At 43.0% G+C, this 72,089-nt stretch overlaps 5 protein-coding genes across 6 annotated transcripts in view; 2 read left to right on the top strand and 3 right to left on the bottom strand.

Moving 5' to 3' along the window:
- The window catches only part of ark2n (arkadia (rnf111) N-terminal like PKA signaling regulator 2n), a 12,517-nt gene extending 11,316 nt beyond the window's left edge, over positions 1-1,201 (bottom strand). The window contains exon 1 of the mRNA XM_080743040.1: positions 1,076-1,201. The gene's annotated coding sequence lies outside the window, so the exon portion shown is untranslated. The remainder of the gene's footprint in view (positions 1-1,075) is intronic.
- An 11,873-nt stretch (positions 1,202-13,074) lies between these two features.
- LOC308298880 (uncharacterized protein) lies at positions 13,075-18,296 on the top strand. 2 transcript variants are annotated; one of them, XM_080742572.1, is made up of 2 exons: positions 13,075-13,197; positions 16,295-18,296. In XM_080742572.1, exon 2 carries the CDS (start codon positions 16,303-16,305, stop codon positions 16,780-16,782), a length of 480 nt encoding a protein of 159 aa, XP_080598698.1. In that variant the 5' UTR covers positions 13,075-13,197; positions 16,295-16,302; the 3' UTR covers positions 16,783-18,296. The 2 variants fall into 2 exon arrangements, with proteins under 2 accessions (XP_080598698.1, XP_080598699.1); XM_080742573.1 differs by lacking the exon at positions 13,075-13,197 and adding an exon at positions 15,799-16,181.
- Positions 18,297-25,268: 6,972 nt separating this feature from the next.
- Positions 25,269-26,363, top strand: LOC308299081 (putative tubulin polyglutamylase TTLL9; the record flags this gene model as incomplete). The annotated part of the gene is made up of 1 exon (XM_080742806.1): positions 25,269-26,363. One exon carries the CDS (start codon positions 25,269-25,271, stop codon positions 26,361-26,363), a length of 1,095 nt encoding a protein of 364 aa, XP_080598932.1.
- Positions 26,364-30,321: 3,958 nt separating this feature from the next.
- hwa (huluwa) lies at positions 30,322-33,105 on the bottom strand (the record flags this gene model as incomplete). Its single annotated transcript, XM_080742804.1, has 4 exons — positions 30,322-30,491; positions 31,346-31,460; positions 31,808-31,925; positions 32,594-33,105. 4 exons carry the CDS (start codon positions 33,103-33,105, stop codon positions 30,322-30,324), a joined length of 915 nt encoding a protein of 304 aa, XP_080598930.1.
- An 8,970-nt stretch (positions 33,106-42,075) lies between these two features.
- LOC308299363 (dnaJ homolog subfamily B member 5) lies at positions 42,076-47,401 on the bottom strand (the record flags this gene model as incomplete). Its single annotated transcript, XM_080743139.1, has 4 exons — positions 42,076-42,309; positions 44,125-44,687; positions 45,114-45,372; positions 47,291-47,401. 4 exons carry the CDS (start codon positions 47,399-47,401, stop codon positions 42,076-42,078), a joined length of 1,167 nt encoding a protein of 388 aa, XP_080599265.1.
- Between the last annotated feature and the right edge of the window lie 24,688 nt (positions 47,402-72,089).

Below are 72,089 nucleotides of genomic sequence, written 5' to 3'. Positions count from 1 at the left end.
AACCCCTGCCCCAGGGGACCTTAACTTAAGCTGAAGGAGTTCCCATGGGGTCCACACCCAGCTAAATGATTGATATTTGCATTACAGTATTTTAAAGTGTAGACTGGGGTTCCAGAGTGAGATAGAACATTGTATGAAATGGGGGCCCTGTGGTCTTTAATGCAGTGGTTTTCAACCAGGGGTCCTTGAGGGGGTTCCAGGGGGTCCCCAGCTAAATGGTGGAGAGTTGGTGGTAACCAAATGGACCCTTGTTAGATCTTTAACTCTCGAGTGTGTGTTTTACACTCAAGACTTAATAGTTACAACAAGTCGTCTGTCTACACGATTAGAGAATGTAGAAGAACTGTTATTTTGAGCGACATTTTGCCTGATCAAGTCTCCCATATGGTACCACATCAACACAGCATGGAATCGTGGGCAAATTCTCATGCAACAATAACATATTCAAAGTGTTGGGTCTGAGAGGCTAAATCTCATCAAATGGTGGTCCGTGGCTCAAATGACCAATAAGTAAAATGGACCATGATATGAAAAAGGTTAAGACCACTGGCCTAATGATACAGTGTTTCTTAAAAGTGGATTCCAAGGACTCTGTGGGTTCCTTTATGACAGCATACAAATGGAACCAATTTGTACGCTGTCAGAGTAAAGGGAGACCTTGAAATGTAAAGGTTTGAGAAACACTGTCCTAATGCATATCAAACCGCAGTGCCAGAGGGGTCGTTGAAATAAAAAAAAGGGTTGAGTAAGAATCCCTGCACCACCAATGCTTTCTCTTATGTAGCAGAGCCGGGATTAGTTTAGTTAGGTTTGCACCAGACCACCATGACTAGAATAATTTTGTAACATAATTAAGCTGCGTACGTTGTGGAAATGTGCTTTGGTCCACATAAAATACAAAATATACCACCAGCCCAACGCTAGAAGCAGCAGATAGATAGATAATGCTGCGCAGTAGCCACAAGCTAACACCTACCAACAACGCTAGGGAGAGCGGCAGCACATTCGCCAACGCAACGTTATTAGCATTAAGAGAACATCGGCTAAAAGCTAACAGCTAGTTAGGATAACTTACCAGGGTGTTTACTATACAGTCGTTTCCCGTGCGGCCCACTTCTTTGTTGACATCATCGTCCTCAATTTGTAACATTAAAAAACAATGTTGAACTAAACTAAAAACCCTGTTTAATTTTGGAACTTGGGGTTGGGGGGGGGGGGGGGAACAACGTGAACCGCTGTGTGAGTGAGCCTGAGCTCACCGCCTAGCTTAGCTCGCAGGCTAACTGTGTTTATTATAAAATGTCCTCATCACTTTCTCGTTGTCGTTTGCACAAAAAGTTAAAACGTCACAGGCGATACTTCCGGGCGTGGGGAAAAAAGCAAGCGCCCCTTGCGGGGGGGAATAAATACTGCAGAAGTATAATAGCCCAGGGGACTTCAACAGGGGGTCCGGGACCCCTAGGGGGTCCTCAGAGTTACTACAGGGGGTCCTTCAAATTTTTTGTTTGATAGAAGCTTTTTTCTCCTTTTTTGTATTAACCACTTGAACCCTAACGTCCATATTCTTGAGAACTTTAGACAAAAATAGCAGATCTACAAGCTCACAACGCCTCGCAGTGAGCTTGTCGTCTATTTTCGGCAAAGAGGTTTGGTGTAGAGGGGAAAAAGAGCAGACTAAGTACAGAGTGAAAGGTCAAGTTTATTAAGTATTGACGAAGTGGTTCAATATCTGAACACACAAATTGACGTGAATCCAAAATACACTGATGTACTGTCAAACGAAACTATATGGAATCTGGGGGTCCCTGCTTCATCTCTCTCAGCTAAGGGGTCCTTGGCCTGAAAATGTTGAAACCCCTGATAGCCTATGCCTGCCCTGCAGTACATGGTTCTCAATCTGCTGTGCATGGGTCCGACTCGGGTCCCCAAATATTTTTTTTGGGGAGAAATTTGCATGCAACATAGCATGCACATAAGGACTTTTTAGTAGGCCTACACTCCAAAATGACAAGTTGTCAAGCAGAGGCAAGAAATTGTGAAAATAGCCGATGTAGGCCTACCTGCTTGCTCAAGCGTTGTGAGCATGTAGATCTGCCATTTTCACAATAGAACATGTAATGCCTCAACCCTTTAGTGCTCACACGATTTTTGCTGTGTGTCTCTTCAGTCTCCTGTCTCCCCATGTCCAGTCCGTCTCTACTGTAGCCAATAAATAAATCCCCAAAACATATACAGTATATATTTAAGTAAATGCCACAAAAGGGCACAGCTAAACCCTCACCCTTCAAATGGTCAACAACGCGCGGTATTTTACAGAATCCACCAACAGAATAGAACAAGCAATCTGGTAAAAAGGGATTAAAAACCTTTGAGGGATAAAAACGTAATTAAAATGGAAATCCATCTTCTACATAAATTTGTAGAATTCATTAATACAAAAATCAACCATGTTTCTTTTGAAATGTAGTTTATTGACAAATAAATAAGCAGCAGCAGTAAAACCTTAAACACTTTAAAAACATGAAAACAATTTAAAATTAAATGAAAAAAGACGACAAACAATATATAACACAGATAGTTGAGCTTTGTCGTCAGTAAAAGATTAGGTCAGTAATCACATTGAATGGAATCAATTTGTGTGATGTACAGGAGTGATTACTAGAGGCATGTTGAGGTCAGAGTGTGTGAAGATGTAAGGATGCAGGCGCTCATTAAAAGACTGGTCAGAGAATGTGTAGATATGAGATGCAACATGATCATCCACATTATAGAAAGAGACGCATCTCTTGTCACAGTCGACAAAGATCCCCACCCTTTCAGGTTTCCCTTTCATTTTCAGATCGAATGCAGCAGACACTGAGCCCCATGCTCGATACTGCCCGACCTCCAGCATGACGAACCAAAGTCCATTTCTACACCACATGCTGACAGGTTTTGCTCTGTTAACGGACGCTCTCGCCACACCTACAGCCCAACTGGTCTTTCCCTTTACCTCAACCTCATAGTAAAACTTCCCTGCTGTGAAGCATTCCTTTGCCAACACGGCAGGATATTCAAACCTCTTTTTATCGTCAGTAACATTCTGTGGGGTTGCGCCAAGCATCACCGATTTCCCATTCAGGGACAGGACGAGGTCGCGGTGTGCGGTGTCTGGGTCAAGGGTCACATCCACTGCCCATGCCTTCATCATCTTCAGTTTGAGTTCAGGCAGACGTTCCATTTCCCGATCCAGTGTCGCTGGCAGTTGAGAAAGCACCGTTCTCACAGAGGTTGCATCAGACAGACTGATTTCAAGGTCAGTGTTCTTCTGGTCCTTGGTTGGCAGATGGGGTAGGCCTGAGAGGAACAGGACAAGGCCATGGAGATCATCTGAGTGGGAGAGTCGCTCAGACTCGACGCGCATCTTGTCAAGCTCAGTCATTTCCGATTCCAGTTCTTTAATGCAAACCTCTGCTTGTTGCGCTGCAGATTTCCACCTGTCTCCAATCACTGCAAGCAGCTCCGTCTTGACGTGCTCAAGGTAGCGGATCAGGTCATCGATGAGGAATGCACTTTGAATCATCTCCTTCCTAGCTTCCTTTGCGCCAACATCGATAAAATGTGTGAGTTTACGGACGATCTCTAAATCTGCCTTCGTCCTATCCTGGATCGTCTTGGGCAGTACTTCCAGCCTGGATTCACAATATTTCTCAAATGTTACAATATTGTGACATTTGTGGTCAGTTTTCACACAAATGCCACAAATGGGAGTCTGGTCTGTCACACAGTACAGGTCGTAGAGCCTGTGATGGTTCTTGCACATCTTGTCTTCAAGACCAGCTGCAGTTAGAGTGTGGCTCTTGAGGCCCGCAACTCTCCGGTGGGGCTCCAGGTGCAGCTCGCAGAAAGAGGTTAAACATACCAAGCAAGACCTGACAGCCTTGACCTTCGTGTCAGCACAGATGTCGCAAAGCACGCCATCAGATTGGCCTGGAATTTGAGTCACAAGAGCCCACTTCTTAAAGTCAACAGCTAACTCGGACAGGAAAGTATTGACTTTGATTGCAGGTCTTCTGGGAAATGTCACATTACACAGGGGACACTTGTAGATGGCCTTTGTGTCCCAGTACTGTTCAAGACAAGTCTTGCAGAAGTTGTGGCCACACGATGTTGTGACCGGCTGATTGAACACATCCAGACAAATTGCACAGCGAAACTGCTCGTCTGAGAGATGAAGGCTGGCAGTTGCCATAATTATCTGGGTAGAGAGAAGGGGGGGAAAATTATTAGATTGATCTTAAAATATCTATAATTGTAGATAGATTTGTACCACTAAAGGAGTAGTTCATTTATTTTCTATCAACTACACACCCCATGAAGTTCGAATTCATGGAGATTTTAGTTTGTCACATTCCTAGGCTATACTTTTTGTATATCCCTATTAAGCAAACAATTAGTGTTGAGCAAAATCAGGAGGGGGGCTAGAGCAATGGTTCTCAAAGTGGGGTCCAGGGACCAAGGGATCATTGTGTTAATACAGCGTCACAATCATTTGATTTTACAGCAATTCATTTTAGCGCCTTTATCCATCTGATATGTTGGCTATTCGTAAATGCATATACAAACTCACAGCCCATCAGTCTGTGAGCTTTTACATTAGACACATTTGAACATTTTCTAAAAACCTTGAAAGGGCTTATTATTACCACAAATCTTCACTTCTGGAAGTTTGGCAGAAAAACATTTTCAGACAGGGCTCCTTGGCCAAAACAAAAGCATATCATTTTGGGGGTCCTTGACTCCCTGATACAAAAAAAGTTTGAGAAACTACTTGGGAAGAGACTTGCGAGTCGGCAACTCCCAACTGTCTCCTACCGGGGTCCATTAGTCCATGGGCCATATGAGATGTCGCTATACTGAAGGTGCACAGGTTACTTGCCATTTTTGAGAAGCTCTATATCTGTAGCTAATCTTTTGGTATGATAACCCTTCCTGAGTGACAGTTAAACGGTGTTATCAGCCGCTAAAATCGGGGTCCCATTAACTTTACTATAAAAAGTAAAGAAAAAGATAGAATCTGCTTTAAGTACTGTAGCATCTGAGGGGTGTTTCACAGTTCTGAATTCATTGCAAGCATGTGTTTTGCACGAAAAACTATGGTTTAGTGATGAGTCATCACTTTTTGGGGGGCCATTTTTAGCCCAAGGATTTTATTTCTTGCAAATCACATGCTTGCATTATGAAAAAGCCCTAGTTTGACCCCTCATATGCTACTTAAAGCAGTTTTTTTTTTGCTACTTAAAGCACATACAATTTATAATCAAAATATAAAACCACGACCAATTTATCTGTGACTCCGGAAGGGTTATCATACCAAATCATCATCTACAGTTTCTCAAAAATGCTGAGTAGCTTGTCACCTTTAGTATAGCGATATTTCGTATGGCCACATCGTCTTTATCAAGTTATTGGCTAATAATGTCACACATATTATTAAATCATGATAATATATAATCTAGGCCTACTACAGCTAGGAATGTGACCAGAAAATGAATAGGATATGAGACTATAGTCTGTTTGTTGAACCAGACTACCAAAATCTCTTCACTGATAATAGCCGATTTACAACCTCACAACAATAGAAACACAAACTTCAACGAAACATTCATATTAGGCTACAGGTAAATCCATGATTAAGGTAGTTGGAACTCTTGTGTAGGCCTATTTAACAAATGAGGAATTTAACACTTGGAAAACCAAATAGCCTATCTTTTCTTACCTCCAAATGTGGTGCAAAGGTTTGTCAAAACAATGCAAAGTGGCCTGGTGCAGGTGGGTTCAGATTCAGAGTGGTGAACACAAAGGGCTTCCTGAGCTTTTTGACAAGTTGACTCAGCTGAAAGTAATCAGTAATCACATAATTGTGGGTGCGTTTCATATTCCTCAGTGCTTGTGTGGAAAGAAGCCCATGGTTTCTATCTCACCAGGACAAGAAAGAATACATACATAATTCATGTAAAATAAGAAATAATAATGATAATAATAATGTCAGCAGGAGTTTGTGAATTATTGAATTTGCAGTGAATGCTTTTACATAATCAGTCAACTTTGCTGAGGCTAACCTCAAAAGACAGAAAGTATGGGTTGACTAAATAAAAACGTACATTTTTTCGAAAAATCTAAAGTCACAACATGTGAGGTCAGGTGATCATTGTGTTGTCAGCCATCTATCATAATTGTTTACTTTAGAATTTACCAATGGTGGACACTCAACCCCAATAAGAGGGATACTTACGGCAAAAAAGACTAATACGCCAACTTACTAAAATATAAGGTGAGTACAAAGATGTGATGACATATTCAATTCAATTTGATAGGGATCCCTAGAGAACATTCCTTCCTGCAGCATATACCAGATGGTTGAGTCTCAAGAACAATACAATACATACAATCTTATACACTTTACTTCAAGGAGGTGGGATGAAGGCTGTCCCATGACTCATGGCCATAGGAGTGAAGGATGTCCCATGGCCAGACAGCCCTCAATGACAGCAAAATGTCTTAATTCAATCTTTACAGAGTTCCTGTTCTAAATTGTTGGGAGTGTCGATCAGACTGTGATGGATAAACATGAGAAAACAAAGAGTACAATTACAATACAGACACTCTGGCTGTGCTTGGTGCCTTGCTGAGAGGCAGGAACAGTCTCACTGACACCCAGGTTAGAACAAAAGCCATTGATGTGCAAAATGGTTGAATAATATGTCAGTACAGGCCTTCAGACCACAGTATAATCCACACCCAACTAGACCAGGCATCAGAGCAAGGAATATACAGTTTAACAGAAGAATTCCATATTTCCCAATAGACAGTCTCTGCGCACAGCAATGAATTGGGCATCTTCCTTACTTATTTGAGTTCCAATGAAATTGAAGGCTCCGTTATATTACTGGTCAAACAAAGTCAGGGTGCTGATAGTGGGCATGCAAGTTGACTCACTAGGCCAGTCAATCTAAGCAAAAAAAAGGGCCTGACCCAAAAGAAATTGCAATAGTAATCATTCAGTTTTTTTTTTATGATCCAAAAAACATGTTAAAAGTTTCCCATTATATTCTTAGTGGACCAAGGTAAATTCAGGGGTTTCAAGTTTGGGAAAAACAGACCCCGCCCCCCCCCCCCCCCCCCCAAAAAAAAAAATCTTCTCTAAGTAGCATTTGAGGGGTCTAACTAGGGTTTATTCATGATTCTGAATCCATTGCAATCATTTGTTTTTGCACAAAAAGCATTCCTCTGGGTAAAAACTGATCCACAAAACTGGTTTAGTGATGAGTCTTCACTTTTCTGTGGTCAGCTCAGTTGTGTGGGGTCCACCCTGACAAGCAATGAGTTGAGGGATTACATTTTGTATACTACTAATATTGTGAAAATAGCACAAATAGCACAACACAACGCCTCATGTAGATCTGCTGTTTTGCCTCTAATAGCCTATTTGACAATTTGGCCGCTATTTTTTCATTTTAGAGGTAGCCTATTAAAAAAAGTCCTTAAATTGTCACTTGTGTATATACACTCTAGTATACACTAAACCAGGGCTACTCAACTTAAGACGGCTCAGGGGGCACTCAGAAAAATACAAAAAGTCCAAGGGCCACAAGCTAAAAATTACAGTCCTACTTTGGATGTTCAATGATTTTTTAACACATTACATATAGAAAACAAATAAGGAAACACAGAAAACCGCCACGTTTACATCTATAAGGCCAAACCTCATTGAACAAAAGATTGTCATGGAACGATTAATGATGAAATGATGAAGTTTCTTCTTTAGGAACAAACAAAATAGCAAAAAAGTCTTGTATAAAAGGACAAATATTGTATAGGCCTACTAGTGATTTTGGAGAGAAACTGAAAAATGTCCGCACTGAAAGTAGACTAAATATATTTGTATATTGGTATGACCATGAGGGGCCACATAGACATAGCCTAGCTCAGCTAGACATCCCCACCCATGTTAAAACAAGGAGGGGATACTGCAGTTAGTTAGCTGCATTAGTAGGCTATATAGGCTGGCCCCAGGCTAACATAGACATGCTTCAGGGGCCACATGCGGCCCTAACCCTAACCCCGGGCCGCAGGCTGAATAGCACTGCACTAAACTGTATGTTGGTTTGTTTACTGTTGAGTGAGAAAACAATGTTTCACATTAAGCCAATCATCTGGGGACCCCCAAAATAACGTGGGGACCCCCGACCATAGGGTCCGACCGACCGACCCACAGGTTGAGAACCACACACAGAACCACTGCAGTAGGTGGCGGCAATGCAACGAGTGTGGATGACAACCACCATAGGAAGTTTGAGCACGGTACAGACGGAAGCACACACAGCACAGCAGCTGGAGATGGGATTTATGGCTCTTTGAAGTGAGCCGGATCTCTGGGATCCGTTCCTTTCAAAGAGCCGTTCAAAAGACTGTATCATTTTAGTTACTTTAGTTATTTAGTTACTTTAGTTATTTAGTTACTTTGTAGATTTAATTACAAATCACTTCAACCCTATACATTTTTGACCATATACTTATAGGTCTATATGGTCAAAAACCATAGACCTATAGCCTAGGTCTATTAGGCCATTTCCTTTTGAAAATAGCCGATCTACAAGCAATGCATTGCATTGATTGTGAGCTTGTCTGTCATTCAATGTTATACGAGATACATCAATGGTTTCCTTAGGAAATAAGCTTAGTCTTTTATAGGATCTCCTTTTAGTAGATCTTGTACCAGTGAACTGTAGGCCTACGGTCATGAAACTGTACCTTTTCCTATGCAAACTTAAACAAAGTCTTCCATGGTATCAATCAATCAGTTGTAAATGCTTTTTCTACATTTTATTAATTGGAAAACTTATGGAACATTTTGCATGATGAGTACTTTGGTAGCCTAAAGTAATAAGTAGGCTACATTTTTGATACCAATAGGCTACCTTTGTACTTTTAGGCCTAGTACTCAAGTACATTTTAATTCCGAAATTCAGCTTGTGGCAGTCTGCAGAGTAGTTCTACATCATTGCTTGCAGCACTATTCCGCTGTCAGCCCCGAAATTATAATAGTATGATACAGTAGGTCATGTGGTCTCTCTCCTGGATCTCTCTGTGGATCCTCAAACAGTGTGTAATCTGCCCAACAACAGCTGACCAGTACAGTAAGTAGTCATACAGTCAGGCTATACAGACAATTAATTTGATTGGCTTATAGCCTAATTGCGCATCCCCACAATGACATCATAAAAATATTAACTTGTTTTTTAAGATGATTCTTAAACTGAAAGTAACCGTAACCCTTTAGGTGACAGGCCCCCTTTAAGTAAAGATCTTTTGTACTTTTCCCACCACTATAGAGGGTATGCGGGTATGGAAGCATAAACCTGACATAATTCAAATGAAATGGCAAATGCGAAAATTAAATTGAAATAACAGAATTGCTTTTGAATTTTCAGGAAATGCACGCATTTTTGGAGACACAAATGAATGTAAAATGCAATGGCGTTTACATTTTCCATATACAGGTGCTCATTCTATGACAAAATTTAAATTATAAATAAATGATCATTTGGAAAAAAAAAAAATTTAAATGACCGCTAATTTTGTTGACAATATTAAAATGAAAATGCAATTTTGAAAATGAAAATGAAATAGCGAAATGCTTTTTAATCTTCAGACAATGAAAGCATTTTTTGAGACAAAGATTAATGTATAATGCAATAGCTTTTCCATTTAATAAAAGGTCATTTGATTTAACATTTTCAATATAGGCCACGCTAAATAATTGACAATATTAAAATGAAAAAGCTACTTTGAAAATGTAATTTAAATAAGGGTAATGCTTTTTATTTTTAAGCTAATAGATGCATCTTTTGAGACACAAATGAATGTATAATTCAATAGCATTTACATTTCATCTCCATGTGTGCTCATTCTATGACAGATTGTAAAAGCAAATGCAAATCACATTTGCGATTTCATTTTCCAATTGTAGCCGCTCAAAACATGACAGAATTCAAATGGTCCTTTGGCTAAAGTGATGTCATAGGAGTAATCCTTCAACACAGGAGCTTCGACGTTTCAGAATAAAAGCTCATCTCCATTGCCTGAATTTTTCTAAGTGTTTAGAAATATTTCGGCCCGGGGACCTGGTGATACCAGCCGGGAGCTCCAGGGGCAAGAGGCCGGCCCCGCTCGGCTCACGGCCGACCCGCGGACCCCCTGGAGCTCCGGGGACCCCCGCGGACCCCCCGACGCCGTTCCGATTTTCTGCCCAGCTATGTTAACTGCAGGAGGACCAAAAATTTTTGCGAGGAATCCGGGACTTTGACCGGTCGGACCCCTCCAGGGGGGTCCGCGGACCCCCACAAAATTGACGGCACCACCTAGTGGCGCCGCCCGGTACTGCATCGCACTTAAAACCCCCTTAAAACCGCGGGACCGGTACCCACGCGTCCGGCTCGGTGCCCCGGAGCCGGGGGACCCCCGCGGACCCCCAGTCGCCGTTCCGATTTTCTGCCCAGCTATGTTAACTGCAGGAGGGCCAAGATTTTTTGCAGGGAATCCGGGACTTTGACCGGCCGGACCCCTCCAGGGGGGTCCGCGGACCCCCGCAAAATTGACGGCGCCGCCTGGTGGCGCCGCCCGGTACTGCAGCGCACTTAAAACCCCACAGCTCGGGCTAGGAGCGACCGACCGACGCGGTACCCACGCGTCCGGCTCGGTGCCCCGGAGCCGGGGGACCCACGCGGGTCCGGCCAAAAGCAGCCGTTCCACCGCCCTCCGGGGGGTCCCCGGACCCCCGCAGAGGCGGTTGAGCTGCGGCCTTTAGAGTTTTGCGAGCTTGAGGAGCTGCTATAGATGGGTGTTTTTCGGCGTTGTTTGGGCCCAGGGGGTCCCCCGGGCGGCGTGGCGGGGCCAGGGCGCTCGGCGGGCAGCCGGGGACCCCCGGGAGCCCCCGGTCCTCTGCGGGGGTTCGGGGACCACCCGGGGACCCCCCGGAGGCGGTGGAACGGTTGCTTTTGGACGGATTTCTTGTGCCGGCGCGGGGGTCCGGGGGGGCCCCCGGCTCCGGAACACCGAGCCGGACGCGTGGGTACCATTCCCGCGTCGGTCGGTCGCTCCTAGCCCGAGCTGTGGGGTTTTAAGTGCGCTGTAGTACCGGGCGGCGCCACCAGGCGGCGCCGTCAATTTTGAGGGGGTCCGCGGACCCCCCTGGAGGGGTCCGGCCGGTCAAAGTCCCGGATTCCCCGCAAAAGTTTTGGCCCTCCTGCAGTTAACATAGCTGGGCAGAAAATCGGAACGGCGCCGGGGGGTCCGCGGGGGTCCGCGGGGCTCCAGGGGGTCCGTGGGGGTCCCCTGGCTCCGGGGCACTGAGCCGGACGCGTGGGTACCGGTCCCACGTCGGTCGGTCGCTCCTAGCCCGAGCTGTGGGGTTTTAAGTGCGCTGTAGTACCAGGCGGTGCCACTAGGCGGCGCCGTCAATTTTGCGGGGGTCCGCGGACCCCCCTGGAGGGGTCCGGCCGGTCAAAGTCCCGGATTCCCCGCAAAAAATTTTGGCCCTCCTGCAGTTAATATAGCTGGGCAGAAAATCGGAACGGCGCCGGGGGGTCCGCGGGGGTCCCCGGAGCTCCCGGCTGGTATCACCAGGTCCCCGGGCCGAAATATTTCTAAACACAACAAAAATTCAGGCAATGGAGATGAGCTTTTATTCTGAAACGTCGAAGCTCCTGTGTTGAAGGATTACTCCTATGACATCACTTTCCTGCGCCATCACTTTAGCCAAAGGACCATTTGAATTCTGTCATGTTTTGAGCGGCTACAATTGGAAAATGAAATCGCAAATGTGATTTGCATTTGCTTTTACAATCTGTCATAGAATGAGCACACATGGAGATTAAATGTAAATGCTATTGAATTATACATTCATTTGTGTCTCAAAAGATGCATCTATTAGCTTAAAAATAAAAAGCATTACCCTTATTTAAATTACATTTTCAAAGTAGCTTTTTCATTTTAATATTGTTCATTATTTAGCATGGCCTTTATTGAAAATGTTAAATCAAATGACCTTTTATTAAATGGAAATGCTATTGCATTATACATTAATTTTTGTCTCAAAAAATGCTTTCATTGTCTGAAGATTAAAAAGCATTTCTCTATTTTATTTTCATTTTCAAAATTGCATTTTCATTTTAATATTGTCAACAAGTTAGCGGTCATTTAAAAAAAAAAATTATCTTTTATTTATAATTTTAATTTTGTCATAGAATGAGCACCTGTATATGGAAAATGTAAACGCCATTGCATTTTACATTCATTTTTGTCTCCAAAAATGCGTGCATTTCCTGAAGATTCAAAAGCAATTCTGTTATTTCAATTTAATTTTCGCATTTGCCATTTCATTTTAATTATGTCAGGTTTATGCTTCCATATGCGGGTGACATCACTGTTGCTGGAAGTTATGTGGGAACACGCCTACTGAGTGGCAAAACACTAATTTCTGCCATTGACAGCCCATACATCCAAACAGAAAAGTCCTATCTGATTGTATTAAACAAAGTTAACTCACCAACATTGTGGCTGTACTGAAAGCTTGAATTATCCTCTTTCTATCTGCAACATTTTTGTTTCATAAAAATCCACCATAGGCAAGTTATGAGCTACTTTCTGTCAAGACATTCTGTGCAGGTTTTTATTTTTCTAAGTGTCAGAGTTTGGAAGCACTCGTTTTCTACAACACAACATCCTGCTGCCTCCTGTATTATGTGCAAATTAGGTGCCCAGGGCCATTGAGTGATTTGCAACTAGCACTTCCAAACTCTAATGCTCCATGCTGCTCAATGTTTTGCCACTCAGTCTAGATTAGGGTGGCGGGTCCCAGTGGACGTGCATACCCTCTATTCATTAGAAAGGAACGGCTCCCTACTGCGACCCCATCGTTCATTTTAAAGAGCCGTTCAAAAGACTCGATTCGTTCGCGAACGTCCCACCTCCAGCAGCAGCAGATGATGCCCAGGGAACCAGGCGGACTGTTGCTCATTTGAAACAGAGATTCTTTTTACAACAACAACGTCCTTATAACAAAAAGCATCGGGTTTTCTTTGTGGCATCGCACGGTGGGCCAAAAGGATATAATCTAAAAAAATCAAGGCGTCGGAATCCGGTGGGATTTTAAAGGTGAGGTGAGCCCTATGTTGCATTTTAATTCCTTTTGTTAGTTCCATTCCCGCCCGATTTGTTAGATTAATACCCGGAGCGCAGCAACACGGCCGTTCTTCTGTTGCTGCACGTTACAATATCTATTGGGAAGTGGTGGTACTAAAATGTATTACTTGAGTAAAAAGTAGGTTTACCTGTACACACAATATCTGTAGCCTACATTGCAGTAGGCTATTTCTACTGCAATGCCAATGTAGAAATACTCTGTAGAAGTCCTAAATTCGAAATTGACAAGTGGAGAGTACAAAAGTGCGGGAATCAAAATCAAAATTTACTTAGGCTACCAAAAGTAGAAATACTCATTATGCAGAATATCCTGTTTGCATATCTTTTGCAGAAAAAATAGCAGATCTAGAAGCTAGTAGATGGTCTATTTTCAAATGGCCGAAATGTATAGTAAGAATAGTAGAAAAGTAAGTAAGGCTGAAGACAAGTGGTTATTGTATGTTTTGTAATGATCAAAATCTGCAAATTAACAAGTAACTAAAGTTTTTAAATAATTGTAGTGGAGTAAAAGTAGAATATTTGACTCTGACTCATGTAGTGGAGTAGAAGTAAAAGCACTGGGAATTGTAAACAGGCTACTCAAGTAAAGTACACATCTACTTAGTTTAGCCTACACCACTGCACTTGTAGAACAGGGCATGTTCTTTTTCTTATAATGTATCATGGTTCATTGGTTGGTGCTTTGTAGTTTTGTATACTTGAAAGAAAACGACTTGTGCTTATGTTATAACACATGGTTTGTGTTTGTGCTTTGCAATTGTGTATTGATAAAAAGAAAATACCTGTACTTGAAAGTTGAACAGACCTATAAACATAAGTAGTTGTGGATGCATATTGTCCATTAATCTGAACAGAACTAGGGCTGTCACGATTAATACATAATCGTCTATTCGCGATTATTTTTCATATTCGCGAATATTTTTCATATTCGCGATTATCGTCAATTATCCAATTTAATTAAAAAAGTAGTGAGTTTTGACAATAAAACCATTCTTAAACAAGTTAAACCTCACGTCAACACTTGCATTCTTGAATGCGCCTCCCCCTTGTTGCCACGGGGACCCGTGGCGTGAACGCTCAATGCTGGTCCTCCTCAGTCAGTCAACACAACAGCAGCACGGCACGCACTGTCACACAGCACAGGCAGGCTGGCTGGCTAACTAAAAATGCTTAAACAGTTTGTTTTTTCCAGACGGTCGGAACAGACACATGTACCATACACATCCCGGGACTATATATTCTTTTTGATACGATACAGAAAAAGGCGTTCACTTTCGTTTCAACACAGAGGACTGGAGTCAGTGCCTTTACTGCAGCTTAGCTTAGCATAGCTCTGGTCCATAGCGTTAGTGGAGTTCTCCCTCCACTAACGCTATGGACCAGAGCTAAGCTTAGCACTGCTGCTCTGCTGTGGAGAGAGAGGATGATGATGATGATTACACACAGACGGCGACTAACTATAGATGTTGGATCGTGGTCGTGATAAACATTAGGCCTATTAGGCTACTGTCGCTATTTTCAGCTGTCGGCTATTTTTGCAGTTGTCTGCTATTTTCACAACGCAGCGCGACGCGTTGTGAGCTTGTAGATCGGCTATTTTCTCAACCCACCGCGACGCGTTGTGAGCTTGTTGATCGGCTATTTTCACAACGCAACGCGACGCGTTGTGACCTTGTAGATCGGCTATTTTCACAACGCACCGCGAGCTTGTAGATCGGCTATTTTCACAACGCACCGCGGCGCGTTGTGAGCCTACAGATCGGCTATTTATTTTCAAATAGCTACGGTATAAAATAGGGCTAAAGTTAGCAAGTAAATGTACTTAATAGTTACTTTACACCACTGAACTGATGTTTAAAAAGCAATGAAATTGCTCATTAAGGTACAGTGTGAGTATGAGCTCAAAGCCTATTATAGTGGCATAAAATGAAGGGGGGAAAAAAGACGATATATTCGTCAATCGGCGATTATTTGTATGACAATTAATCGTCTGGAGAAAATCCTAATCGTGACAGCCCTAAACAGAACCAGTACTAATACAAACCAGTTTTTTACCTGCAACACTCTTCTACAGCAGTGGTTCTCAACCTGTGGGTTGGGACCCCCAGGGGGGCCCCCAAATTATTTTGGGGGGTAGGGCCCCAGATGATTAACTTAATGTGCAACATTGTTTTCATTCATTCTCAACAGCAAACAAACCAACATAAAGTTTAAGTGTATAGTGGGTATCTGCACATTTCTTTTTAACTTTTTAATACCTCTAAAATGAAAAATTGAACACTGGCCAAATTGTCAAATATTAGAGGCAGAAATTGTGAAAATATACTAAATGTTATGCCTCAACTCTTAGTGCTCATAGGGTGCCACTCCCAAGTAAAATTATTATTATTTTGGGGGTCGCGGCCTGAAAAGGCTGAGAACCAGTGCTCTACAGCAGTGGTTTTCAAACTTCTGTGAAGTAGATGAGATGGCCCAGTCCTTTTAGGCAGTGTTGATTTCGTCGACTAAAACTATGACAAAAAATGTTTGTCGACTGTGTTTTTTTCACTGACGAAAACTAAATAAAAACTAAGCTGTGATGACTAAAACTAAGACTAAATATATTGACAATTTCGTCAACAAAATAAAAACTAGACTAAAACGTTAGGGAGGGACTGGTGGAGAAGAGTCATTTTATGTTTGGTTGCTCTCAGGTTTTGCGTGCTGAAAATAGACGATCTACAAGCTCACAACGCGTCGCAGTTGTAACCTTATGATATTTAGTTGACTAAAATTAGACTAAAACTTTTCAGGTGAGTAAAATTATGACTAAAACTAAATGACATTTTATTCAAAAGACTATGACTAAAACTAAATCAAAATTTGCTGTCAAAAACAACACTGCTTTTAGGAGACTGGTGGAAAGCAGCTTGGAGTCTATTCATTCACGAGTGAACGTAAGCACAGCTTCTGAACAATCCGTTAGCCCAGTGGTTCTCAACCTTTTCGGGCCGCGACCCCAAAAATAATCATATTTTAACTAAACTAAAGGTGTCAATCTTTTTTACAGGTGAAAAAATGGCAGAGGTGTCAGAAGCTGGTTCTCCTAAGAAGAGAGGTCGCCCCAAAGGCTCCCCCAACAAAAGAACAGCGCTGAAGAAAGCAGCTCCTGATACCCCAAAAAGTCCAAGGGGCAGGCCGAAGGGGCCCCCCAAGCCAGAAGGGCCACCTGCTACGAGGGGTCGGCCGAAGGGCTCTCTCAACAAGAAGCCCAAGCCCGTGGGAAGGCCACGGAAGCACCCTTTGCCGCCCGCCGACGAGCTGAAGAAACCAAAGGTGTGGAAGCCGCTCGGAAGGCCGCGCAAACACCCCCGCGCCGACGTCCCAGAGGGCGCCGCCGGAACCCCGCGACGAGCCAGAGGCCGTCCCCTCAAGGCGGGTTCAAAGCGGGGCGCTCAGCCGAAAAAAGACACCTCCGACGGTGGGTCGGAGGTGGGTCGGAGGGGACGTTCTAAAAAAAGTGCAGTTGCAGAGGAGCCTGAGGGTGCATCCGAGTAGGAGATACACGAAGAGGTAGACGGGGATTGATGGATAAGGATTGATTGATATCAATATGAAATTACATTTTAGTGTTAGACAACACTTTCAGTTTTAAAAGTGTCAAGGTTATTTTGTTTTGATCTGATAACTAATCCATTGTGACAAGATGTCTCCACTCCAGGTCTGTACAAAGATGTTGACCAGGGAAATGATATCTCAATAAATGTCACAATGCCCAGCTACTGGGGCCAACAACACGAAAACATCTGATGTCCACTGTTATGCTTAATTGTCCAATCAGAATGTGACTAATGTATTCTGTAACTCCATATATCTGTGAAATCATTATGCTTTGTACTCAGAGAACCAACGATGGGTGTACTGTACTTGCTACAATTTGAACCCTGAACTATATTTTCAATACAACTTATCAAAAAACGCATATTCCCCGGTGTGGCGGTGTGGTCTCCCTTTATTGTGTCTTCAAATCAATATGGGATATTCATTGACTCTGACAAACTGTGGTTTTACTCTGTGGGTGGAAACGTCAACTAAAAACTGTGTCCCAATAACTGAACAATTGATCAGGAAGTAGGCCCACATGATGAAGGTGACAAGTTTTCAGTGTTTTTTTTTTTTACATGAGTGCATTATGCTATGTAATTCAATGTAAGCTTCTCATTTGAACACAATCATTGTTTAGTTAACATTGGTTTCTGGAGAGAAAAGAAAACCCCGTCCGAGGCGGAGGGACTGTAAGGAAGGCGGGGGATTCCTTTTATGTGTCTGTTTAGTGATTTATGTCTGATTTTACTTGTAACATACTTATCTACAGATAATGTTAGATAACACACGCTTCTCATTAATTGAAAAAGTAATCAATAGAATAATCACTAACAAGATAATTGATAGTTGATTTGGCTAGGTAACTGGTACCACACCGTGGGGCTGTTAATCTGGGTTCAATCAATAGAAAAACGTTTGCAGTAGTGAAATACATTTTAACTGGACATACAAAGGACAATGTACTTGGTTGCTTTTGAAAATACAGTATAGAATACTAGTTTGAAGAAGAAGAAAAAAAACTGTTTTTTACAGTTAGTGCCTCTGTTTTCCTGACTAACTTGTATTATTTCGACCTTTTAATGTGCTTTTGACGCTTTCATTGATGACGCTTTCATTGATAATGTCGTTGCTGTTTTTTACGTTGATGTTTAATCGTTTTAAGAAGCGAGAAACAAAACGAGCATGCTTTTTCTTTGTTGGCTTATTTCTTTAAGCCCCTGGTTTAATTGTAATAATAGTTTTCAGTATGTGGGGTTGATTGAGATTTGAACCTGGGGTGGGTTATGACTGTTAAAATGTCAAAAAACTGTTTTTGTCATCAGATATTCTTTTATGATTAGTTTTTATTTTCTCTCTCAAAGCCGTTTTACAGTTGATGATGTCTTTATGGTTGTTTTACCTTAAAGGAGTAGTTCACCCCCAAAATGATTTTTTTTTCTATTGATTAGTCACGCCATGGAGACTAGAGTTCAATAATATTTTTTGTTTTTTGTCGCATTCCTAAGACAAAAATTTGATTAGAGTAAATTTACCCCCATTCATTCCGGATGGTGACCCGTTTCGAAACGGGTCACCATCCGGAATGAATGGGGGTAAATGTATTGTTATCACATTTTTGTCTTAGGAATGTGACAAAAACCAAAAAATATTATTGAACTCTAGTCTCCATGGCATGACTAATCAATAGAAACAAAAATCATTTTGGGGGTGAACTACTCCTTTAATTGCCTAAGCTTTGAATGTGCTGCCATCATTCCTTGACTGACCAGTGCATATACTGCATTTTGTCTGTGTTGGGCAGAAACCTTGTCTCTATATTTCAACTTTTTATGTTTTATTTTGCTTCACTAGTACAACCAGCATAACTACATTGGAACACAGATTTTTTCCATTTCCTGAAAAGTTACGGTTTTGGACAAGGTTTCGACCCAACAGCGAAGATTAGTTTGTTTTATTATTATTATTAGTATTAAGTCATTGAGGAGTCCTTAAACTATGACAGTCATGCCTGAGATCCCAGAGATTTTCACCTCAAGATGTATGGTTTTATTTTTGACAGATTTCAACTTAAATCTTGACTCTTTGAATTCTGATGTCTAGATTATGAAGCTTTTATTTCTTAAACTTCTTATTTACTCTTTAGATCCTAATGCACTTCACTGAGAAATGTTTTTGCTGAGTATTGCCAAACAAGAGAATAGTATTGTATTCTGTGTCCAATTAATGAAACGATTGTATACTGTAAAAAGATACAGACGAGATTTGCTTTGATAGGCTACACTTTTAATCTGGTTTTGTGAAATCAAACCAAACCATTTCCAGTGAACATGTTTTTGTCTTGTGTGTTTTGAATGAGAAGTTCAATAACTTGTGACATACCGTCATGAAATAAAATGTCAATATTACTTTTATATCTTATTGTTTAAGATATATTTTATTGTGTGTGTGTGTGTGTGTGTGTGTGTGTGTGTGTGTGTGTGTGTGTGTGTGTGTGTGTGTGTGTGTGTGTGTGTGTGTGTGTGTGTGTGTGTGTGTGTGTGTGCGCTACATGTTCATTCTAATGATGTTCCTTCCATGTCTCCTTAACCCTTGCATTGTGTTAGTAACCTAGTGACACTCAGGGTTCCCACGGTCATGAAGTTCCTGGAAATATTTTGAAATTAGAAAAATATTTTTCCAGTACTGGAAAAGTATTGGAATTGATCAAGGGTCCTGGAAGTTCCTGGAAAAAATAGCTATGCATTGTCTTTGGTTATTGATTTTGCTAATACCTCTGAAATGACAAATTAAACATTGGCCAAATTGTCAAATATTAGAGGCAGAAATTGTGAAAATAGCCGATCTACATCATGCTCATAACGCCATCTGCTATTTTCACAATAGAACCGTGTTATACAAAATTCCTCAATTCTTAGTGCTCGTCAGGGTGCCGGGTCCCCAGTTAAAATATGATTATTTCGGTGGTCACAGCCTGAAAAGGTTGAGAACCTTTCAAGCGACTTGTTATTGAGCTGAATTATTGTTATATAGTCCTGGAAATTGGGTTAAATATTCTGGAAAAGTTTTGGAAATAAATTGGTAAAAATGTGTGGGAACCCTGGACACTACGTAGGTCAAATTTGACCTGTGATTTTATCTAAAAAATTCCAAAATCTTAAAAGTAAATTTCACATTTCTCTTCCCCACCTCATATTTGACTTGTTATGCATTCATATCCATGTAAAAAAACACTATAAACATATTATTTTGGGTTGGCGTTAGGGTTTCATCTTTCAATATAGCTCTTTTTCAATTATAAAAATGTTAAAAATCACATTTCCTATAATGAAGACAATGGATAATAATGTTATCTGGCTATAATATTAGAACACATTTCCAAAAAAAGAACTCTACATTATTCAGGATAGCATTATGTTGACCTGACAGTAATTTATTCGGGGGATTAACAACAGATCCCATTCTGTGGTAGGGCTGCATGATAGGGACCAAATTACATATCTCAATATTTATGCCAAATATTCTTATATCGATACGATATACGATATTACCATACACATTTCATATTCAACATTTTAAGTGTTTCAACAGTGAAAACTAAGCATTATTCAAAAAAACTGCATAATAAGTCAATATCACTTTTGATTTTAAGTGCTATTGGGTTCTCACACTTGTTATTTTGATATTCTAAGTGTAGCAAAAGGCAAGAGGCAACGATATGGGCAACGATATAGCTGATATGGGCAACGATGTGGACGATGTATTGCCCAGGGCGATATCGTTGCCTTCCACGATACTGATATATATCTCGATAACGATACGATAACGATATATTGTGCAGCCCTATTCTGTGGTGTATACAGCAGGGGTTCCCAAACTGTTTTGTCTCAGGGCACCCCATAAAAATATTGTTTTAATCCGAGGCACCCCAACATTATAATTTTCACTCCCAGCACCTTATATTTATAGCATATCGTCGTTGTCGGGTGGAAACCTTGTATGTCCAAAACCGTTCGTTTTGTATTTATCATCTATAAAATTTACTAAACTAGTGAAAACAGCAGATCTACAAGCATGCTTGTAGATCGGCTGTTTTCACTTGTTTTGTTCGACAGTCTTGTATGATGAAGCAGGGCTTTTCTTTACCAAAAGACGTACAGATTTGAAACTTGGAGATATGAGGTTTCTACCCGACAGACGATATTTTAGTGATTATGTTGTGAGGAAAACGTTGAGATAACAGCCATTGTGGTTAGAACTGACTGAAAATAACTTTGTACTTCAAGTTTAAAATGAGACTAAATATTTTTTCAAGTGTCCAAATAAATTCCAAATATTATCAAATTATCTCGCGGCACCCCTGGACTGCCGTCGCGGCACCCCAGGGTGCCCCGTCACCCACTTTGAAAACCCCTGGTATACAGAATGAACATCTCGTACCAAATAGAATACTGCTCTCATATTTAGAGCATGCTGCTCTGTACTGCCACCCACCCACCGTGTGTTATGGTGGAAAGAATCATAATTTCAATGACCCAGAGTTTTATTATGCATTATTTAGAGCAGTGTTTCTCAAACCTTTACGTTTCAAGGTCTCCCCTTAACTCGATGACAGTGTACAAATGGAACAAAATGGACCCGTTAGGGTCCATTTTGTTCACAGACTTGTATGGGTCAATTTAGACCCCCATAAAGGAACCCACAGAGTCCCTGGAATCCACTTTGAGAAACATTGATTTAGAGTTAGTACTTAGAGTTAAATCAAATCCTCTTTGATACACCCCAATTTATAATCTTCTGGGACCCCAATCTACACAGTAAAACCCTCAGTGTAAATTTAACTCCCAAAGTTATTGTACAAATGACCTAACAATCAATAGTTTGGCCGGGGACCCCCCCTGGATCGCCCCATGGATCTCTGGGTGTCCCCAGATGTTGAGAACCAATGCATTAATTAGCAAGCCATTTTTAAAACAACAGGAGATTTTAAATTAAAAGATTGGCTGCTTTGTTTCAAGTTTGGACACAAGCTGTTTCTCATAGCTACCGGTTGTTGCAGAAGGCTTAGCTGCTGTCTATACTCGTAAGAAGTTAGACGAAATTAGCTTGATTCTCTTCATCACTGACAAGCAACTAATTCTACATGTCAAGTCTTTGTATTGTAAAAAGTACAGTAAATGTACTTGCCACTTCAGCACTTCATGCTATACCTCTCCTTAAATTCTAACAAGGTTTCCAAGAATGCCGCCGCAGCATGTGAACGAGTCAAGAACCTGTACGCCACCAGACCATGGCTACAGAGAAACAGGTCAGCATTTCCAATAAGCAAACCAACAATGTAGTTGGGATGGGCACGGGAAATGGATGTGGCGCAGGTGCCAACTAGAGGCTTATGGTGCTGCACAGCTGTCCTGTGCTAAAAACATTGTTGCGTTGATGATAGAAATGCTCAGATAGTACTTAATACTGTCCTTTATGCTGGCTAGCATGTAGGGCAGGAACAAATGATTTCCACTCCTGTTTGTCTATTCTGGGCCAGTGTCTTTATGGTACCCCAGGTGTGATGCTCCTCGCTCCACTGTCCCACGCAGGGACGTGCTGGCCATTGGGAAAAGCGGGACAACTCCCGAACGGCCGGTTCATTCCCGGCCGGTCCAGGCCGGCCATTAGGAAAAAATTTAACTGTTTGCACAAAAGTAAAAATTTAACTGTTTGCACAAAAGTAGTGAAAACAGCAGATCTACAAGCACACAACGCCTCGCGGTGCGAGGCGTTGTGTGCTTGTAGATCGGCTGTTTTCACTAGTTTAAATCATTTTTGAAATGATAAATACAAAACAAACGGCTTTGGACATACAAGGTTTCCACCTGACAACAACGAAATATAACTCATGTAATTGGCCCACTGGCTTGTCACTTGTCATGATCTGAAATGGAAAATCTTTGAGTAGCAGCAGCGCTATAGAGAGAGATCTCTCTCTCTATAGCGCGCAATGAGGGCCTCTCCAACTCTTTTTCCCGGGCTGAATCAGGGGCCCAGCACGTCCCTGGTCCCACGCCAGGTGTTCTGGTTCGGCCCCTTTTATCTTTACTGCCTGGTGTCCAGTGAAGGGCAGTTGTCCTGCTCTCTACGGATTACACGTCCAATCCATTTCCATCGCCTTCTCAGAAGGAGATCATTTAGTCAGATAGGGGGCTGACCAAATTACATAACAATTTGTAAATATTGGAAATAGCCATGGCCTATATGGCCTGTGACCAAAACATTATGAACAGTTGTCTTTTCTGTATCGTATTTGTTGGTTGGTATAAAATGAACCGGGAAGATGGCTTCTTACCATGTTAAAATAAATAAATAAATAAATGCTTTACTAGTTGAATACTGAAAGAAACGCCAGAATATGTCCATGTACATATCTGAAATAACAGTCTGCTTCTGGGTAAATATAAAGCCTCTCAATGATGCAACAGGTACATGCGTGGATGTATGTTATTAAAATGGTGTATGGTTCTAACTTGTATCTCGCTTAAACAGTGTATGGGTGTATGCTAGGTACTGGTACAGCTGAAGTGTCTACCATTCTGGAAGATAAGTTCATGGGAGCTGACAGACACCAGCACTGACTTGGAGGAGACGGGTCGTGTTCTGTCCTTTGGGGATGGCCTTGCCAGAGTCTATGGCAAGGGTCTTCAACAGGGGGTCCGGGACCCCTAGGGGGTCCTCAGAGCTACAGGGGGTCCTCCAAATATATAAGTGATACAACTTTTTTCTTCATTCTTTTAACGACTTGAACGTTAGTGTCCATATTCTGAGAACTTTAGCCAAAAACAGCCGTCTACAAGCTCACAATGCCTCGCACTACGACTAAGTACAGAGTGAAAGGTCAAGTTTATTAAGTATTGACAGTTCAAGTGGTTAAATATCTGAAAACAAATTGACAAGAATCCAAAATACACTGATTCATCTCTCTCTCAACTAAGGGGTCCTTGGCCTGAAAACGTTGAAGACCCCTGGTCTGTACATGGGCTTCGAAATGTGCAAGCTGAGGAGATGGTGGAATTCTCCTCTGGTCTCAAGGTGATGAATTGTGTGCACATAGTATTTTAATACTGCCAATTCTTTGCCATCTGGCCAGTGATGTATATCAGACCAGTTACACATATATGGAGACCCCATGTATATGGAGATCCATGTACTGTATATGGAGATATTCTGTGAGAGCCCAAACATGCTTAATTTGTTATGTGAAAGTCCTATGATGTCTATGACATTTGACATCATACCCTTTTATGCCCATACATGGAGATCCCTGTCTGTAGAACCAGCCACAAAGATGTGGGCTGTCGTGGCCATCTGTCTTGGCCATATATGGATTCTGTCAGTGTGGTATGTGGCCGATGTGGCCTCCATACATGGCCATTCCCTTATGAAGTCCTTTTAGATAAGGGCTTAATATTGATGACATCAGGGAACTCCATATATGGGCATAAAAGGGATTCTGTTAGTGTGCCATCACAGTGGAGCCAGAGCGTGATGTCAGAGCGGCAAACCCATTATGTTAAGAGTGGTTCCCCTTACATCACAGTGATGTCAGAGCATTATGTCAGAGAGACAAACCCATAGACCTGTGATGTCACATCAGGGGTCTTCAACATAGCCTGGCTTGGCCAGACTATATACTAATGCAGCTAACTAACTGCAGTATACATCCCCTCCTTGTTTAACATGGGTGGATTGTCTAGCTGAGCTAGGCTATCTTCAACAGGACCTCCTCAGAGTTACTACAGGGGGGGGGGGGGCACCAGATCTTTGTGTGATAAGAACTTAGCATCCCTATTCTGAGGAGGACATTAGCTGAAAATAGCAGATCTACAAACTCACAACGCTGTAGATCAGCTATTTTCTGCAAAGAGGTTTGGTGTAGAGGGGGAAAAGACCAGACCATGACCAGCATTGTTTGGCAACGGTTTGTGTTGTATGTGATGTCAGAGCAGAGCTCTGTCACCTTATATAAGGATTTGGAGGATGAAGGCCCTTTGGATGCTGAACCTCGAATAAAAGTAGTGGAGGTGTAGAGATAAGGGAAATGGAGACGTAGTGATTGGGGCTTTGCTTAAATGTCAAGGCGTTCCTAACCAGTATCAACTAACAACTTTAATGTCTCAATATTTGTATTTGGGTTGGCGGATTTAGAAATGTCACAACCGTGTAAAACTAAGACAAAGGAAAAGGAAAAGAAGAAGGTAGAAGAACATAAGAAGAAACCATTAGTGGAGCGTAAAGGGAAAACCTGTGTGCGTTACAAATGTGGTTTGCTACCTACTATCCAGGATGTTCTTCGGCAAAGACCAGGCTGGTATGAGGTCAAGGATGAAGGACAACAGTGGGATTTTAACTGGTGTGATATTAGCTGGCTAAGGGACAACTTTGATCAATCCTTTATGGAAGAGCATCAGAGGATATGCCACTTTCGCAAGTGTTATGAGCTTACGCGAAAGAACAGCATGGCGAAAAACCTGAAAAGGTATCGTAAAACCCTTGAGAGGGAAGTTGGGGAAAGGGAAGCGTCTAAATGTGACTTTTTCCCCCGCACCTTTGATCTTCCCAAAGAGTACTACCCCTTCGTAGAGGAGTTCAAAAAATCCCCTGGCAGCACTTGGATCATGAAGCCGGTGTCGGGAAGGGAGGGCAAGGGGATTTTCCTATTCAGAAAGCTAAAAGATATCATGGACTGGAAAAGGGATGACGGCACCTTCCGGTACTCAGACGAACAAACGGAAGAGGATCAAGTGCAAAACTATGTGGTACAGCGCTATATAGAAAATCCCTACCTTATTAACGGCAAGAAATTTGATTTGAGAGTCTATGTCCTCGTACAATCGTTTAATCCGTTGAAGGCCTGGTTGTATCGGGATGGCTTTGCCCGCATCTGCACCACACGATATGACCTCAACAGTATCTATGATGAGTACATGCACCTCACCAATGTCGCCGTTCAAAGAACAGCGCCCGCCTATGATCCTGAGAAGGGCTGTAAGTGGCAGATAGACCAGCTTCGTAGGTACCTGACCGCCAAGCACGGCTCGGAGACGGTTGAGGCCATGCTCAAAGACATGGACAACATATTCATCTACAGCCTGCAGAGTGTGCAGAAGCTCGTTATAAACGACAAGCACTGCTTCGAGCTCTACGGCTATGACATCCTACTGGACGAGGACCTCAAACCGTGGCTGATCGAAGTGAACGCCTCTCCGTCGATGGCGGGCAGCAATCAGGAGGACTACGAGATGAAGTACAACATGCTGGAAGACACGCTGCACATAATAGATATGGAGGGAAGACTCACTGGGGAAGAGAAGAGGGTGGGCGGCTTTGACCTCTTCTGGAACGACAAGCCGATCTACAGAGAGGACGCTAACATTGAGACGCTGGGCTGTTCCTCCCTGACTGCCAACACTCACTTGGGCTGTGTGAATGACAGGAAGAGGCAGCTCCGGGTTCTTTTGAAACCGGCATCTGGACAGAAGAAGATATGATCATCGCACGGGGAATTGAAAATATATTTAGTGTGGTTGCCCAACGGGGCAACACACTGTAGTCCTGGGGAAACTTTATTCTAGGTAAACTTTATTGTGGGCTCGCCTGAAAGGCGAGAACACTGTTATCTTCATAGTTTTTTTGTCAAGATCCGCCACGACAGTACAAAGAGTCGGGTCCGCGGTGGAAGGCTATCCACCGCAGTGTAGTGCGGTGTAGTCTTTTTGAGCGTTAATGTTGTAGTTTTATGACTCAAAAAGACTACACCGCACTACACCGCGGTGGATAGCCTTCCATCCACCGCGGACCCGACTCGGTTCGAGGCTTAAGCCAATGAGGTGCAATTGAGGTGCGAAAAAACATCAGGGAGTGGTGTTAGCTGGAGTATTGGTTGAGCTTCACATGACATGCTAGCACACTGCAGAATATAGTCACGAGCGAGCACACACCGTTTCGTAGGAACAGTATTTCTAGTTTGTGAATGGGTTTTTACCTTGAATCCATAGGCAGGCAAATTCGGCTCGAGGATTGGTCGAGCTGACAGTTAGCTCGCTGCAGAATATAGTCATGGCAACCACACTTATTTACTACCATTTAGCTAAGCCCAGTTCCGACATGCTACCTTCTAATTGTCTGAGTGGCAGCACTTCCATAGAGGTTAGGGTTAGTGTCGGAATGGGGGATGTCTGAATGCATGTCGTAATGGGGGTATGCACCATATCAAGGTATCACAATACCTTGATATTGTGATGTCACCCCTTTTCCCCCTCTCTGACTGGCTCCCTATTAGGGTCAACAGAAACCACACTTTCCAATTGTGTCTTTCTAGTGGAACTAGTGCTAGATGGAGGTGCTGCAACATTTTTAGATTTGTTGTGTCCCATCACATTTTTAGCCTTTTTGTGTCCCATCACACAAACTGGAAATGTGATGGGTGCGTGGTAGTTGATTTTTATGAGAGCTGCCAATGTGGCCCTACTTAGTTGAACTGGTCAATTTAACAATAGGTATCCAATCCATATCCCACAAAAAACTCTTTGACACTTTGAACAGGTTGCTAAAATAACTATACCCCATGAACTTGAACAGCTAATGTTCAACAGTTAATGATGGCTCAACAAATGTTATATTCCGATATATTTTGATTTATACATATTGGATTATTTATACATATTGTTAACCAAATTAAATGGCCTTATAATATAGATTTACGTTAAAAGGAACCAAGCTACAAACTAATCTAGTTGGTACGTATCCAGCCTCTAAACATGAATGTAGTCATATTTGTCGCTTTTAACTTGGACATTTCTCCAGAACAAGCTGAAACAGTTATGGTTGTACTTTTGTTTCCCAATGTGTGCTCACATTTACTAAAACCAATTGGCTTATATCCTGTTCCGGTCTTACCGACTTGATCAAAAGAGATTGTAAACTATCTGCTCTTACAGTATTAGACTTAATGGTTGCGTCATTATGGAGAATGAGCTTTGCTTTTTTGTTATGGTGAATATCTGCTTTGTTTTCTATTATTTGGTCATTAGTGTGGTTGCTGTAGTTCTCAACCATTATGTTGAGGGGTCCCCAGATAACTTAATGTGCAACATTGTTTACTCACTCAACAGTATACAAACCAACATAAGGTTTAAGTGTATAGAGGGTATCTGCACATATCTAAAGTGACAATTTAAGGACAATTTACGGCAGAAAGAAATTGTGAAAATAGCAGATCTACATGCTCACAACACGTCACAATGCGAGCCGGTGTGAGCATGTAGATCTATTTTAACAATAGAACTGTTATACAAAATGTAATGCCTCAACTCTTAGTGCTCATCAGGGTGGGGGTCCCCAGTTAAAATATGAATATTTTGGGGGTTGCGGCCTGAAAAGGCTGAGAACCACTGCTGTAAACAACAACACACTAATTGTTCTAGGTCAGAGATCTTTTTGCCAGCAAAGTGAACCTGCTTTTTGTTAACCTCTGCACAACAGAGAAGTGAAGCTTTTAGTCATGCTTCACTCATCATGCGTAACAAGTAAAACATTTTATTTGATATGCCGGTATTGTCTTTTCTTATCTGATAATGTTAAGCAAGAAAATAGTCAGGGAAAATCTAAAAGGGGAACTGCATGTAATTGCAGACATTCTTATTCATGCCTATGATGTTATAACCTAAACACTCATATTTAATCATTAAAACCTTAATAAAGCTTCAATGCAATATAATAAATATAATATACTTTAATATAAAACTTCTGACACTCAGTTGCTGGACAGATAATAATGAACCAGATTGTCAAATCACAGCACCAAGATGAAATACTGCACACTTGTGCCATCTTGTGGTTGTTTGTAGATGTTGCAAGGTGATTTTACGTTCTTCACTTCTTGCTTGGCAGCAAATACATTCATAACTGAATTAATAAACGACTATTTTGTGGATCCCTTTTATCTGGGCAATTCTGTATTACAAAACAATAAGCTAGAATTATTTTCAAAATTACACAAAGCCTACAGTAAACACGTACTGTACATGAGCATCTTTACAACCAAATTAAGTTACAGTAGATTTTAACAACAGCATGACCTGTGGCTACAGAGACTTATAGAATATTCCCTATACATTATAGAATATATTGGCCATAATACACTCATGAATTATAGCTACAACACCCCTTAAAAATGTGTACAGACTGGCTTTTGTGTGTCGACTCCTGCCTGGCTTTTAATTTGTTATTTTTTTAATATACAATATACTTTTTTGGATACATCATTGTGTTTATCTGTTGTTTTTGTTTTCCTTCCGGACAGTCTCCCATCAAATTTCACGTTTTTATTATTTTTTCTGTAAAGCTTACTTAAGGCTTACCGCCTGGTAAACAAGGAAGGTGCTATACGTTGATCCCTATATTGTAAAAACCATGCACCATGTGAAAAGTTTCATGCATAATTGCATTACCTAAATAATGTAAATATTTAGTCTAGTCTTTTCACAAACTTTAAATAATTGAAATTCATTGACAATTGTACTGTACAGCAGTGGTTCTCAACCTTTTCAGGCTGCGACCCCCAAAATAATCATATTTTAACTGGGGACCCCCCCCATCCTGACAAGCACTAAGAGTTGAGGCATAACATTTTGCATGGTTCTATTGTGAAAATAGCAGATCGTCTATTTTCACAATTTCTGCCTCTTTCACAATTTCTGCCTCTAATATTTGACAATTTGGCCAATATTTAATTTGTCACTTGTCTTTAGAGGTATTAAAAAGTCCTTAAATTGTCACTTTAGAAATGTGCAGACACCCTCAGACACACTTAAACTTTATGTTGGTTTGTTTACTGTTGAGTGAGAAAACAATGTTGCACATTAAGTTAATTATCTGGGGACCCCCCAAAATAATTTGGGGACCCCTCTGGGGGTCCCAACCCACAAGTTGAGAACCACTGATGTACAGCATCTAGCCTACTGTAAACACTGTAGAGTAATGTAGACTCTTGCTGTAAGAACCTACTTTATCAAAGGCTTATGCACTTTGTACATTTGCAATCTTTATTGGAGAAATGAATGCAAGGACATTTTAAATCATGTCACAGAAATAGTGATAGTGATATGGTCATGAAAAGTAGTGACATTTACAATACAAATAAGTGAAGTCAAAATGACAATGAACGTTTGACTAAATGATTTAAGTGATTTTAGTTGCTAGATTTAGTAGCACTAAAACAAATACACAATGTAACAAATAATTAAGTGAGAGAACCAAACAACAAAATGCTAAATGTGCCCCAGTGCGCTTTTAGAAAGTGGTGAAAAACATACATAAATTAACTCAATATAAAAATAGTGTATAATATAATTTGTGCTCTTTAAGCTGAATAAATAAATAAGTAAATAAATAAAACGTTTAAAAACCGTCAGGGTTTTCCCTAAACTGTTCCCACAGCAGCATGCGTTACACCCAGTACTGCTTAGGGTGTATTGAGGGTATGTGGTAGTTCTGCTTGGGTATTCTGTTTTGCCGGACGTAACAGGGGTCATAGTAATCCCACTCCAGCACTGATGCCAACACGCTGCTGGGAAGCAAGCCGTCGCTGTCTGCAGACAGTATCCGCAGCGAGACACCTGAGAAGAGAAATGGTATTTGTAACTCACAATGATGCATGCATGACTGCAGGGATGCGATGCTTTAACTATTGAAAAATAGCAGATATACAAGCTCACAGCAGGGCTCTGCGAGCTTGGAGATCTGCTATTTTTGAAAAATCATGAACATTTCTTTGAATATTTTTGACACGATTCTATGAATGTCTTCTAAATCCTTTTTTTCCCCCTTCTTTTTGAAAAACCCATGTTTCATGTCAAAGACCCCCAAAATGAAATGTATTTCCAGGGACTCCCCAGAAGCAACATTTGAGTTACAAATACATATATTCAAAGATTTGCACACATTATCACCACTTTTCAAAAATAGCAGATCTACAAGCTTGAGTGCCGTGCTGCGAGCTTGTATATCTGCTATTTTTCAATAGCTTCCTAAAGTATAAAATAATTAAGGCCCCTCGACCTTGGGCCCTAGTAACTCAGTCCCACTCCCCCCTCCCTTGTGACGCCCCTAGCGACTCTCAAACCTTTTTTTTATTTCAAGGACCCCCAGTTGAAACCATTAAAACCCGAAAAGCATCCGTGTCATTTTATTTTTGAAAAATCTTGATATATTTTTCAAAGTGAACATTTTAACTCAAATCTTTGCTTCTGGGGGTCCCAGCCCAGGTACAAAATACCTTTGAAATGGGGGTTGGCGGCCAAATACAAATAATTGTGGGGGTCCTTGACATGAAAACATTTGAGAACCACTGATAGCAACATAGGTTATTCAGAAAAACGGTTAGGATTTAGAAAACATTTGAAGAATCAGCCTCAAGCAGTGCTGTGTAGGCCAATTACATTAGGCAGGATTATGATTATACAGACGATACCTGCACTTGCACCAAAGTCGCTGTCAAGCCCCGGGTCGACCGTGGATGAATTCAGACACGTCTGTTGTTGCACATCGGTCAGTAAGTCCAGCATACTGCCCATCTGCTGAGTCACCTGAATCACAGGAGTCTCCATATTTAGTATAATCAAACATGCATTTCCGGCAGAAACCTTGTACCGCCAAGTTTGAAATTTGTACGTTTTTTCTTTCTCGTAAAGTAAAGCCCTGCTTCATCATACAAGACAGTGGCTCAAAACTAGTGAAAATAGCAGATCTACAAGCACACAGTGCCTCACACCACGAGGCTTGTAGATCGGCTATATATATATTTTTTTTAAATGAGAAATACAAAAGAACAGTCTGACATACAAGGTTTCCACCCGATAGCGACGATGTCTTAGTGCCTTGCGTTACTTTGATTTGTTCCATACATAGTTACCATTGATAGTAGTTCTTGTACCTCAGGTGAGTTGGGTGGCACATTGTTCATTTTGATACCAGCCTCTGAATCGCTGTATTGGTGCAATACAGGGGCACTGTGATGCCAGTCCATCTTCCTCCTGCAGTACTTGTGTGACCTGATAAGAATACAAACATGTGTGTAACACGGAATGATGCATCATAGGCCTACATGATTATAGGGCAATAACTCTGAAACTTGGTTTCATTTCAAAGACCCCCCAGCTTGATATGCATTAGTCCAGTAGGTTCTCAGCCTTTTCAGGCCACAGCCACCCCCAAAACAATCATATTTGACCTGGGGACCCCCAGGCCCCCCACCTTGACAAGCACTTGGAATTGTAGGAGCTGATTACTCCAGAGGCATTACATTTACTTTGACTCGGCTCCACAGGTAATTATTGTGAAAATAGCTGACCTGACCGGTACCAGTTCACTTGTATATCCTACAGCTATTTTGTATTTTCACAATTCTTGCCTCTTTCTTATATAATTTTATTTAACTATTTGACAAATGTTTGACCAGTCCTCATAGTATAATTTGATTACATTTCAGGCAGTATTGGTCTAATGGTCTTCCTTTTTTTTTAAATAAGGTATTAAAAGTCCATAATTGTCACTTACTGCGCCCCACACACACACACACACACACACACACACACACACACACACACACACACACACACACACACACAGATCAGGCCCCATGATTGGGACTGGGACACATGAGTAGATTCTATTTACACATCATGGAACACTTGGGTTTGAGTCTTTGAGAATGACTCACATGCCATGATGTGACCTGGGCAAGCCAGGCAGGGACGTGCTGTCTCTTGACGTTGCCAAAATGGTGCTCGGCGCTCTCAAGGAGCCCGAGCCGGTGCCTGTGGCCCCGTCTGGCCGCAGGAACCGCAGGCCCAGTCGCTGATCTGTCGTGGTGGAGGTTCTGGACGAGGTGACTGGTGGCTGTAGCAGCAGCAGAGCTTCTGGTTCCGATCCGGACACATAGGTCCTCACCGCTCCGTCCTGATTTGGGAAACAAGGGACGTCACCCGTCCTCACGACTCTGTGACGCGTGGACAGAGTGGACTGCAAGAGCATTTCTTCGTCCTCGCGTTTCTTCGCGTTCTTCTTGGACATGATCAGCAACTTGTAGCCCAGGAAGACGCAGTTCAACAACAGCAGGAGAACCACGCAAGGTATGAGCAAAAGGACAAGCAACGTCAAGTTAGTCACTGCTGGGTAACTTCTTTCACTCAGGTTTGAAAGCGTCGTTTGTTGTTGACCCGTTTGCGACATTGCATTGCATTCCAGGAGTCTCAGGAGACATAAACACTGATGATGTTTTTCAGATCATCTCCTCGGCTCGCTCCTGCTGGAAGGTTCAGTTACCTACCTGTGCGCGCAGGTGGTTTGGTGTAGCCTATCAACATGACCTGCATCTGGTCTGAATCCTCACCAGTCGCAGTATTCTGTTGGATTGGAATTGATTTGGACAGATCTGGACAAACCGTAGGGCTTCTTTATTAGGCTTGACGTCTTGCTTTTTGTGCAAAGGTGAACTTTCTTTTCCCGACTTTTCCATCATCTTCTCGCAGCGAAGTTCAACGGCAGTTCAATGCTTTGGATCAGTAGACTGTGCGTCATGCGCGCCCCACTACTAGACTAGCTTATAGCACTGGTTCCCAAACACTGGGTCAGGACCCATTTGTGGGTCGCAGACACATTTTTATGGGTCCCTTTTTATGGGGCCCTTGAAAAAAATGACTCCCAAAAAAATCTGCTTTAAGTGGGATGTGATGAGTCATCACTTCACAGTCTTTTGCGGTCCGTTTTTAGCCCAAGGGATGTTTTTCATGCAAAACAAATGCTTGCAATGGATTCAGAATAATTAAAAACCCCTAGTTTGACCCCTCACATCCAACATAAAGCAGATATTTTGGGAGTCATTTTCCCTTTAAAGTAGCCTATGGTGTATAGTAAGTGAATGAGACTGAAAATTACCCTAGCTGTCAAACATTTTGCCCGCATTTTTGCGAGGGACATGGGAGCTCAATTTGTTATTTAAAGGTTTATACCTTTGCTCTCTTGGTCACGGAAGTATCGGATTCGCCCCAACTAATACTGGGGATTCAGTAGGTTATCTTCTGGAGTCTTCATTTTAGTTATCTGACTTCTCACAAATAGCTTACCATGCATCATTTGGGGAAGAAATGTCTTTATTGTTGCATCATTGCATGCATTTACAATAAAGAGACAAAAGGGGGCAGCAACTGCTTGACTGAACTACCCAGTGAGGGAAGACCATGGCCTTTCCTCGAGGGATCATTCGCTCACAAGGTAACAAGGGCAAGCCTCACTGGAGGCAGCCAGTAAGCCTGCTGGCTACGTGAGGCTAGGAGGCAGCAGACGACATGGAGACTTGAGCAAGAGATGATTTGCTACTGTTGTATGCACTTCAGGCGTGATGCTCAATAACTATACCACACAGCAGTGTGTTCGGAACTGACCAATGGTATCTGAAGGCTTTTTTTTTTTTGTAATAAAAGGGTTAGATGTACTGTTAACTTTTGCAAACTCATGATGTTATGTCAGTTTGCACTTTGAGTTTATACGGTATATATGCTATAGACTCAAAAGTGCAAATGTTATTGCGACCGTAAGGTCGCAGTTTAGTATGAAAACCTCCACCGGCCGTCCGTCGGTCACACGTGCGGTCGACCGCACGTCACACGTGCGGTCGACGTGTGATGAGGTCACGATGAGTCATCTATGCCCAAATATAGATTTCTAGGTCAGATGGCCCATAGAGTTTGTGATGTCAAACCTAGCAACACAATATAAACAAACCTGATGTCAGACCTGAAGTATCCTTTTATACCCATATATGGAGATACAGAGATCTCCATATATGGGCATATTAGAAAGCCCATATATGGGCATATACGGATGACATCAGGGATATCCATATATGGGCATAAAAGGGACAAGGGCTTACAGTTAAGAGATCTCCATATATGGGCATATCAGAAAGCCCATATATGTTCATATACTGATGACATCAGGAATATCCATATATGGGCATAAAAGGGACAAGGACTTACAGTTAAGAGATCTCCATATATGGGCATAAAGGGACAAGGACTGTTACAGTAGATATAGAGATGTCCATATATGGGCATAAATGAACAAGGACTGACAAACACTGAGATCTCCATATAACCTATGGGAATATAAGGGACGAGGACTGTCAGCTTGTAGACCTATTTTCTAAATATTGTTGTACATTAAAAACTTGAAATGGGTCGTTCTGCATAGTACTTGGGATTTGTTGATGTAAATGTTCACATAGAGTGTAATAATTGGTAAAACAAACTTTTGGCCTATTTGTGGAGATAAGCGACCAACGGTCGCTTATCTCCCGATTAGGGAGTCTTACTGGTGATAACGTGACAAAAATAATGACTCTCAAAGTTATATGGTGTTCATATGACTTGATCTTTTACATTGATTTATTTCAATTGCAAAAATGTACTCACTTGTGTACTTAAGATGTACTTGCGTACAGAAAATAGAAACACTTGTCTCTATAAGATTCATCTGTCAAATATTCTATTGAATCGTTTGAAATGTTTGTATATATTCTGCAATAAACCAGCTGTTGATATATTATGAATTGGGGAAAAAACATACTGTATATGAACTTGCTTATGTTGCCAAATATTATTCAGTTTTAAGATATTGCAGTTGGAGAGGTATAACAAAAAGCTTCAATACAATTTTGAATACTTTGACGTGTCCTGCCTATTACTGTATGTGGAAAATGAGGTGAGAAGAATGATGACTTTGTAACCATGGTAACAGGTCCCCAAAACCTGTGTGTGTGTGTGTGTGTGTGTGTGTGTGTGTGTGTGTGTGTGTGTGTGTGTGTGTGTGTGTGTGTGTGTGTGTGTGTGTGTGTGTGTGTGTGTGTGTGTGTGTGTGTGTGTGTGTGTGTGTGTGTGTGTGTGTGTGTGTGTGTGTGTGCGCGCGCGCGCGCGCGTGAGTGACTCCCATACCTGCTGGGTGAAGTAAAACAATGTACAAACACAGCAGCAAGATTCGTGAGCTGCTGTGATAGGAGAAGGATATCAAATGGAACCCAACCACCTTAAAAACCAATGTATATGTTACAGTATGTTCAAGAAACCAGTAAAAGTTGTCAAGGAGCACTCGTTTTGACGTTCACCACACACTAATCACCACCAGATGGCGACGTCAGCCACTGCTCTGCCATTCACCAGAGTGTATATAAGAGAGTTACGTCACGCTTTGAACTCGCCGCAGACCGGAAGTGTTTACTCTTTATTTACTAGCCTAGCCTAGCCTAGCCTAGCCTAGCCTAGCCATTAGCTCCATTGTAGTCACTTGGACAGGGCGTTTAACGTGCGCTTGCCCAGGCCTTACGGCCTGGGCATAAATATAACGATTGCATTCACCACGGCTTCGTAACTCGCGCGGCGCTCCGCCGGCCGCGCGGCCCTGGCCCGCTCTTCGCGGCCACTCGCGCCTGCGGCGCTCGGGGGCGAAGAGCAGGACCAAGGTCCGCTGGCCTTCGCGCCGCTTGGGGCTTCGTGGACCCAGGGGGGCCTCGTAACTCGTTTGGGCTTCGTGGATACAGGGGGGCTTCGGTAGCCGCTCGCAGTGTCGTGGACAATAGAGCGGCGCACCGCCTGGAGTACGTTGTTGTGGCGACCGCTTGCTCCGCCCCGTGCCGCACCACGAGTGCTCCGCGTCTCGAATGTGCTGTTTCTCTAATATACTATGACATATATATCCCTGCTCTGCCTGCACGTAACATTGATGCATGAAAACTGTTTTCACCTGTACATATTTTGTTCTGATTGTATTGTATTGTATTGTATTGTATTGTATTGTATTGTATTGTATTGTATACGCTTCTGCTTTGGCAATGTAAACATATATGTTTTCTCATGCCAATAAAGCCCTTTGAATTGAATTGAATTGAATTGAGTGAGTGAGTGTGAGCATGAATGAACTCAGATTTCAGCTGAAGATGTTCTCAGGAGTCACAGTATGTGCCCCCACCTAGTTGAAGAGATTAAAAGAACAGGAAGCTCTGTTTTTCAGTTAAGCAATTGTTTTCTACTCACACCTTGAGTCTTTTGTCTTTTTTTATGAAAGTAACCTCCTGTAGATTCAGGTATTGATCGTTTGTTTGCTGTAGACATATGACTGGCACCCTGGAATGGAAGTGGCTTTTGTTCCCTGGGTGTCGACCCGGGGCACAGTTCTCACTTTATGTTAATCCCAGAACCCCTTAAAACCTCCCATAAGTCTGCAATAAATATTATATTCTTATATACTGATATTCTGAGTTATTCTTACAAAGTCTCTTTAAAGTACTTAGAATGACTCAGACTCAGAGTAAAGTAAGATGATAATTTGGATTTCACTAGGAAAATCCCTCACCTTTGCAATGTAATTTAGAAACGTTAGTATCTGGGAAGATGATTGGTTCACTTAAGGTTTATTTTCATTGATGTTATTTGTATTATGATGTATTTTTTATTGTACACATTTATGCTTGTATTATGTTAGGTTGTGTTTAGTGTAGTTTAATTTGGTAGCCTACTACAGTACATTTGGAAAAGACAGGGGATTTTACCCCACGCAAGACATGCAACTTTTCTCTCCAGACTCATTAGCACGTGAAAGTCTATTCATTTTGGGGAAAGCTCTGGTTTAACCAGTTAAGGATCATTTGGATTTTTAAATTCACTTTAAGATGTTTTATACTGTAGTTAGTAAAATAATGTTTGAACATGTATGACTGATTGTGTGCTTTGATGGTTACAAATATTCAAAATTGAAAAGTTAGAAGTTAGAACAGGCAGCCACATTGGTAAATGGCATTTGGGCTTCAGTGGGAGAGACACCTTCCTTTTTAGAATAAGGTATCATGGCCTTTGATTGGTCTGAGGTAAAGCCCTACCTCCATGTCTTGTGGGTATATAATTGTATCAATTCACTGTGTGTGTCACTGTGCTCAGTCTCACTGCTCATCACTGCTCCTTATTTGCCATTGGAAGTCAGTCTGGAATGCTGTGAGACCTTTTTTTGACCACACTATATAAACCTGCTGGTGACAAGAAGAAGACTCACTGGGAGACAGTTGATTCACGGTGAGTGCACTGCCTGTACAATGTATTCTTAGCTCTGAGGGTTGTGAGTATTGTGAGTATAAGGCCCATGAGAGAGAGTGTATAATGATAATGGAATTGTATAATATGACTTAAAAGTGTTCGATATTTATGGAAGTCAGAAGTCAATATCCAGTATGAGTCAGTATTGTTACTTTTCTCTGTAATTCCTTATTTACACATTTAACTGACAGAGATAGAAATATAAATCCTTACATTGGTTTATGATCAAATATTATGTTGCAATATGAAATATTTCACATATATATATATATATATATATATATATATATACACAGTATGAGTATATATATATATATATATATATATATATATATATATATATATATATATATATATTAGGGCTGCGATGCGATTAAAATTTTTAATCGAATTAATTACAGGCTCTGTGATTAATTAATCGCATTTTAATCGCACATCGATATTTGACCTGAGAAGCTTTTTTTTTTTTTTTTTTTTTTGTAAAACACATTTTGTTGTACGAGTGAGTTTTTTAAATCTAAATTTCGCATCCACTGGGCCAAGCAAAGCGCTCTGATCGGCTACTTCTCCCTTTGTGTTTGTTGTCTCTTCTTGGTTGGTGCATTCCTATGATTGGTATGCCCGAAACTGAAGGCTCTGTGGTGCAAAAACTAAGTGCGATTAAAATCAAATCTATGTGATGGCATCATATCATGGCATCCTAGTGGCAAATTCAATATTGCCTAGCTGTGCAGACCACAGTGACAGATCGATTTTTATCATTTACCATTTGGCATTATTTAAAATCAACTTCCTAACATTGGCTTTCTGGTTAACTAAAATAATAGTATAATGAAGACTGATTTCCTCACTCTGCCTGTCCCCAGATGAAGCTGTCAGCGTTGGTGTTCTTAGCCCTGTTGGGGCTGGCCTCCACTCTGGAGTGGGTGACTTGGACCGGTTCCATTCCCAACGGTGCTGTGTCCATTTACAACGACTACATGTCTCGCACTGACTATGTCTGTGCAAGCGGATGCGTACCTGGGTTCTTCAACAAAGACCTGCCGGGTCGTTTGGCCTGCCGCTACGCTTATGGAGGCAGCGAGCACATGGGCTTTGAGTTCCAGATCCTGACCAACAGGGACCTGGAGTTCCTGGAGTGGAAGGACGATTCCTATGGTTCAGTGCCTCAAGATGCCGTCGCGCCATGTTCTGGAGGATCCTCTGGCTTTGTGGGGAAAAACACGTATGGACTTGGTAAAGTCGATAGAAGGCATGATGCATTTTTCCTCCCCTACAACGGTGGTGAGCACTGGTATAAAACATATCAGGTACTGACCGTTAATTGAGAAGAAGACTCAATATATTTCAATAAATGTATGGAATAATAAATGTACTGTACATTGAATTTTTGTATTGTACATTTCACACAAAGCAACATCAATGTGATTCTCATTAAAAGGCAACATTGATTGATTGATTGATTGATTGATTGATTGATTAAAGAATTTATTAGAAGTTTGCCTAGAAAAAGTTACAGTTTCATGACAGTACAGTTCACTGGTACAAGCCAAGGTCGATGAAAAGTATAAGCACTAGACTTATTTAACTCATATAACATTCAATGGCAGATAGATAAAACACAGTACTATGCAGAGAAAATAAAAAAAAATCTCATAAAAACACGTTGCAAAAATAAATGGTATATACAACTATATAACAACAGAAACTACAACAAAAATACAAAGTACAGTAACCCCCCCTCCGGACTCCCACCCTGCCAAGATGTAGGCCATATGCCCATATCTAGGCAAGATGTAGGCCGTATGCCCATATCTAGGCAAGATGTAGGCCGTATATCTAGGCCCAAAAATGTGAAGCTTCACATTTTTGGGGGACCATGATGTTGGATGTCCTTCCAGGAGCACCACAGTGTATAATACACACACGGTATAATACTGTATACACAAGTGTTTTGTCTGAAATAGAATATACACATTCTTTTTACAGCTATAGGGTATGGATACTGTTGAAGTTTTGTTGTTATTATTATCTTCAGCTGAAATCTGAGTTCATTCTCACACACACACACACACACACACACACACACACACACACACACACACACACACACACACACACACACACACACACACACACACACACACACACAGAGAGAGACACACACACACACACACACACACACACACACACACACACACACACACACACACACACACACACAGAGGGGACCTGTTGCTATGGTTACAAGCCATCACTCCTCTCACCTCAATTTCCATATTCAATAAATACAAAAAAATATTCTTAAATAAGAAAAGTTTATTGAAGCTTTTTGTTATACCTCTCCAACAACAATATCTTAAAACTGAATTATATTTGGCAACATAAGCAAGTTCATATACAGTATGTTTTTTTTTTCCTATTGTTCATGCTACTGCTATATCCATATCAATTCATAATATATCAACAGCTGGTTTATTGCAGAATATATACAAATGATTCAATAGAATATTTGACAGATGAATCTCTCTTAGAGACAATGTTTCTATTTTCTGTACGCAAGTACATCTTAAGTACACAAGTACAGTTTTGCTATTGTAATAAATCAATGTAAAAGATCAAGTCATATGAACACCATATAACTTTGAGAATCATTATTTTGTCACGTTATCATAACATTTGCATTTCTGAGTCTATATATACCGTATAAACTCCAAGTGCAAACTGACGTAACATGAGTTTGCAAAAGTTAACAGTACATCTAACCCTTTTATTCAAAAGAAAGCCTTCAGATACTAGGGATGGGACGTTAAGCGATATTATCGTTTATCGTGATAAAAAACACTCACGATAATCGTATCGCGGAGATTTAATTTATCGTGATATCATCCTCCGTCATGCACTGGGATCAATTCACCTTTTATTTGCCGAGCTGCATATCCGGTACCACTTAAACCCTCTATAATTGGTAAAAGGTACTTATAATAATTATACGTACTTGATACAATCTTTTTTTCACTCTCTATCAAATGTCTTTGACAAAAAATAGCCGATCTACAAGCTCACAATGCGTCGCGTTGCAAATGTTCCGCCCCCCGGATAATCAATTTTGATTATCGCGATAATATCGTAAATCGTGATTTATTTTGTCACAATAATCGTGATATGAAATGTTCATATGGTCCCATCCCTATCAGATACCATTTGTCAGTTCCGAACACACTACTGTGTGGTATAGTTATTGAGCATCATGCCTAAAGTGCATACAACAGTAGCAAATCATCTCTTGTTGCTCAAGTCTCCATGTCGTCGGCTGCCTCCAGTGAGGCTTGCCCTTGTACAAAAACACAATGCGAGGTTGTGATTCGTTGTGAATTTTTAGCACCTTTGGCAAGGCTGTGCAACATCGTACAGTAAGTACACTCATGCCTGATTTATACTTAGGTACCCAGTGGTTGCCGGGTTATTGCGTGGGTGTATATTGTATCACTCTCTCTCTCTCTACCCCTCCCTCCCTCTCTCTTTCTTTCTCTAACATTCTCTCTCTAGTCCAGTGGTTCTCAACCTGTGGGTCGGGACCCACATGGGGGGGGGGGGTTCAAATTATTTTGGGGGGTCCCCAGATGATCAACTTAACGTGCACCATTGTTTTCTCTTTCAACAGTAAACAAAGCAACATACAGTTTAAGGGTATAGACTAGAGGGTTTATGCACATTTCCAAAGTGACAATCTAAGGACTTTTTAATGCCTCTAAAATGACAAATTAAACATTGGCCAAATTAGAGGCATAAATTGTGAAAATAGTCGATCTAGTTGCGAGGCGTTGTGAGCATGTAGATGGGCTATTTTCACAATAGAACCGTGTCCCCAGTTAAAATATGATTATTTTGGGGGTCGTGGCCTGAACAGGTTGAGAACCACTGCTCTAGTCCATGATTACGCTCTCCCTCTATCCCTATCCCCATCCTTCCCTCCCCCCCCCGCGCAGTGAAGGCAACTAAGTATACGTCAGAGTTCACGGTGCAGCAGCTGTGGTGTAGATCTGGTCGTGAGGCAGGTGGTTTAGCACTTGGCCAGACTGTGCTTGATGATCTCGCGGGACTGGGGTGGGATCCGGTCAGGGAAGAGCACCTGGAACTCCACCATCAGGTCGCCGCGCTTGGCGGGGCTCTTGGGAAGGGGCAGGCCCTCGCCCTGCAGGCGCCGGACGGCACCGGGCTTGATGACGTCGCTGCACGGCAGCGGCATCGTCCGGTTTCCCAGCGTGGGGACGTTCACTGTGCAGCCACACAGAGCCTGGGGAAAAGAAAGAGAGGAAGGGAGGAACATAACATGTCAGTTCTCAAGACCAGGGGCGTTACAAGGGGGGGGGAGTGGGAGTAAGTTAGCTTGTAGATCTGCTATTTTTGAAAAGTCGTGAGAATGTGTGCAAATCTTTGAATATATGTATTTTTTAAGCGAACATTTGTAACTCAAATGTTGGGGGTCTGTGGCCAAATACATTTCATTTTGGGGGTCCTTCACATGAAAAGGTTTGAGCACCACTGACATAGAAACAGGTTTTTCAAAAAACCTTTTAAGGATTTAGAAGACATTTATAGAATTGGGTCAGACTTGCAGAAATGTTCATGATTTTTCCAAAATAGCAGATCTACAAGCACTTGGTGCCACACTGTGAGCTTGCATATCTGCTATTTTTCAATAGTTAAAGCATAAAATAAGGCGTAATAATGCGATCCCAGTCTAAATGGGAACGCATTTGAAGAACATTCATGGGGGGCCCGCAGTGAATCCTTGTACCCAGGGCCCAGATTTTGGTGCGACACCCCTGCTCAAGACTGAGGTTTTGTAATGTATTCTGAGTGGTCCTGTAGTGTCTGTAATTAATTATACACAAGAACATCAACTAAATGCCTGGTTCTGCTGGAGGTTTCTTCCTGTTAAAGGGGAGTTGTTCTACGACAACATCGCCTAATGCTTGTTCAGGGGGGGGGGAAATGTTGGGCCTCTGCTCTATACATGTACGCAAGGTGTCTTGAGACAACTTGTCGTACTTTGGTACTATAATAAGATTGCACTGAACTGAATCAAACGGAGCTGATGGCTTTCTAAAGTGGCGTGTTACGTAACAGCAACAGAGACAAATGTGGAGCAGGCTGCTTCTCCAAATGTACGATTTCCCCAGTTATGCAATTCACCAGTGTTACATATATGCCACAGTCCTTGTTCTATATACTAGCTGGAAGTGGGGGCGTAAGCACAGTGTAGAGAGCAATAAACAAAGGATTCAGAAAAAAAGGCTCCCCGTATGCAAGCCTGCCTTCTAGAAATGGAGGAGTCTGTAGTGTAGTAGGAGAGAGAGAGAGTGAGAGAGAGAGAGAGAGAGAGAGAGAGAGAAGAGAGATATTTGTGGGGGTGGTCAGCAGCACTGAGGCTAAATTTAGGTTCTGCTCTCTCTCTCACTCTGCAGGAGCTGATGAGGTAGAACTGGCAGCCTGCTGCTGCTGCTGTGTTAGCAGGGGTCTATCAGCCCCTTCCAAGCAGTGGGGAGAAGGGATGAGGGCTGAGAGAGAGTCTCAGAGGCTCAGAGAATAACAATTGTGTGCTATCTTCAGTGAAGAATTAAATCCATTATCCTCTCTAAATCTGCCAGGGATATTATCACTGCGGAATGCTGCATGCTGCAGTCTACAGTCTTTTAAACTTGGGCTCTGATTAAACTGACTATATTTGGTATACAAAATAGCATGAATGATGAAGGATTGTAGTGTTACATAAATTACTGTGATAATAGGATATTTGATCCTTCACTGAGTGGGTTTGAGAAGTGGCTTCATCTATTGCATAATATGTCTCCATTGTTACTTTGACTATACAGCTTGAAATTACATAAAACGAGTGTGTTTAAGTGGCTTATCTATTGCATAATATGTCTCCCATATTGCTTGGACTATAGACCAGTTATTTAATGTAATTGTGTAGCATAGAAATTACATAAATGAGTGGGTTTCAGTGGGTTCAAGTGGCTCCATCTATTGCATAATATGTCTCCCATATAGATTAGACCAGTAATTTTTACGTAATCTTATATGAACTATATCACAAACCCACCTCTTTGAGGGTGATCTTGGCTGTGTAGATGATGTTGGAACCGTCTCTCCTGTACTGGGGGTGCTTCTTGTCCCTGAGGATGAAGGTAACGTCAGCCGGGGCGTTGTTGGGGGTCTCGTCTCCTTCCCTGGGGAAGGTGATCCTGGTCCCGGCCTTCCAGCCCTTCTTCACCACCACGTTGAGCACCTTGTCCTCGGACCTCAGGCTGCGGCCGTCGGCGTTGAGCCGCCGGCGCGTGATCTTCATGTGCTTGGTGCAGCCGTGCAACACGTCCTCCAGCGTCACCAGGAGGTCGTGCACCACCACGGCCTGCAGGTGCCGCCGGCCCTTCTGCAGGTCGTGCTGCGTGGCGTGAACCCCGCCGCCCACGTTTCTGAACATGAAGCGGTTGAAGGGGTTGAAGAGGTTGTCCTCGGCGGCGTCAAAGTCGGGTCCAAAGAAAATGTCAAAGTGATCGGAGCCGTGGAAGAAAGTGGAGAAGGTGGCGTGGGCGTCGCCGTGGAAATAGCTGCGGTTTGTGTTGGCGTGGCCGGCCATGGACATCCCACCGCCGCTTTTAAGTCCTGGTGAGATGGAAAGAACACAAGGGTGGCCATTTGTACAGAGCAACTTTATATTTGGTGAATTGGTATGGTATTTAATTCTGGAGGAATTGCAGGTCTGCAAGCTCACAATGGCGCTACATCATTCACGACACACATTATGAAACTGTAGATCATTTATCTTTCATCATTCTCCACTCTCTGCTATTGTACGACAATGTATAAAATGAAAATGACGTTTTGAGGGAAGCACTTCCACTGCAGTCTTAAATAATTGATCAGCCGTGGGACTCATGCCTACATTGCACATATTGCCTGATATTACAAGAGAATGAATTACTGCTCGAGTCAGTGAACATATCTATTCCCCCACTTCTCGTTAGCCGTGACAACAACATGAATAATCTATCACAAAAGCATGAATTGCATAAATGGCCTCCGGCTCACCTTCCTCTCCAAACTGGTCGTATATGCTCCTCTTCTTGGGGTCGGTCAGGATCTCATAGGCTTCTGCGATCTCCTTGAACCTGTCCTCTGCGTCGGCGTCGCTGTTCTTGTCCGGGTGAAACTTCAGAGCCATCTTCCTGTAAGCCTTCTTGATCTCGTCTTCGTTGGAGTCCGAGGAGACGCCCAGGACTTTGTAGAAATCCTTCCCCGTGGATTTGATCGGTAGACAAGGCACGTCTGGCTCCGACTTGCTGCTCTCCTGAGGACAAACCGAGACATCAGAGACGTTAGATCATTACAAAGCAGATATATCACCTGACACCTTGCTCAAAGAGAATGGACCACGATCTGATTAGTTTTTCTCTCTCTTCCAAAAACTAATATATCGTCGTTGTTGGCTGGAAACCTTGTATGTCCAAAACACGTTTGTTTTGTAGGCCTATTTTTCATTTTTTTAAATGATCTAAACTAGTGAAAACAGCCGATCTACAAGCAAACAACGCCTCACACCGCGAGGCGTTGTGTGCTTGTAGAGCAGCTGTTTTCACTACTTTTGTGTGACGGCCGATGAAGCAGTGCTTTACTTTGCGGAAAAATGTACACATTTGAAACTTGGAGATACGATGATATGTTTCTTGCCTAAAAGCAAGGAATGTGGAATGCATAGTCTTAGAATGTTAGCATAATCTAATGTTAAAACAACAGTTGACCTACAGTATGAGAGTGAGATAGATAGAAAGGAACACTGCTATGACTATGTCAATGCACAACACATTCCTGGATGTGAATTTAACTGTGTTGTCACCATTGATTGTCTAGGGAAGTTCCAAGTACCATATGCAGGTAAGAGGCTATCATATTGTATAGTAACAGAACCACTGAAAAGCCTGTATGTGTAAATCTGCCTTGTGTATGGTACCATATTCAAGGCGCTTTACAACGTTTATTACATTCACCCATTCACACACACTGATGACAGAAGCAACCATGTTAAGGCACCAATCTGTTTGTTCAGTGTCTTGCTCATATAGACATGAAGCAAGGAGGCCAATGGTACTGAGAAACATGATCTGTTTGCACAATGCATCTCATCTGTGTTATTCCTCTAGAACAGTAATTTTCAACCTTTTTCATTTCAAAGACGCCCAATTTTATACGCATTAGGGCTAGGCCATGAATGCCCCGTTTTATATGATTTTTATCTGGTAGGCTACTCCAATCTACACTGTACAATCCACTGCATGATTTGAGAGTGTACAAATGGAACACAGAAGGGCCCATTTGGTTCCATTTGTATGGATCAATTTGGTTCAATTTGTACATTCTCAGAGTCCCCAAATATCATAAGAGACCTCCTCAAGTCCATTCCATGTTGAGAACCAGTGATCTATATATTATGTGTGTGTGTGTGTGTGTGTGTGTGTGTGTGTGTGTGTGTGTGTGTGTGTGTGTGTGTGTGTGTGTGTGTGTGTGTGTGTGTGTGTGTGTGTGTGTGTGTGTGTGTGTGTGTGTGTGTGCGCGCGCGTGTGCGTGTGTGTGTATGTGTGTGTGAGGCAAGTGAAGCCAGGTAAAGTGAAATGTTGAGAACCAGTGTTGAGAACCAGTGATCTATATATTGTGTGTGTGTGTGTGTGTGTGTGTGTGTGTGTGTGTGTGTGTGTGTGTGTGTGTGTGTGTGTGTGTGTGTGTGTGTGTGTGTGTGTGTGTGTGTGTGTGTTTGTGTGAGTGCGTGCGTGCGTGTGCGTGTGCGTGTGTGTGTATGTGTGTGTGAGGCAAGTGAAGCCAGGTAAAGACCTCCCTAACAACAGAGATCTCTGCAGCGATTGGTTGCAGTTTGCACATGAACAGCCTGCATTTGAATGAACCCACAGCAACAGACGGTGTCCTAGTCGGCTCTCACACACTGCTCTGATTTTAAGGAACATGCACACACACTCGTGCATTCAATGGATTTACAGTAGCCTACATGATCGCAAATGCAAACTATGACAACCAGTTTAAACGACATATATTTCAACAACTGCAATACAATCTTCATTCCTCATTAGCCTGCAGCTTAATCGGACTAGTACAATCCAGAATTCAGAATGTCATGCATGCATTAAGCTCTGGTTAACAGAATGATGCAGTATCTAGGCCTATCCTTGTCAATCTGTGATATAATAAATTAAACTTACCCCCGACGAAGAGCCCGAGCTGTCATCCCTGTGCATAACATGTGCTCGTACTTTGCACTTGACGTTGACATTTTTGTGCTTCATTCCAAATTGCGTCCAGATAAGAACCATGGCTGCCTAATAAACTCGAGTGTCGCTGTCCAGTGATTGTGGTGCTGAAACTATTGTGTCGCTGTCCAGTGACTGTGGTGCTGAAACTATTGTATCGCTGTCCAGTGGATGTGGTGCTGAAATGCCTTTTTGTTTAAACTATGCCACTATGAAATGCCTGCTTATATTAAACTCTGGCTGCCGCTGTCCAGTAGCAGTGGTGCTGAAGTGTTCTCGTCAGTCAGTGCGGTGCCTCTGCTGCGGTCTGATTAAATACTGTCTGCTGCAGCAGCCTCTTTACTACACTCTCTCCACCCACGCAGCGTGACCGAGCTTTCCCCGAGCCCGCCCCGTTCCCTTACGCATGAGAGGGAATGCCGTGTCTGCCGGTGCCTCGACGAAGGCCATTGGTCTGCGTGATATGATCGCGCGGATGTAGCGGCCTCCTTCTCCATCTCAAGGCTCGCTTCCGGAGTTCCGAGGGATGGGCTCCCGCTGATCTGATCACGACGCTGTTTTATATTAGATCCTGGGAGAATGTCCATGACACCGCGGGTTCTCCATCTGCTGAATGATCATTGATGTAGTCATAATAGATGCTAAATAAATATTGATTTACTGTCTGCTGTAATGTTAATCACGTATTCTAACATTTAATAAGAAAAATAGTGGAAAATATATGAGCTTGTAGGTCAGGGTACTAAAGTATCGTTAGATTTTCAATAGGAATTAAATTTTAAAAAATCATTTTTCTCTCAATTTTCTAATTTTCTAGCTCCCCATAAAATCAAATATTGGTTCATTTTTCCAATTTTCTAGCTTGCAAAAAAATCAGGAAAATGCTTAAATTTTTTAAATGTGTGATTCATATTTGTCATTATTTGATTTGGAACCGACAAAGGAAAAACATCTTTAAAAAAGGTATTTTTCATTTTTTTACCACATTACGAATATCAAAAAATGGACCAATTTTTCAAATTTTCTAGCTTGCAAAAAAATCAGGAAAATGCTTCAATTTTTAAAATGTGTGATTCGGCTTTGTCATTATTTGATTTGGAACCGACAAAGGAAAAACATCTTTAAAAAAGGTATTTTTGAATTTTTTACCACATTACGAATATCACAAAATTTACCAATTTTTCCAATTTTCTAGCTTGCAAAAAAATCTGGAAAATGCTTCAATTTTTTAAATGTGTGATTCGTATTTGTCATTATTTGATTTGGAACCGACAAAGGAAAAACATCTTGAAAAAGGTAATTCTTAATTTCTTACCCCATTACAACAATCAAAAAATGGGCCAATTTTTCCAATTTTCTAGCCCACAAAAAAATCAGGAAAATGCTTAAAATTTGCTCAATTTTTTGAATGTGTGATTCATATTTTGGCATTATTTGATTTGGAACCGACAAACAAAAAATAGGCCCATTATTCAATTTTCAAGTCCAGGAAACAAATCGTCATCATGAATGTCACGTGACCACGTGTCAAGTCACATGGTACACAACTTCAAAATAAAAGCTGTAGGCTAGTCTAACATCCAAGTAATAGGATCAACATGCAGGCAGGCAGGGGGTCCATGAGGGGTTTACAAGGGGGTCCATGGCTGGTTCCCAAAGTGTGGTTTGGGGACCCCCAGGGTTTCTATGGCTGGTTCACAACAGCCTGGTACACGTACAGCCATGGCTGGTTCCCAAAGTGTGGTTCGGGGACCTCTGGAGGTCCATGACGGATTTCCAAGGGGGTCCATGGCTGGTTCTCAAAGTGTGGTTCGGGGACCTCTGGGGGTCCCTGAGGGGTTTCCAAGGGGGTCCATGGCTGGTTAGCAGGTTACTTTTACACTCTCATTGCGACCGTAGGTCGCAGTTACTTCTATACTATCCAAACCTCCACAGGCTGTCAGTCCGTCCGTCAGTCTGTCCGTCACGTCACTCATCACACGTCACACTTTTGCCCTGCTCATATCTCCGCAACCGTTGCCCCGATCCATGCCAGATTTTGCACACACACTCCTTGCCTGCCAAACTACAACCTCCAAGGACCCCCGGACGTCCCTGGGGGACCCCCAGGTGTAAAAAATGACCAAATGTGCAAAAATGACCAAATGACCACCCCAACGGGGCTGCTCACGGGGAATTCCCGGGGACCACCGACTCCTGGTGCTCCAGAACGGATGCAAAAGTGGTGGCGCCCCCAGTGGAGGACCCCCTGCCACTGCAGCGCACATAAAATGCCGTAACTCGGGCTAGGAGCGACCGGGAGAGCCGGGGCCGGTACCTATTTGTCCGCCTTGTACACAGTATGTCTACACTCATGTCATCAACTTGGATCTGTCCCATGGACCCCCGGAGCTCCAGGGACCCCCAAGTCCCTGGGGGACCCCCAGGTGTAAAAAATGACCAAATGTGCAAAAATGACCAAATGACCACCCCAACGGGGCTGCTCACGGGGAATTCCCGGGGACCACCGACTCCTGGTGCTCCAGAACGGATGCAAAAGTGGTGGCGCCCCTAGTGGAGGACCCCCTCCACTGCAGCTCACATAAAATGCCTTAACTGGGGCTAGGAGCGACCGGGAGAGCCGGGGCCGGTACCTATTTGTCCGCCTCGGCGGCGCGGAGACCCCACCCCTCATTTCTCACATGGCCCTCTTCTAGCGCCACCATGAGGCCGATTCTTGCAAAACACATTTCTGGACACTGCTCCTACAATTTTTGCCCTAAAATCACGCAAATCGGTACACAGTATGTCTACACTCATGTCATCAACTTGGATCTGTCCCATATAGCGCCACCTTCAGGCCGATTTTTTAAAGACATTTTTGGACACTGCTCCTACAATCTTTGCCCTAAAATCACACAAATCACTACACAGTATGTCTACACTCATGTCATCAACATGGATCTGCAAATCGCTACACAGTATGTCTACACTCATGTCATCAACATGGATCTGTCCCATATTGCGGCACCTCTCTACAGTCATGTAATCAAAACGCATCTGTCCCATCTAGCGCCACCATCAGGACTATTTTGGAAAAACACATTTTTGGTGTAATTGTGGAGATAAGCGACCATAGGTCGCTTATCTCCCGATCTCCTGATTAGGGAGTCTTACTGGTACTACCCAAACCTCCACCAGCCGTCAGCCTGTCCTTCCCTCCGTCACGTCACTCGTCACACGTCACACTTTCCCCCTACTCATATCTCCGCCACCGTTGCCCTGATCCATGCCAAAATTTCCATACAAACTCCTTGCCTGCCAAACTACAACCTCGAAGGACCCCCGGAGCTCCAGGGACCCCCAGGTCCCTGGGGGACCCCCAGGTGTAAAAAATGACCAAATGTGCAAAAAAGACCACCCCAACAGGGCTGCTCACGGGGAATTCCCGGGGACCACCGACTCCTGGTGCTCCAGAACGGATGCAAAAGTGGTGGCGCCCCCAGTGGAGGACCCCCTCCACTGCAGCTCACATAAAATGCCTAAACTCGGGCTAGGAGCGACCGGGAGAGCTGGGGCCGGTACCTATTCGTCCGCCTCGGCGGCGCGGAGACCCCACCTCTCATTTCTCATATGACCCTCTTCTAGCGCCACCATGAGGCCGCTTCTTGCAAAAAACATTTTTGGACACTGCTCCTACAATTTTTGCCCTAAAATCACACAAATCGGTACACAGTATGTCTACACTCATCTCATCAACATGGATCTGTCCCATCTAACGCCACCATCAGGACGATTTTGGTAAAACAAACTTTTGGCCTATTTGTGGAGATAAGCGACCAACGGTCGCTTATCTCCCGATTAGGGAGTCTTACTGGTAGTGTAATAGGTGAAATAGTGTAATAGTGCATTCTTATCAAAACCTCCACCAGCTGTCAGTCTGTCAGTCAGTCTGTCAGTCAGACTTTCAGTCACACTTTTGCCCTTCTCATAGTGGTTTTGGCTGCCAAACCACTACCCCATTTCTCCCTCTTTTAGCGCCACCATGAGGCCGCTTCTTGCAAAACACATTTTTGGACACTGCTCCTACAAATTCTGCCCTAAAATCACGTAAAGCGGTACACATTAGCATGGATCTGTCCGAGATAGCGCCCCCATCAGGGCAATTTTGCCCTAAAATCACGCTTTGCGTGATTTTACGGCAAAATCTGTAAAAGCAGAGTCCAAAAATGCGTTTGAAAAAATTGCCCTGATGGTGGCGCTATCTTGGACAGTGTAGACATACTGTGTACCGCTTTGCGTGATTTTAGGGCCAAATTTGTAGGAGCAGTGTCCAAAAATGTGTTTTGCAAGAAGCGGCCTCATGGTGGCGCTAGAAGAGGGAGAATGGGGGTAGTGGTTTGGCAGCCAAAATCACAATGAGAAGGGAAAAAGTGTGACTGAAAGTCTGACTGACAGACTGACTGACAGACTGACAGCTGGTGGAGGTTTTGATAGTAACTGCGACCTGACGGTCGCAATTACACTATTACACTATTATATTATTACACTTATTACAATATTAACTCATTAAAAGCCTCAGACATTAACGGATTATAATATCCAGAGTGCCTCCCACCCCCCCCCATTCACGGCCGTTCTCTTATTTTGTCTTATTTTGAAGGCCACCGGAAGTACTTCCGGTCTGACGTCATCGGATCCTTCGACTGAACCGATCATTGTTTATGTGGAGCCATGCTGGATCGGCTCGTAGCGTTTATACATGTGTTTTATAAGCGAGCATCTGCCTCCATCTTCGCTTCTAAAGTGTAGTTTTGAGATAATGGACATTAAAGATGAGGCGGCCCGTCCACCTCAATGTTATGGGATGACTATTGTGTGCTCGTGGAGCCGTGATGATGACAAATCAGCGCGGATTTCGTCTCCGGAGCGTCGGCCATTGTACTAGGTATTTTTACTCGCCGTTACAGTAATATATTACTTTTCCCGCGACATCGCGTGGATGGCACTATAGATACTCTATTACTTTTCCCGCGACATCGCGGGGTTGGCTTTTAATGAGTTAATAGGGCATTAGGGCAGTGTCCAAAAATGTGTTTTCAAAAATCGGCCTGAAGGTGGCGCTATATCGGACAGATCCATGTTGATGACATGAGTGTAGACATACTGTGTACCGATTTGCGTGATTTTAGGGCAAAAAATGTAGGAGCTGTGTCCAAAAATGTGTTTTGCAAGAATCAGCCTCATGGTGGCGCTAGAAGAGGGTCATGTGTGAATTGATGGGTGGAGGTTGTGGTTTGGCAGGCAAGTAGTATATGTGCAAAATTTGGCATGGATCGGGGCAACGGTTGCAGAGATATGAGCAGGGCAAAAGTGTGACGTGTGACAGACAGACTGACTGACTGACGGACGGACGGACGGACGGACGGACTCACAGCTGGTCGAGGTTTTGATAGTAACTGCGACCTAACGGTCGCAATAACATTTATGCTATTTCAATATTACAAGTAATGCACTTCTTCTTCTTCTTTCGCTATTACACTATTTCACCTATTACACTACCAGTAAGACTCCCTAATCTTACTCCCACAATCTGTCGGTAGATAATGCCGGTCTTATATAAGGGTCATTTGTGTACGGTGTGATGTCATACTGATGTCAGCAGTGTGATGCCATACTGATGTCAGCAGCTATGTCTCTATATATGGAGTTATATGTTGTACGTGTCCAAATATGGGGCTTGTGAGGTCAGACTTAGTGAGATTCGTCGGTTATCTCCATATGGAGGGATGTGTTGGTTATCTCCATATCTGGAGATTCAACCTTCAACGTGTAACTATGGCTACCTAACGACTAGCTACATGACGTGAAGGTGAGTGAGGGTCTTTGTAACAGCCACCCCCAGATTTCTCGTGGAACTCTGTACAATATCGAGAAGGCCCGAACGGAAACTCTTAGTCAACTGGCCACCCCATCAAAGAGTAAAGGGACATCAAGGCCTCTCTCTTGTCAATGGGCTGGTGTCGGCCACCCCGTACGGGTTCTAGTCTGAGGTGATAGCCTGCCACCCCATTAGTAGGCACGGGTCCCGACAAGCCAAGGGGTCGATTGCACCAGCTTCCTCCTGCCGCGAAGGGTGCCAGCATGACTCACACCATCCATAGCAACCATGTTTTTTACCCTAGCAACCAACTGTTTACCCTAGCAACCATGTACACTATTACACTTATTGCTAACCAGCCATGGACCCCCTTGGAAACCCCTCAGGGACCCCCAGATGTCCCCGAACCACACTTATTGCTAACCAGCCATGGACCCCCTTGGAAACCCCTCAGGGACCCCCAGAGGTCCCCGAACCACACTTTGAGAACCAGCCATGGACCCCCTTGGAAATCCGTCATGGACCTCCAGAGGTCCCCGAACCACACTTTGGGAACCAGCCATGGCTGTACGTGTACCAGGCTGTTGTGAACCAGCCATAGAAACCCTGGGGACCACACTTTGGGAACCAGCCATGGACCCCCTTGTAAACCCCTCATGGACCCCCTGCCTGCCTGCATGTTGATCCTATTACTTGGATGTTGTTGTAATGGGGTAAGAAATTAAGAATTACCTTTTTCAAGATGTTTTTCCTTTGTCGGTTCCAAATCAAATAATGACAAATACGAATCACACATTTAAAAAATTGAAGCATTTTCCAGATTTTTTTGCAAGCTAGAAAATTGGAAAAATTGGTAAATTTTTTGATATTTGTAATGTGGTAAAAAATTCAAAAATACCTTTTTTAAAGATGTTTTTCCTTTGTCGGTTCCAAATCAAATAATGACAAAGCCGAATCACACATTTAAAAAATTGAAGCATTTTCCTGATCTTTTTGCAAGCTAGAAAATTTGAAAAATTGGTCCATTTTTTGATATTCGTAATGTGGTAAAAAAATGAAAAATACCTTTTTTAAAGATGTTTTTCCTTTGTCGGTTCCAAATCAAATAATGACAAATATGAATCACACATTTAAAAAATTGAAGCATTTTCCAGATTTTTTTGCAAGCTAGAAAATTGGAAAAATGAACCAATATTTGATTTTATGGGGAGCTAGAAAATTTGAAAATTGAGAGAAAAATGATTTTTTAAAATTGAATTCCTATTGAAAATCTAACGATACTTTAGTACCCTGACCCTTGTAGATCTGCAATTTTCGCTATCCCTCCTATATGACAAAGTATGTGAATTAATTAAGGGCCCTATGTAGGCTATAATAAGTTAACATTTGGTCCAGTTTTGTGAATTTAAACATTATCTTCAGTTGATGACCATTGGAGAATGAGTTAAACCAATCAAAGGGTGAACTCTCTTACTATTCTCTAAAACCAAGCATTGGGGACAGATCATTAATATACTCGTCGTAATAAGAAGTTATAAGATACATTCTTCAGAATACTCAAATAGTTGTAATAATGGCAGAAAATGGATATTCTGACATGTTGATGTAAGTCGCAGATTAGTTGCGACCATAGATTGCAGATTGGTCACAGCTTGTTCGTATGTATGTCACGCCTGACACTGTGGTTCATCATGCTCTGTTGTCACTGTGATTTCAGGGGAACCAGTGCCACTCTTATAGTAGTTCACCCCCAAAATGACTTTTTTTTGATTATTCAGTCACACCATGGAGACTTGAGTTCAATAATATCTTTTTGTATTCTTCGCATTCCTAAGACAAGAAATGTATTATAGTAAATTTACCCCCATTGATTCCGGATGGGGACCCAAATGCATTCGGGTCCCCATTCAGAATCAATGGGGGTCAATTTATAGTAATAATATCTTTGTCTTAGGAATGCGACAAAATACAAAAAATATCATGTTACTCAAGTCTCCATGGTGTGAGTAAGCAATAGAAAAAAGTCATTTTGGGGGTGAACTACACCTTTAACAGAATGGGCTTGCCGCTCTGACATCACGCTCTGGCTTCACGCTCTGGCTTCACTGTGATGTCACACTAACAGAATTAAACCCTTTTATGCCCATACATGGAGTTCCCTGATGTCATCAATATTAATGACATTTCTAACAGGACTTCATATGGCAATGAAGTCCCATGATGACCCCATGTAACCATATATGGAGATATCCATGTACTGTATATGGAGATATGCTGTGAGAGCCCAAACATGCTTACTCAGTTATTCGTTATGTCAAAGTTCTATGACGTCTATGACATCTGACATGATAGTGACATCATACCCTTTTATGCCCATACATGGAGATCCCTGTCTGTAGAACCAGCCACACAGATATGGGCTGCCTTGGCCATATATGGATTCTGTTAGTGTGGTATGTGGCCGATGTTGCCTCCATATATGGGCATTCCCATATGAAGCCCAAATTCTACTTCCTGTAGGAGCTAGGATCCAGGAGATAGGAGATAGGACAGATCAGGATAAGAGACACAGCTCTAGTCACGGCCTCTTCCCTCCTATCTCCTAATATTCCCCCAGCCACTGTCCTCCCCCCTCTTCCTGAAGCCCTGATTGCCCAAAGTGACCAGCTGAGCCTGGTTGGGTGACAATCTCTAGACTGGCCAAGGACCCCTTAGTTGAGAAATAGATGAAGCAGGGACCCCCACAACCTGTTCATAGATTCCATATAGTTTAATTGTTTGACAGCATATCAGTGTATGTTGGATTCATGCCAATTTGTGTTTTTCACTCAAAGATTTGGAGGACCCCCTGTAGTAACTCTGCCGGACCCCCTGTCGAAGACCCTTGCTCTAGACTATAAAGATCTGTCTGTTTGTTTGTTCAGTGCTGGATCTTAGGTTTGTGTGTCGGGTTCTTAGTTGTCCATAAAGTAGGCCTATCCATGGAGTGGTGGAATAAATGCAATGCGTCTGCTTGGCATAGCAGCACTGGATGGCAGAACATTATATCATTGCATGAAAGAGTGTTACATAAAGTTCTTCTTCACAGCATTGTCAAGTACCTGGAGGCAGGTCACAATAATTCTGACACTGTCTGAGGCTATAGCTCATACGCTCGGGTTAGGCTGAGGATTGAGAAGGCGACCATGCAGGACAATGCTATTTGTATGCAGTTTATGCACTGATTGCAAACAATATGCACATCTAATAATACAGCAAAAGTTCTTTATGTATTATTAGATGTGCATATTGTTTGCAATCAGTACGTTTTTATTAAAAACGTATGCCACGTATGACATTACGAGATATCAGAAAAGTGACTGACCTTTTGTGAAATTAGGTGCATCGATTTATAACCCTACAATAGCCGCATGAAGGCTGAATAAAAACAATATACTGTAACACTGTGTCTCGCAGTCGCAGTCAAAGTATACATTTATTAAGATTCAAGATTCAGAGCACTTGATTTCATGAGTCTTGAAGAAATATACTGCTCAAAGAAATGAAGGGAACAAAATGTTCCCTTAACTTATTTGAGTATAGTATACTGTAGTACTGCTCAAAGAAAGCTCAAAGAATTAAGAAGTGTAGTTGTTTGCATCTTGCTTCTGTCTCTCTTCCCTCCTTGCTCTTCTTTCTGTAGACTACACAAATGGGGCACAATGGAATTAGTGATGAAAGTTCTATTTACAGCCATGCTAGAAGGGTAGATTCTGAATTTATATATATCCCCTTCAGTGCTGCAGTCTCTGTCTCTCTGTCTGTGTTCCCGGGCCGCATCATGTGTTGCTATGTCTCTGTGTGTGTAGAGAGGTGCACTCGCATCATTGTTACAGTCTAGTTAGTATGTGTGTGTTTTTATCTGTGTCTGTTTTGTTGGTCATTTGTGTGTGGGATAATTCCAATACATAGCATCTTAAACATAATCACATAATATGGGCGATAGGTATGATGTCACACACACACACACGCACACACACACACACACACACACACACACACACACACACACACACACACACACACACACACACACACACACACACACACACACACACACACACACACACACACACACACACACACACGTGAAAACATCATCTCTTCGAGTTGCTACTAGAACTCATTTCTCCACAGTGATAGACAGTTCTATTTTATTTGTGAATGTACCAAGCTGTGCTGCCCTACAAAATTATGAAACACCAGATTTCTTGGCAGTACGTTCAGTGTTGCTATGGAAATGGAAAATAGTGTCAGAGAGAGCGTACACAGGGGCGTCGCACGAAACTCTGGGCCCTGGGTACAAGGATATTGTTATTTATTAAGCATTATTTTGTGCTTTAACTATTGAAAAATAGCAGATATACAAGCTCACGGCGCGGCACCGATTGCCGCGCTGCGAGCTTGTAGATCTGCTATTTTTTTTGTCTTCTAAATCCTTCTAAGGTTTTTTGAAAAACCTATGTTTCTATGTCAGTGGTGCTCAAACCTTTTCATGTGAAGGACCCCCAGAATGACATGTATTTGGCCAAGGACACCGATCTCAAAATATTTAGTTCCAGGAACCCCCCCAGAGCAAAATTTGAGTTGCAAATGTTCGCTAAAAAAATACATACTGAATATTCAAAGATTTGCACACATTTTCATGACTACAACTTGTAGATCTGCTATTTTTCAATAGCTAAAGAATACAACAATCAGGGCCCCTCCACCTTGGGCCCTAGTAACTCAGTCCCACTTCCCACCCCTTGTGACGCACCTGAGAGCGCACATACAAGGTCATACTTCCTCCTCCTGGTGCTGCACTCCACCAATGGGTGGAAGGAGTTTCTAGTGGATTCTCCATTCATCCTTACAGGAAATGGGAGACAAATTTGGTTCGACTGTGTGCAGTGCCAAAAGCGTCACACACGGCACAGATAGAAGCTCTTCCAAGGCCTACTGCTGCTCACAGTCTGTGCCAGGATGGAATTAGCTCTTTTCACAGTGCTCATTCTCCCTGCCCACACTGCCATGAACAACCATTCATACTCCATTGCAACAGATTTCTCAGTTAAAACCCCGTTTAGGCCTAGAATTATTGAATGCTTAAACCAGTGAAAAATAGCAGATATACAAGCTCACAGCGAGCTTGTAGATCTGCTATTTTTTTTTAAGTCGTGAAAATGTGTGCAAATCTTTGAATATATGTATTTTCAAAGCGAACGTTTGGAACTCAAATTTTGCTTCTGGTTGGTCCCTGAACTAAATATTTTGAGATGGGGGTCCGTGGCCAAATACATATCATTATGGGGGTCCTTCACAGAGAGAGGGCGAGATCATTTAGCGACCGATTTAGCGATCCGGTCGCTGAAAACTACCGACCACGTTGCGACCCGGTTGTAGGTCGCTAAATGATCTCGCTCTTACTGGCTTCACATGAAAAGGTTTGAGAACCACTGACATAGTAGTCTCTCAAGAACAGACTAACTGAGCTCCATTTAAGTGAAAAGGACCTTTTCTTTGACGATGGCCAGCCAGATTGCTGACATAGAAACAGGTTTTTTTCAAAAAATCTTAGAAGGATTCAAAAGACACTTATCCCAGCCAGCACGCCCACATGGGTCCCGCATGGGTACGAGTTGGGCTACTTGGGTACCACGTGGGCATGGGCTTGATGTGGGCAAATTACATGGGTCCCACGTGGGATACATGTGGGATACCTGGGCATGGGTTGGAAGTGGGCTTTCCCACATGGTTCCCACATGGGCTACACGTGGGCTAACTGGGCATGGGATTGAAGTGGGCTGGCCCAAGTGGTTCCCACGTGGGCTACATGTGGGATAACTGGGCATGGGATGGAGGTGGGCTGGCCCAAGTGGTTCCCACATGGGCTAGATGTGGGCTAACTGGGCATCGGATGGAAGTGGGTTGGCCCACGTGGTTCCCGCATGGGCTACATGTGGGCTAACTGGGCATGGGATGGAAGTGGGCTGGCCCAGGTGGTTCCCGCGTGGGCTACATGTGGGCTAACTGGGCATGGGATGGAAGTGGGCTGGCCCATGTGGTTCCCGCATGGGCTACATGTGGGCTAAGTGGGCATGGGATGGAAGTGGGCTGGCCCAGGTGGTTCCCGCGTGGGCTACATGTGGGCTAACAGGGCATGGGATGGAAGTGGGCTGGCCCAGGTGGTTCCCGCATGGGCTACATGTGGGCTAACTGGGCATGGGATGGAAGTGGGCTGGGGCACGGGGTTCCTGCATGGGCTAACTGGGCATGGGATGAACGTGGGCTGGCCCACGTGGTTCCCACATGGGCTACATGTGGGCTAAGTGGGCATGGGATGGAAGTGGGCTGGCCCAGGTGGTTCCCGTGTGGGCTACATGTGGGCTAACTGGGCATGGGATGGAAGTGGGTTGGCCCACATGGTTCCCGCATGGTCTACATGTGGGCTAACTGGGCATGGGTTGGAAGTGGGCTGGCCCAAGTGGTTCCCACATGGGCTAGATGTGGGCTAACTGGGCATCGGATGGAAGTGGGTTGGCCCACGTGGTTCCCGCATGGGCTACATGTGGGCTAACTGGGCATGGGATGGAAGTGGGCTGGCCCAGGTGGTTCCCGCGTGGGCTACATGTGGGCTAACTGGGCATGGGTTGGAAGTGGGCTTGCCCATGTGGTTCCCGCATGGTCTACATGTGGGCTAACTGGGCATGGGATGGACGTGGGCTGGCCCACATGGTTCCCGCATGGTCTACATGTGGGCTAACTGGGCATGGGATGGAAGTGGGCTGGCCCACGTGGTTCCCGCATGGGTTACATGTGGGCTAACTGGGCATGGGATGGAAGTGGGCTGGCCCACGTGGTTCCCGCATGGGCTACATGTGGGCTAACTGGGCATGGGATGGAAGTGGGCAAGCCGACATGGTTCCCGCATGGGCTGCATGTGGGCTAACTGGGCATGGGATGGAAGTGGGCAAGCCCATGTGGTTCCCGCCTGTCTCCGCCTTCCAGGTTCGGGGATCTGAACCCGACTCCCTTTCGATCGGCCGGTGGCGACGGAGACCATCGCCACAACCCTTCCGAACGGCGTTCGCCTATCCCTTAGGACCGACTGACCCATGTTCAACAATCGGGTCAAAATTCTAATTTTCAAGATTTAAAAAAAATAGCAGATCTACAAGCTCGCAGCGCGGCACCGAGTGCCGCGCTGTGAGCTTGTATATCTGCTATTTTTCAATGGTTAAAGCATAAATTAATGATACACAAAATGTGCACCCGTTCTAAATGGGTTAACAATGTGACAGTGACACATTTGTGTGCCCAACTAAGTAAAGTAAAATGACTGCAGGTTTTTGCGTGATTTGCTTGTCTCTGTCTTTGTGTTTCTCTGTCTTTGTCAGGCTTCATGCTTCTTCATCAATGGTGGAAAGTAACTACCAAGTACACAAGTACAACTTACTTACGGTACTTGTTCCTTTTTAGACTTAGATTCTTCATACAAAACATACATTAACCACTTATTTACTTGATTTATTTGAAAATATGCAGCTCACGATGCAGGGATTGAAAGTAAATAAGTACATTTACTCAAGTACTGTACTCGAGTACAATTTTGAAGTACTTTTACTTTACTTGAGTAAATATTGTGCTTTTTACTCCACTACTCCATTTGACAGTTTTAGTTATTTTGCAGGTTTCGATTATAAATTCAAAACATATTAGCCCTGTTTTATACTATACAGTAGCTATTCAAAAATAGCAGCTCTAAAAGATCACAACGTGTGACATTGTGACACATTGTGAGCTTGTAGATCTGCTATTGTTGTACTACACTTTTTTTACACAAATACTGCGGCACCGATCTGCTATATTTGAAGTCTTTGAATATTTTTTACCCGATTCTATAAAGGTCTTCCAAATCCTTCTAAGGGTCGTATAGGTTTTTGAAAAACGCATGTTTCTATGTCAGTAATCTCTCTAGACAGACTAACAGATAGCTTACGCAACTGAGAGGGACAAACCGAGTGGGCGTTCCCTTTTCTTTGACGATGGCTAGCCAGATTGCTCTGTCAGTGGTTCTCAAACCTTTTCAGTCGAACCCCATCTGATCTCAACATATTATGTATCAGGGACCCCCTCAGAAGCAAATATTTGAGTTACAAATGTTATTAAAGATAATTATATTCAAAGATTTGCACAAACTTTCACGATTTAAAAAATATATATCAGATCTACAAGCTCGCAGCCACGCTGTGAGCTTGTAGATCTGCTATTTTTCAATAGCTAAAGCATAAAATAATGGTTAAAGTGGTTAGAATCTAGAGTCACAGAGGTGTGTGATGGAGCCATGCCATGTCCTTCACAGGTTCATGTGTTGTTTATGTTTTGGTGTGGGGGCGGGGCACGAGGTGCAGTGTTGCCAGGTCTGCTTATCATAAGCGACTTTGGGCTTAAATTGTTTTGACTGTAAAGTTGCTTGTAAATGTAGCTAGTTATGCACTTTTTGGGGGGAGGATTGTTTCTAAAGTGTAGTTGCTTAATTGGGCTTGTTTCCTAATGTTGTGTGAACCAGTGGTTCTCAAACATTTTCAAATCAAGGACCCACCAAATGAATGAATTGCAAATGTGTGTCTAACATTTGTCTGTGTTTGATGAATGTTTGTCTGTTTTGGACTATTTTTCAAGCCCAGAATAGGTTGTAGGAATGCTATAGGGTTCATATGGTTAAACATAGGCACTGTCACTGTGTTGATGCTTGCTGGAATTAATAATGGGCCCTATTTTGTCATCCGTGCCTCACCCCTTAAGCCCTTATACCTAATTCTCTTTGCCTTTTTTTTACTGTTTTGAAAAACATTTAAAAATACTTCAAATAGCCGAGGAAATATTTTTAAATTAGACAAATATTTTTCCAGTTCTGGAAAAGTTTTGGAATTGATCAAGGGTCCTGGAAGGTCCTGGAAAAAATAGCTATGCATTGTCTTTGGTTATTGATTTTGTTAATAACTCTGAAATGACAAATTAAACATTGGCCAAATTGTCAAAGGCAAATTGTCAGAGGCAGAAATTGTGAAAATAGCAGATCTACATGCTCACAACGCCTCGCGTTGCGAACTTGCGAGGCGTTGTGAGCATGTAGATCGGTTATTTTCACAATAGAACCGTGTTATACAAAATTCCTCAACTCGTAGTGCTCGTCAGGGTCCCGGGGTCCCCAGTTCAAATATGCTTATTTCGAAGGTTACGGCCTGAAAATGTTGAGAACCACTGGCATACACTACCTGTCTTTGGGCATTGCGCATAGGAGTAAGCGACTCGTTATTGAGTTGAATTAGTGTTATATAGTCCTGGAAATTGGGTTGAATATTCTGGAAAAGTTTTGGAAAAGTTTTGGAAATTAATTGGTAAAAATGTGTGGGAACCCTGAAGCTCGGCGATGTAGGTTGGCTAGTTAAACAATTTTAAAACGTTTTTTTTTAAAAGAAATAAGAAATAAGAAAATACAAAGTTTAGGAATAAGTGGTAGCCTAAGGCTCTAGAATAGTGTCCAATGACTTCTGCCTTCTAGCGGCCTCTATGAGTTCCAGTCTGTGCACTGGGAACATTGTGATCATTTTGGTATTGTAACATTATGAACCACATTAATCACTTTACTGATTACATGGATTTAATCAGTTGCACTGTGACTCACATCACATGTCTGCTATATCTCTCGACCCACTTGCACACCCACCCACCCACGTGCGCAAACAATTACCAGTCCACAAACAATATGTGTCCAAGGTGTTGTTGCCTTTCTCTGCATATCTGTCTGTTTATCTTTATCACAATATGCCCAAATATGGATCACTGATGTCATAGTAGCTAAACAAGTCATTCATGTTGAGTAACGTCATTATCTATTCCATATAATGATATCAACACGCAATGTCATCACCACATCATTATTACGCCAGATGTAATTGTACATCTAAATGCTGTTCTTTTCCAACACAACACCATTCGGCAACATCTAGGAACAAATTGCTTCTAACCTTCTAACACGCTCTTCTGTAAATTAGTGCACTGATTCACAAAGTGGTTCTGGTGTGTGAAATGATTCGCTGGACGATACATCTGAAAGGAGGACCTAAGGAGCCCTTCCATGCTGTTGTAGCAGTCGGACACAAGCTGTACTCATTTGGAGAACACGGCAGCTACGAGAACAACAGTGAACAGATTGAAGTCCACATCTTGAACACATTGTCCTTGCGTTGGAGGAAGTTGCCCCCAGTGACAAATGGAAGAGGACAACGTCCCATTGAGGTGCCCTCCATGCGCTTTGGCCACACAGCTGTGCTGGTAGAAGATACTGTCTACATCTGGGGGGGACTGTATCCTTACTGCAGTGTTCTTTATGCCTTTGATCCAAGATGGCGCCGTCTAGGGCTGCTATGGTGACTACGTGTGTTGCATTCTGTTTGTTATTCGTGTTGTACGTGTCGTGTGAGCCTTCTTACACAAGAGAAGAGCTGCTGAACATTGGGTGTTCTACCCCACTGGACATTTTACCATCATTACTCACCCGTTCCACGGATGTACTGGATATTCTGCTGAAGGGGACAGCGTTCTTTGCCAGCGCTGTACGTTGGACCAGAAGACAACGGGGGAAGCGAGGAGGTTGTCTGGTTCGCCTACGGCGGAGAAGTTCGCGTCCACCGCTGCCAGGTATATTCCTCTGCAACGTGAACTCTTTACCCAATAAAATGGATGAACTCCGGTTGCTTGTTTCACGGGAGAATGACTTCAAATCCACGGCTGTTTTCGCGTTCGTGGAGACAAAACTGACGGCGACAGTCCCAGACGGGGCTGTACAGTTAGATGGCTTCTCCGCGTTTCGCTGTGACAGAGACTTCGCGGCGGCTGGGAAGTTAAGTGGAGGAGGATTAATGTTCTTTGTGAACAACCGCTGGTGTTCTGATGTGACAGTGTTGCAACAACACTGTTCTCCTGCAATTGAAACGCTTTTCATCCTCTGTCGCCCATTCTATTCTCCCCGTGAGTTTAACGCGTTCCTCCTCGTGTGTGTTTACATTCCTCCGGATGCTGACGTCACCGCAGCAGTGGATACACTAGCAGAACAGCTGACGGGGGCGGAACGTAAATACCCGGACAGTTTTGCTGTGGTGCTTGGGGACTTTAACCAGGCTCATCTGAGTCTGGCTCTCCCTAAATACAGACAGCAAGTAACATGTGTTACTAGGGGTGAGAACATTCTTGATCACTGCTACTGTACCATCCCGCAGGCATACCATTCTGTCCAACGTGCTGCTCTGGGCAAGGGTGATCACCATCTCATCCATCTGATCCCCCGCTACAGAGATTAAAAATATCAAAACCTGTAGTGCGGCGTTTCAGAGTGTGGTCCAGTGAGGCAAGTGAGCGACTCTGTGCCTGGCTGGAGAGTGCGGGCTGTGACCAGAACTTTGTTGAGTGGGCGGGGCCTGAGGCTGGAAACAACCTGGATGAATACACGGACACTGTGACATCATTCATCAGCCTCGGCGAGGAGGTGTGTGTCCCCCTCTGCTACAGGAAGATCTACAACAACGACAAGCCCTGGTTTTCAGCCCATCTCAGGAGGCTGCGGTCGGAGAAGGAGGTGGCCAGGCGTAGCGGCGACGTGGCCTTGTTCAGGCGAGCCAAGTACGAGTTTGCTAAAGCGGTGAGGGAGGCGAAACACCGCTTCTCGGAGAAACTGCGGCAGCAGCTCTCTGAGGGGAACTCCTCCTCTGTCTGGAAAGGACTTAAAACCATCACCAACTACAAGTCCAGGTCCCCACAGGCGTCTGACAACCTCCCTCTCGCCAACGAGCTCAATGAGTTTTACTGCCGCTTTGAGAAGGAGAGTTTCCCCCCTGCCCTCCCCCTCAACCCCCCCCCGGCCACAACCACTTTCCTCCCCCCCAACCCCACCCCCTCTCACTGTCACAGAGAGTGAGGTTAAGCTGCTGTTCAGGAGCCAGAACCCCCGGAAGGCGTCTGGCCCGGATTCTGTCTCCTCCTCCGTCCTGAAGCACTGCGCTGACCAGCTCGCCCCGGTGTTCACCAACATCTTTAACACCTCGCTGGAGCTGGGCCAGGTCCCAGCATGCTTCAAGGCCTCGATCATCATTCCCGTCCCCAAGAAGGCCAAGGTCACAGGCCTAAATGACTATAGACCCGTCGCCCTGACCTCTGTGGTCATGAAGGTCCTGGAGCGCCTTGTCCTGGCCCATCTGAAGCGCATCACTGATCCTGTGCTGGACCCGCTGCAGTTCGCGTATAGAGCAAATAGATCAACGGAGGACGCCGTGAACATGGCTCTGTACTACACACTAAACCATCTGGACACTACCGGCAGCTATGCCAGGATCCTGTTCGTCGACTTCAGTTCGGCCTTCAACACCATCCTACCATCTATCCTGGAGCACCAGCTGTCCCTGCTGCAAGTGCCTGCCTCCACTCGCAGGTGGATTACGGATTTTCTAACCAACAGGTCTCAGCGGGTGAAGCTGGGGAAGAGCATTTCCAGCTCTAGGACCACCAGCACCGGTTCCCCGCAGGGCTGTGTCCTGTCCCCACTCCTGTTCTCCCTGTACACCAACAGCTGTGTTTCTCTCCACCCGTCGGTCAAGCTCCTCAAGTTTGCGGACGACACCACCTTGGTGGGCCTCATCTCTAAGGAGGATGAGTCTGCCTACAGGAGGGAGATCGAGCGGCTGCGAAGCTGGTGTAGCAACAACAATCTGGAGCTTAATGCTCTGAAGACAGTGGAGATGGTGGTGGACTTCCGGAAGGACCCAGCCCCGCCCCCTCCCGTCATGCTGGGTGGCACTCAGGTGAACTCTGTGCAGTCCTGCAAGTTCCTGGGGATGATCATCTCCAGGGACCTGAAGTGGGAACTCAACATCACTGCCCTCCTGAGAAAGGCCCAGCAGAGGATGTACTTCCTTCGGCAGCTGCGGAAATACAGACTGTCGAGGTCCATGATGACCCAGTTCTACACGGCCATCATCGAGTCCATCCTCACCCACTCTATTATCACCTGGTTCCCCGCTGCTTGCGCAAAAGACCTGGTCAAGCTGCAGCGGGTGATACGCTCTGCGGAGAGGGTGATTGGCCGTCCCCTGCCCTCCCTCAAGTCCCTGCACGACTCCAGGGCGCTGAGGAGGGCAAGAAAGATCATGACTGACCCCTCCCACCCTGGCCACAGCCTCCTCACCCTGCTCCCCTCTGGGAGAAGGATGCGGCATCTGGGGGCCAAGACAGAGCGCCACAAAAACAGTTTTTTCCCCTCAGCCGCCAGGCTGCTCACTGACGCAGGTTTCCCTTCTTCCCTTGCCCCCTAGGGGTACCAGAACTATGACTTTTGCACTACTGGTCTGAACACTACTGCACTTTACTATAATATTTATTTTATTTATTTTCTTGCACAGTGTTGTTGTATTGTTGGTTTCATGTTATATGTGAAAAAAGGATTGATTGAATGCACACCTGTAATGTTGCCAAAACAAATTCCTATGTGTTTTACACAATGGTAAATAAAGGAATCTGAATCTGAATCTGAATCTGAATCTGATGTCGACACCCACAGCTGGTTCAAACCCAATGTTTCTGGGACTATTCCAGGAGCAAGGAGCCACCACTCAGCCTGTGTCCTGGAGAAGGTCATGTATGTGTATGGAGGAGGCACCCAGCTGCCTGGATACGCTAATGACATGTACAAGTTGGACACCAGCATAATGGTCTGGTCTTTAATTAACACCAGAGGAGCTCCTCCACCTGCTTCACTAGGTCACTCTGCCACCATCATGGGGACAAAGATGTTTGTATTTGGGGGCTGTGGGGGTGACTACTACAACAGCATCAGAGTGTTTGACATAGAAACCAACTGCTGGCTGAGCACGCCTTCTGGACACCTTCTCCCAGAAGAACGTTTATATCATTCAGCCTTTGCCTACAATGGAGAGATGTACATATTTGGTGGCAGGGAGTGGGACAGGAACCAGTGCTTCAATGATCTGTGGAAATTCAGTCCAGAGACCTTCTCCTGGAAGCGGGTTGAACCCAAGGGGAAAGCCCCCTGTAGGATGTCTGGGATGTGCAGTTGCATGGTGGGAGATTGTATCATCATCCATGGAGACAAAGAAAGCAACCTCACTTCTGGTGACCTGTACATCCTAGACTTTAATCCCAGCCTTAAGACGTTATGCAAGCTAGCAGTCACTCAGCATGGTCTGGAACTGTCTGAACTCCCACATGACATCAGGTGGGAACTGGCAGCCCTGACAGACAGACAGACAGACAGACAGACAGACAGACAGACAGACAGACAGACAGACAGACAGACAGACAGACAGACAGACAGACAGACAGACAGACAGACAGACAGACAGACAGACAGACAGACAGACAGACAGACTGACTGACTGACTGACTGACTGACTGACTTTACATTGTGGTGCTCATTCGTGCCCAGACTTCCCACTTGCTGTTTCCATTTGATTGACCAATGCCCATTGTATGACCTTATCTTGTTGACAGATTACCATACATACATACTTACATCTGTTTTTGATCAAACACCTCAGTAAAAAAACAGTAGCCTATATACCGTACCTGCCAGATTGATCAGAAATCAACTATTGCTATATTTGATGTGTCCTTCAGAATAGCAGTGCCAAACAAAAGGGTCCATAACAGTCAATGCTAGTCAGTGCTACAAGTATCTCACCACCATGTCAAATACAAGCAAACTACTCAATACTACTAACACAACCCAACAGCAACAGAAATGAATGTACCCCATCTGAAAATGATTCATGCCATGCAGGGAACCCCGGCCCCGTATCAAAAATGCGTATAGGATTAACGTGGCCTATATAGTCGCTTCCTTTGGGCTTGTTTTCATAGACCCGGTTGCGTATTTCTCTAGCAAAATATGGCAACGCTGGTGACTGAGGCGTGAGCCGGGTGAGTCACAGTGGAAGTGACACTGACATCATCTTTCACATCCCACTGCCGACACCTCTCCAGGCCCTAAAGGTCACCTCTCCAGGCCCTAAAGGTCACGCTGTCCTCTTAACCACTGTTTCCCAAACACTGGGGCGGGACCCATTAGTGGGTCGCAGACACATTTTCATGGTTCCCTTCATTTGCTGTTTCCTACACTTTGTTTTAAATTTGTATTGTTTCAAAACATTTTCAAAAAACATTTCCCAAAAATGCAGTAATTTAATTAAAGGACAACTTTTCTTTCTTTTTTTTTACAACAACGGTTCATATTTTAGATTGTAATTGGAGAAAAGAAAAGATGATGTTAAAATGTTTTCATTTACTGCTTTCTATTGTTTTAGTGATTTTAATGATTTTGATTTCAGTGGTTGGGGGCATGTGTGCAAGTGGCTAAATATGTATTTTTTTTTAATACTTTTTATTGCAATGATTTCAATTCATAATTCACATTTTATGTCCATAGTTGCAATAATTTTCTTTTCTTTTTCTTTTTTTACATCTTTTTTTAACACAATTACTGCCTTTTAATCTGAAGTTTGCTTGGTGCCGCGCCGTTTCCTCCGTAGGCCGCCGCTATTATTTTGAAGGGCCGGAAGGGGGTTGTTTTTGTTTTTTTGGATTATCGCTTGACGGCAACGATTACGTCATCTAGTCACATGACAGTGTGTGAGCCCAGAAGAGAAACATGGCTGCGCCCAGCCGAGTGTATTTGTGTACCTTATACAGGCCATGTATACTGTACAATGTCTCTTTTGGAGTAAATGAAGTCTCTTCATGGGCCTCTCAATGGATTTACTATGGAGGACGTTCACTTCGCGTGCACGCCCGACGTGCGTTGTAAACAAATCGCTTACCGATGCAGGCGCGACGGGAGCGACGTACAGTAAGTAATCATACCTTTACTGTATATAAAGTAAGATTGACAGTCCTCACCGTCAACGGCACCATGGTTTTAACCCTTTCAATGACGGTGAGGATTGTCAACGGCAGCAGAACAGTTAACACGTGCAAAAACCCACCACCTACATAACACAATAAAAATACATGAAATAAAATAAAAATGAAATAATAAAAAATAAATATGTATTTTTAGACATAATAAGCCCATCCCAAGATGCACCACAATCTTTAATGGGCAGATGTGACTTATGGGGGCTAGTAGTGTTACTGTAAATAAATCGCCGGCTTGTTGTAAAAAAACTAAGTTGTCCTTCAATAAATAAAATAAAAATCTAAGACATCCCAAAAATTTGAAAAAAAAAACCTTAAATCCTCAATTAGTAAACTTGACCTTATGGGGGCATAACTCTTTTTAATACCTAATTGGCCAAATTGTCAAATTTTGGGCCTATAAGAAAATAGCTGATCTCACAACCCCTCACAGTGCGAGGCGCTGTGAAGTTGTAGATCGGCGGCTATTTTCACAATATTTATCTGTGGAACCAAGTCAAACTAAATGTAATGCCTACAATTCCTTGGGTTAGAGATAGCAGAGTTGGACAGTTGGGCAGTTCATTGCCCTAAATGTAAAAAATAAATAAACACAGTATGTACTGTAACCATGTAACCTTTACCCTGTCATGAAATCAGATTATGTGAACTTAAAGGAGGACTTCACCACTTTTCAACCTATCTTCATATAATAGGTCATGATAAAATATCAAAAGAAATTGGGTCTCATAGGAGAGCTGTGGGTGGGTGAAATCCGGTGACATCATCAATGGGAAATGCAAGCTAATAGAAACTGCAGGTTTTCTATTCCTGAAAAGTTGCAATGTTAAAGTGGAAGCCATTGTTCTCGTGATAATAAAAATCAAAATATTTATTTTCAAAAATATTGTTTAAAAGAAATATGTCAAACGATGATGTCACCGGTGGAAGGATTTGACAGCTCTCCTATGAGACCCAGACTGAGTAGAACACATTTTTGCTATTTTATTATGAACATTAGTGAGGACCTATTATATGAAGACAGGTTGAAAAGTGGTGAAGTCCTCCTTTAAGCTTCCACGTGAATCAAGTGTTGATATGAAGCGTATAGAAAGCATTTTATAGAAATGTGTTCAGAAGCTTCCAGAAGGAGGAAGGCCTTCTGTGCGTCAGTAGTAGAGAGTTGGTGAGTGAACCTGTTACGTCCTTGCATGCTGGGGCCTCCAATTGTATTATTACACTTGTATCTACTTGTGACTCTCCACTCTTTTTATTTATACACAGCAACATGATGTAACAAGCTCACACTACAACTCTGTACTACTGACTCACAGAATGTGTTGTTCCATCATCTAGAAACTTCTGTGATACAGCAGTCTATGTTGACAGCTATTGGTGGTGGGTGGTGGCTGCAGTAACAACAGGCACATCTTGTATCTGGTGTACAAGATACACTACACCACTAAGATACCCATGTACCTGGCAAAATACTTTATAAAGGTTAAAGATGTCCATAATTACAACACCAGAGGCAGCGCCACAGATCACGTTCAACCCAGAGTCACCTCAAAGAAAGGGTCAAACTCGTTCTTCTGCTATACCACAAAAATGTGGAACGCCTTACCGAAGGCCTTAAAGGAGTGTGGATCACTAGCATCCTTTAAAATGCCCTGAAAAACCATTTACAGGCAGCAGCCGTTCGCAAATGGTAAAAACAAACATAGCCCAGCCCTACCCTCCCCTGACCCCTCTTTGTATTTACCTACTGTATGATGTTTTCCTCTTTTTTTCCTGACTATATCTACTGCATAGTACTGTGTTCTATCCGGCTGTCATTCAATGTTATATGAGATACTTAAATGGTTTCCTATGGAAATAAGCTTAGTCTTTTAGGATCTCCTTTTAGTAGACCTTACCGTCATGAAACTGTACTTTTTCCTATGCAAACTTCTTCTAATAAAGTCTTCAATCAATCAATAACTTGTGTGACCTCATAGGCAGTGGTGTAAAGTAACTAAGTAAATGTACTTAAGTACTGTACTTAAGTACACTTTTGAAGTATTTGTACTTTACTTGAGTATTTCCAACTTTCAATACTTTTACTTCTACTCCACTAAATCATGGATCCAAATATTGTACTTTTAGTCCACTACAATTATTTGAAAACTTTAGTTACTAGTTACTTTGCAGATATACATTATAATATTATAAAACATACAGAAACCACATTAGCCCTATTTTTTACCGTGGCTATTTGAAAATAGACGATCTACAAGCTCACAACGCATCGCAACGCGTTGTGAGCTTGTAGATCTGCTATTTTCAAACATTTTGTACTTTTACTTTTGGTACTTTAATGATGCCAACACTTTCATACTTTTACTGGAGTTCATTTTGAATTCTGGACTTTTACTTGTAACGGAGTACATCTACAGTGCAGTATTGATACTTTTATTTAGGTACAAAATGTGAGTACTTTTTCCAGCTCTGCTCATAGGTTTATTCAGGTCAGGTGTGCTTGGCATAAACTAAAGAAAAATAAAGGTGCCAACTGGAACCGAGAGTGATGCCGACCGGGTCAGGGTACTAAAGTATCGTTAGATTTTCAATAGGAATTCAATTTAAAAAAATCATTTTTCTCTCAATTTTCAAATTTTCTAGCTCCCCATAAAATCAAATATTGGTTCATTTTTCCAATTTTCTAGCTTGCAAAAAAATCAGGAAAATGCTTCAATTTTTTAAATGTGTGATTCATATTTGTCATTATTTGATTTGGAACCGACAAAGGAAAAACATCTTTAAAAAAGGTATTTTTCATTTTTTTACCACATTACGAATATCAAAAAATTGACCAATTTTTCCAATTTTCTAGCTTGCAAAAAAATCAGGAAAATGCTTAAATTTTTT

Source organism: Nannobrachium achirus, assembly GCF_963921795.1.
Source record: "Nannobrachium achirus genome assembly, chromosome: 15".
In the NCBI taxonomy this organism is placed as follows: domain Eukaryota; kingdom Metazoa; phylum Chordata; class Actinopteri; order Myctophiformes; family Myctophidae; genus Nannobrachium; species Nannobrachium achirus.
Note: the sequence above shows the minus strand (reverse complement) of the source record. Positions and strands in the feature narration are given on the sequence as shown.

Coding starts and splice junctions, on each gene's coding strand:
- LOC308298880 (XM_080742572.1), top strand. CDS start 16,303: ATGGCAGAGGTGTCAGAAGCTGGTTCTCCTAAGAAGAGAGGTCGCCCC.